Source organism: Salmo salar, chromosome ssa21 (assembly GCF_905237065.1).
Source record: "Salmo salar chromosome ssa21, Ssal_v3.1, whole genome shotgun sequence".
Classification (NCBI taxonomy): Eukaryota; Metazoa; Chordata; class Actinopteri; order Salmoniformes; family Salmonidae; genus Salmo; species Salmo salar.
In genome coordinates, this window is record NC_059462.1 from 33020876 (window position 1) to 33092964 (window position 72089).

Consider the following 72089-nt stretch of genomic DNA (forward strand, 5'->3'; position numbering starts at 1 on the left):
ATGCCTTAAAATATGTTAATGAGCCAGAGACTCTTTCCCTGACAAAAACATTTACCCACAATGCACCATAATTAATACGGTAAAACACATTTACGGTATTTTACTGTGCATCCTACAGTAATCTACTGCATTTAGTTTACACAGTTTCATACTGTTGATTAAAACTTCTCTAGGGTAGGGGGCAGTATTTTGACGTCCGGATGAAAAGTGTGCCCGTAGTAAACTGCCTGCTACCCAGACCCAGAATGTAGGATGTGCATATTATTAGTAGATTTTGATAGAAAACACTCTGACGTTTCTAAAACTGTTTGAATGATGTCTGTGAGTATAACAGAACTCATATGGCAGGCAAAAACCTGAGAAAAATCCAACCAGGAAGTGGGAAATCTGAGGCTGTAGTTTTTTCAAGTGATTGCCTATCTAACACACAGTGACTTAGGGTTCATTTTGCACTTCCTAAGGCTTCCACTAGATGTCAACAGTCTTTAGAAAGTTGTTTGAGGCTTCTATGGTTAACAGAGAGCGAACAAAGGAAGTTGGAAGTTGTTGACTCAGGAAAGGACATGAGTTCATTGGCACGTGTTCACATGAGAGGTAGCTGTGTTCCATTACATTTTTCAAGACATTGGAATCGTCCGGTTGGAATATTATTGAAGTTTTATGTTAAAAAGGCCCTAAAGATTGATGCTATACATCGTTTGACATGTTTCTACAAACGTAAATAGAACTTTTTTTTACTTTTCATCGTGAAATTTTCGGCGCACTTCCGATATTTGGAGTAGCTTACTGAACGCGCAAACAACAAGGAGGTATTTGGACATAAATTATGGACTTTATCGAACAAAACAACATTTATTGTGGACTTGGGATTCCTGGGAGTGCATTCTGATGAAGATCATCAAAGGTAAGTGAATATTTCTAATGCTTTTTATGATTTTAGATGACTCCAAAATGGCGTGTATCTGTATTGCCTGCTGTTGTTTTCTGAGCGCCGTACTCAGATTATTGCAAAGTGTGCTTTCCCCATGAAGCTTTTTTGAAATCTGTCAAAGCGGTTGCATTAAGGAGATGTTTATCTATAATTCTTTGAATAACAGTTTAATATTTTATCAACGTTTATGATGAGTATTTCTATAAATTGATGTGCTGATTCACAATAAGTTTTTGAAGAAAAAACATATCTGAACATTACGGACCAATGTAAAATGGGGTTTTTGGATATAAATATGAACTTTATCGAGCAAAACATACATGTATTGTGTAACATGAAGTCCTATGAGTGCCATCTGATGAAGATCATCAAAGGTTAGTGCTTAATTTTAGCTGTAGTTCTGTTTTTTTGTGACGTCTCTCCTTGCTTGGAAAATGGCTGTGTGGCTTTTCTTGTTTAGGTGGTGTCCTAACATAATCTAATGTTTTGCTTTCGCCGTAAAGCCTTTTTGAAATCGGACAATGTGGTTGGAGAAACGAGAGTCTTATCTATAAAATGGTGTATAATACTTGTATGTGTGAGACATTTTAATTATGAGATTTTTGTTGTTTTGAATTTCCCGCCCTGCTATTTCACTGGCTGTTGAATAGTGTGTCCCGCAGGTGGGACGGTCACGTCCCACATACCCAAGAGAGGTTTACACAGTAAGTTACTGATAAAATTACACAAACGTCTAACAGTGTACCCTGCACCTTAGATATTGCTGCTCTATGTACATACAGTACTGTGCAGTCGTATTCATCGACCTGGCCATGGCTTTCGACTCTGTCAATCACCGCATTCTTATCGGCAGACTCAACAGCCTTGTTTTCTCAAATGACTGCCTCGCCTGGTTCTCCAACTACTTCTCAGATAGAGTTCAGTGTGTCAAATTGGAGGGCCTGTTGTCCGGACCTCTGGCAGTCTCTATGGGGGTGCCACAGGGTTCAATTCTCAGGCCGACTCTTGTCTTTGTATACATCAATGATGTCGGTCTCTAATCCACCTCTACGCAAACACCATTCTGTATACTTCTGGCCCTTCTTTGGACACTGTGTTAACTGACCTCCAGACGAGCTTCAATGCCATACAACTCCTTCCGTGGCCTCCAACTGCTCTTAAATGCAAGTAAAAGTAAATGCTTGCTCTTCAACCTATCGCTGCCCGCACCTGCTCGCCCGCTTAGCATCACTACTCTGGACGGTTCTGACTTAGAATATGTGGACAACTACAAATACCTAGGTGTCTGGTTAGACTGTAAACTCTCCTTCCAGACTCATATTAAGCATCTCCAAATCAAAATTAAATCTAGAATCGGCTTCCCATTTCGCAACAAAGTAATCTTCACTCATGCTGCCAAACATACCCTCGTAAAACTGACTATTCTACCGATCCTTGACTTCGGCGATGTCATTTACAAAATGGCCTCCAACACTCTACTCAGCAAATTGGATACAGTCTATCACAGTGCCATCCGTTTTGTCACCAAAGCCCCATATACTACCCACCACTGCGACCTGTATGCTCTCGTTGGCTGGCCCACGGTTCATATTCGTCGCCAAACCCACTGGTCATCTATAAGTCCTTGCTAGGTAAAGCTCCGCCTTATCTCAGCTCACTGGTCACCAGTGCAGCACCTACCCGTAGCACACGCTCCAGCAGGTATATTTCACTGGTCACCCCCAAGCCAATTCCTACTTTGGACGCCATTCCTTCCAGTTCTCTGCTGCCAATGACTGGAACAAATTGCAAAAATCACTGAAGCCGGAGACTCATCTCCCTCACTAACTTTAAGCATCAGCTATCAGAGCAGCTTATAGATCATTGCACCTGTACATAGCACATCTGTAAATAGCCCATCCAACTACCTCATCCCCCATATTGTTATTTATTTATTTATTTATTATATTTTTTTGCTCCTTTGCACCACAGTATCTCTACTTGTACATTCATCTTCTGCATCTATCACTCCAGTGTTTATTTGCGAAATTGTAATTATTTCGCCACTACGGGCTATTTATTGCCTTACCTCCCTAATCTTAATTCATTTGCACACACTGTATATCGACTTTTCTATTGTGTTATTGACTGTGCGTTTGTTTATTCCATGTGTAACTCTGTGTTGTTGTTTGTGTCACACTGCTTTGCTTTATCTTGGCCAGGTCGCAGTTGTAAATGAGAACTTGTTCTCAACTGGCCTACCTGGTTAAATAAAGGTTAAATAAAAATAAAAAATAAATACAGTCATTGAACTCTGGTCACTTTAATAATGTTTACATACTGTTTTACCTACTTTATATGTATATACTATATTCTAGTCATGGCTCATCCTATATAACTACTGCTGTACACACCTTTTCTATTCATATACTGTCCATACTGTCTATACACACCATTCACATACATAGATAGAAACATAAGCATTTCGCTGCAGACAGGCAGAGGGAGACAGACAGGTAGACAGGCAGGCAGGCAGGCAGGCAGGCAGGCAGGCAGGCAGACAGACAGAAAGACAGACAGACAGACAGACAGACAGACAGACAGACAGACAGACAGACAGACAGACAGACAGACAGACAGACAGACAGACAGACAGACAGACAGACAGACAGACAGACAGACAGACAGACAGACAGGAAGAGATTGTATTGTTTATAATATGTTTCCTATTAAAAGGAATAGGTACAGTATGTACATGGCTGTTATATGTGGGCTAATTTCAGTCAATAAACCTAATACATGGCCATTTGAAATGTAATTGTGGATGATGGTTTAAATAAAAAATATAATTATGTAAAATGACTAAACTCCACGTTTTAACAAAAGGCTCAATGACCATCCAGTCTAATCCCACATTGTGACTAAATTAATCACAATATAATGTAACATAGTCCAAGATAATAACATTTTTAATTGTTCATGCTGTTTTAGCTATCATACTGATATCATACTGCCACGCAGAACCAGAATGTCAATGGAACTTTTAATTGGATCTCACAAAGGGAATCCCGTACGTGTGTGTCCTGCTCCGCGGTGGCAGAGCGGGGTGACATGTGTCTGTAGTGTGATAATGAACTGACCAGTGGAGGACTCAGATCTCTCTGGAATGACGGACCAGGCCTTTATAACCACATAATTACAATAATAATAATATAACTCCTGCTCTATTAAAAATCACCAGTTTGCAAATGAGATGGTAATAGAGACAGGCGTGAATACTGAGAGTTATTTAATGAGGTGTTGGAGACTCAAAGACTGCCTGGATTGATAGAGGACCCTCCTTGACTGATCTCACAGGAAGGTCAAACGGGGTTCTTGGTCAAGACAAAGAGGTAATTGGAAATGGTCAGGTCGGAGAGATAGAAAGTGAGGGAAAGAAGTGAATACATTTCATATTGCAATGCATCTAGTATGTTACATTTAACTTCCATCTTGGTCTGCACAGTAATTGTTTCTGTCTGTGCTGTTATTTTTCCTAACATACCAGATCAGCATATTATCCCCTAATTAAAGCACATCACGTAATCACTGTCTGCTCTGCTTCCTCTTTCCTCCCCTGTTTAGACGGTAGGCCTCTGTCAAACAATAGAAATACTGAATATAATGTAGATTAGATTTAAGTCGTCTTGAAGGACTACTGTAGAACAGTGGGAGATGGGGAAAAGAGGCGTCTTTCTGAAGTGAGTAAAAAGACAGAAAAGGATCATGCGAATGCAAGCAGACAGAGAAACATTTTCTGCTGTGCCAGCACCGTCAGGAATTAGAAAGTCTTTAACACATCTCTGTCTGTCTGAATATAATTACCTAGCTTAATGTACTGCTGTGGGCTCATCCTTGGCATATATGTACATGTGTATGTTTGTGTGCGACTGTATGGGGTGTGTCTGGCTGTCCCCTCTCGAAACTGACCGCAGGACTCGTCCTCTCTGCCCTTCCATACTTAGTGAGTCTAATTCCCCATGCTAATAATATTCACCAGCCTCCGGTGGGGTGGTAGAAGGGACAGGGGAGATGAGACTGGGGAAGAGAGGAAAATGGAGGCAGCAGGGTTTGCCGTCTGACCCTCAGTGCTGATTTTTCAGGAGACAAGGATAGAGGAGAGACATATGTAGGATGTAATGGAGATAAAAAACCAGGAGGGGACAGGAGAAGGGCATGTGATGCAGGGCTGAGGGAGGATGGGGAGAGACAGAGGAATGACGGGAGGAACCTGATGTTACACATGTTCCATACCTGGCCCAGATTGTCTTCCTCGGGCTAGACATACCTGTGGATAAGAGCTTGTCATTGGCTGGAATAATGAGTGTCTTCATTAGTATCCCTTGACTCACCAGTGAGATGTCATCAGAGAGCAGGTTTAAACAATAGTACCACATCCCACTTTGAGCTATGTTACATTATCACTGGAGTCAGTGTGTGTGTGTGTGTGTGTGTGTGTGTGTGTGTGTGTGTGTGTGTGTGTGTGTGTGTGTGTGTGTGTGTGTGTGTGTGTGTGTGTGTGTGTGTGTGTGTGTGTGTGTGCGTGCACACGTGTGGGTGTGTGCGCACGCATGTGGGTGTGTGTGTGTGTGTGTGTCCTGCTCCAGGCTGCTAGTGATGAGCTAACCCACCAGGGGAGATAATCTTTCATTACCCACGTTTCCCTGCTGCCCTGTGCCTGAGAGCAACACGCCTCTCTCTCATTCTTCCCACGGGCTAAAGGAGCGGAGTCATTCACTCGATATATTACCCCTCCTGACCCTGTACCTCTCTTCCCACCCACCCCTCCCTCCACCCTCCCCTCTATGTGTCTCGTTCTAGTTGAGAGCATCCATCCATCAGCTAGAGGATGTTGCTGTTTAAATCCCCTGCTACCACTCTAAGTCCTGGGCCTGTCTCCGCCTATATCTGTCTGTTATCATAGCACCATAACTCTGCCTTGTTACATGTCACATATCACACACATTATACCAGCCATGAACTCAGGATTGGTGGATGATCATGGTAATTAAATCATAATTTACTCCTGCTTGAATACATGCTGAATATGAACAACACTATAGAGCAAGGTTACCCAACTGGCAGCCTGTGGGCCAAATTTGTCCCGCGGGTGGTTTTATTTTGGCTCCGGAGTTTTCTGAGTAAAGAAAATGCAATATGTATATATATTTTTAATCGTTGTTTTTTAATTTTCATTGTTGGACATAAAATACTTTAAAACCACCAGGAAATCAACTCCAAGTGATTTTAATTTTGGAAATCTGTTCCCAAGTATAATAGCGAGACATACTGTATGTGATTGTATTAGAGGTTGACCGATTAATCGGAATGGCCGATTAATTAGGGCCGATTTCAAGTTTTCATAACAATCGGTAATCTGTATTTTTGGCCACCGATTTGCCGATTTTTTAAATTTATTTTATTTTATTATTTTTTTTAAATATATTTTTTAACTAGGCAGGTCAGTTAAGAACACATTCTTATTTTCAATGACGGCCTAGGAACGGTGGGTTAACTGCCTTGTTCAGGGGCAGAACGACAGATTTTGATATTGTCAGCTTGGGGATTCAATCTTGCAACTTTACGGTTAACTTGTCCAACGCTCTAACCACCTGCTTTACATTGCACTCCACGAGGAGCCTGCCTGTTACGCGAATGTAGTAAGAAGCCAAGGTAAGTTGCTAGCTAGCATTAAACTTATCTTATAAAAAACAATGAATCAATCATCATAATCAATAGTTAACTACACATGGTTGATGATATTACTAGTTTATCTAGCCTACCCTATCCTGCGTTGCATATAATCGATGCAGTGCGCATTCGCGAAAAAGGACTGTCGTTGCTCCAACGTGTACCTAACCATAAACATCAATGCCTTTCTTAAAATCAATGCACAGAAGTATATATTTTTAAACCTGCATATTTAGTTAATATTGCCTGCTATCATGAATTTCTTTTAACTAGGGAAAATGTGTCACCTCTGCAACAGAGTCAGGGTATATGCAGCAGTTTGGGCCGCCTGGCTTGTTGCGAACTGTGTGAATACTATTTCTTCCTAACAAAGACAGCCAACTTCGCCAAACGGGGGATGATTTAACAAAAGCGCATTTACGAAAAAAGCACAATCGTTGCACGACTGTACCTAACCATAAACATCAATGCCTTTCTTAAAATCAATACACAGAAGTATATATTTTTAAACCTGCATATTTAGCTAAAAGAAATCCAGGTTAGCAGGCAATATTAAGCAGGTGAAATTGTGTCAGTTCTCTTGCGTTCATTGCACGCAGCGTCAGGGTATATGCAACAGTTTGGTCCGCCTGGCTTGTTGCGAACTAATTTGCCTGAATTTTACGTAATTATGACATAACATTGAAGGTTGTGCAATGTAACAGGAATATTTAGACTTAGGGATGCCACCCGTTAGATAAAATACGTAACGGTTCCGCATTTCACTGAAAAAATAAACGTTTTGTTTTCGAGATGATAGTTTCCGGATTCAACCATATTAATGACCTAAGGCTCGTATTTCTGTGTGTTTATTATATTATAATTAAGTCTATGATTTGATATTTGATAGAGCAGTCTGACTGAGCGGTGGTAGGTGCCAGCAGGCTCGTAAGCATTCATTCAAACAGCACTTTCATGCGTTTTGCCAGCAGCCCTTCGCAATTCTTCAAGCATTGCGCTGTTTATGACCTCAAGCCTATCAACTCCCAAGATTAGGCTGGTGTAACCCATGTGAAATGGCTAGCTAGTTAGCCGGGTGCGCGTTAATAGCGTTTCAAACGTCACTCGCTCTGAGACTTGGAGTAGTTGTTCCCCTTGCTCTACATGGGTAACACTGCTTCGAGGGTGGCTGTTGTCGATGTGTTCCTGGTTCGAGCCCAGGTAGGAGCGAGGAGAGGGACGGAAGCTATACTGTTACACTGGCAATACTAAAGTGCTTATAAGAACATCCAATAGTCAAAGGTATATGAAATACAAATCGTATAGAGAGAAATAGTCCTATAATTCCTATAATAACTACAACCTAAAAGATTTTACAGGGGAATATTATATGTTCTCATGTTCTGAGCAAGGAACTTAAATGTTAGCTTTTTTACATGGCACATAGTGCACTTTTACTTTCTTCTCCAACACTTTATTTTTGCATTATTTAAACCAAATTGAACATGTTTCATTATTTATTTGAGGCTATATTGATAGTATTTATGTATTATATTAAGTTAAAATAAGTGTTCATTCAGTATTGTTGTAATTGTCATTATTACAAATAAATAAAAAGAGAAAAGAAATCGTCCGATTAATTAGTATCGGCTTTTTTGGTCCACCAATAATCGGTATCGGCGTTGAAAAATCATAATCGGTCGACCTCTAGATTGTATACAAATAATAATAATAAATAATAACTGGTTGGATTTATACCGCGCTTTTCTACCAAATTCGGTCATCAAAGCGCTTTACATAGTAGGGGGAAACTCACCTCATCCACCATCAATGTGTAGCACCAACCTCAGTGATGCACGCCGACCATTTTTGTACCAGAACGCTCACCACACATCAGCTATCAGGTGGAGAGGTGAGGAGTCATATATGGAAATTAGGAATGAGGGGGATGATTAGGTGGCCATGATGGAATGTGGCCATTTTGGGAATTGAGCCATGACCGGGGTGAACACCCCTACTCTGACAATAAGTGCCATGGGATTTTGAATGACCACAGAGAGTCAGGACACCTGTTTTAACGTCCCATCTGAAAGACGGCACCCTACGCAGGGCAATGTCCCCAAATGTAATCAAGGTTTGAAATTAATATGTTTTAGTCAAATATTATATCTGTTTAGGCTTCTTGCGGTCAATTTGCAGTCTACAAATATGTGTTTTATAATGTTCCGGCCCCCCGACCATCCACTCAAGAAAACATTGTCCCGCGGCTGAATCTTGTTGATGATCCCTGCTATAGAGCAATAAAAATCACATGCATCATATTGTAAATGAATCGGAAACACTTTGACAGATTATCGTATAATAATTGACAAAGAAAGATAAAATCCAATATCTTCTTACTAAAATCATCATTCAACCCTTCAGCATTGCTTATGGGGAAACACATTTTATTATGTATTGCAGATGGATTGCACTACAGTGAGTCTATGTGTAGAATGAGACCTCAAAGCAAAATGTTAGATTTTTCTGTTATAATTCTCAGGGATTCCCAGTGATTGTACTGGGATCTAATTTCACACATGACATCTCTCTCTGCTGTCTGTCTTCTGTCTGTCTGTGTAGTTAGTTAGCAACATGTTAACATTAAACGTCTGTTCGCCTCAGGCAAGACCACCAACAGAGATAGAGAAAATAGAGATAATTTATTTTTTTTAAACCTCAGAGGGAATTCTCATTTAATGTCCTCAACATGTCCCTCCCTCCCTTCCCTCCAATATGAGATGTAGATATGTAATATACTTTGAAAACAACCTCCACAGCAAATACAGCAGTCTGTGGCTAGTGTCATTATGAAGGGGGCTGTAGAGGGCCTGTGTGCTGTGTGCTGGCTGGATGGATGGATCACCTCAGGGCATGTGGTAGTAGTAGTGATGAGAGCGTTTAGTGCTGTTCCCTGTAGTCTACTATTGATTAGACCTAACATCTCCCTAATAACCTTAACAAGAACAACGCCCCAGGACGCTGCACTCCTCCGCTGGGATGGAGAGGGGTATGAGCTGAGAGCTACTAATCCTCCTCTCCTCTGTCTTCTCAAAGTCACCCCACTATCCTCTGTCTCCTCTCATCTGTTATCTTCTCCTCTCCTCCTTCTATACTTGGTCCCATCCTCTCATTTTGAGCCATAACTCCCCCTCTCTTCCTCTCCTATTCTCCTCTTCTCTACTGCCTCCTTTTCCATTTGACCAAATGGAGGGAACTCAGAATTTTCATTGAATTGAGTTGGTTATGGTTCAAGTGAGCAGACTGCAATGTTTCTCACAGCAGCATTAATATGAAGAGAAACCATCCTATGAATTTATTCTTTAATATAGCAGGTCCCTGACCTCAGTGGTAACATTATCCAGTGAGATGAGGATGAAATGAGAACAAAATAATTGATGGCGGTGTAAAGCCGTAGGGAGTTATTTTATGTCTATCTAGCCTATGTGGTTGTTTTTATGGACGTGGTACTTTACATTTTCATAGCTTCTTAAAAAAAACACACACACACGAGCACACACAGAGGGACACACACACACAGACATAACAATCCCAAGCATTTGCTATATTTTCATGTGCATAGAAAATACCTCCAACCAATTTTTAATGGGGGCATAATCCAATACGCAAAAATAAAAATCCTAAATGCTAATGTATATGGCCTGTGCTTGACCTACTATTGCTTTGTTATTGAATGGTCTGGTGGCTTGAGGTTAAAACACCCCCATCCTGTCATTTTCACAGGTGTCACCAACAGTTACCCTGGATGCCACTTGTCTTGCTCAACTGAAAACGTCATCTGTCTCATCTCAACTTTTTTAGTCACTCCAATAAAATGATTTTGAGGTACATTGATCTAATATTTTGTCATTTAGAAAAAAGTTATGCATATATAATTTTATGAAGTCAGATCTATAAACGTGTTTATATATACCAGCAGGGGAGCCTAAAGATAAATAATCCACTTGGTTAGAGAGAAAATTTGTAATCCGTTTTTAATAAAGTAGAACAATTTAAAGTGAGTATGTTTTGATTTCTATTTTTATTAAAGAACAAAATAAATATTATTTCCCTTCAAAGTGTGTTTGTGTAAGGATTGCCAGTATGCACATATCTAAATCTTACCAAACTTTTCCGTAGAGGGCGTTTTTCCCAAAGTTACCGTCCTCGTTTTCTACTCACTCTGCAATTTCTGAGCAGAGTTGATAAAATAATCACTGATCACTTTTTTTTAAATCTAGCCCAGTTCACTGTGCGGGTTGATATGAACCGTCAAAGAGCTCGGTCTGCGTCGGAACAGTACCGCCCTCTAGGGGAGACAGGAGGAACTGGGAGTCCCGTGGTGACGTCAGAGAGTCGGCGGTGAGTCTGGGATGTCATGTGAAGGGCTGGAACAGATCGACCAGGAAATCTCAGCTTGTTGCTACAGCTACAGTTTGGCTGCCCACGGCCTGGAAGCACATACATTGTATTTAGGCCTAGTATTTGGTTTTAGTTTTAATTTGTGCACCATGGCTTCTCTATTCAAGAAGAAGACAGTCGACGGTAAGTTTGTTTTCCGCTGCTAGTAGGCTTGTAACAAAGTTGTTTGAATTGGTGAGAGCCAGTCCGCCACTAACGAACATAGACTTGCCTACTGAACTGTTTTTCCAGTTCACCTGACACCAGTTTAAAAAGTGAAGATGCATGTTTGTTACAAAATCAACAATGACATTGGTCAACGTGGAATCCCCTTAAATTAGATTGTGTCACAGTCTGAATGTAGACAATATAACGTTACTATTCCACTTGTCTGTGTAACGTTCAGTGAAAGTTCCTTGTTAAGTTGCTAAAAAACAAAAAACTGGTCACAATTTGACCATCGTGTGAACAGTGTAGTTGTCTTAGGCTAAATTAGTACATTGTTACATTGATTGGATGATGCAGCCTAGTATGTTTTAATGGTAACTTTGTAATTTACCTGCTGACTGCAACAGATTAATTCCATGATTAACAGCTTCTAGCAGTGTAAGACCTGTAAGAAAGCTTTGTTCACACGAGAGAAACATGTCATCCAGAGATACCCCGTGTAGAATGATCGTGTTACTTCACTCTGTTCAGTTAAAGACAGGTGGATATAAGTAAGGTTTATCACACTGTCTGCGCGATTCAAAGTTATTTTTGATGTATCGTTTTGACAATATCGCAATATTATTTTTGCGCTCGTTGGCTGTACCTGCACCAACACTGCAATATGTTTCCTTCATGGCTTGTTCTCAATCTTAATCATTTAGGCACCAAAGTATCGTGATAATATCATATGGTGCGGTCCCTGGCAATTCTCAACCCTAGTAATGATCATGTCAAGATTTCCATTAGGCTATGTTTGACTGTAAAACACTTCTCAGTTTTCCTCTCATAGTAGTCAAACATGACTCAAGGGGAAACCAAAAGTCAACAGTGAAGTGTGTGTGTGTGTGTGAGTTCAAACTGCCTGTAAAGATAACACAGTACTGCCATGCAGATTTTTGCTGCTGCTGATACATTGAAAATGTAGCAATATGCTAAAAGAAGAACCTCAAAGATTGATTTTCAGGTGTCTCTTGAAAATAAAGTTTATCTCAATGTGCCTAACCTCGATAAAGAAAAGTTAAGAAGAGGAAGAAATGTCTCCATCATATTGTGTATTTCCTTGAGCCGTTGAAATGTTGGGCTTTATCAGTCAAAATGTCTTGGTCTTACAGGGTCAGAATGCAACAGAACTATTCAGACTATTCAGAATACATAATCAATACATTACATCTGAATCACTAATAACTTTATTAAACACAAACATAATGTACGTTTTTATATAATCAATTTCAAGTTTCTACCTAATTCAGTATTAATAAGTTATTTCATGACCATGGTCTCATTGATGGAGAATCAATATTCACTTACTGTGGTTGTACTGTACGTTTACTCAAAGCCAGATGGTTGATAGGATATCTCAGCGTCTCTGCCCCTTCTCTCATTCTTTCTCTCTCCTCTCTGGGCGTGGGGTGCCAAGGTTGCCCGGTGTCCAGAAGCGGTGGTATCCCATGGTAGGGCGTGCGGGTGCGATGGCGGGCAGAGAATAGCTGGTGGAGTTTTGTAGACAGTACCCCACCCTCTTGTAGACGTTGTCGATACGTCACCCTGCACGTAGATACTACGCTTCACTCTCGCAAGTGGTCCAGCTCTCTCTGGAGATGTTGGGGTGATGAGGGCACCATAGGTACCTATAGCAAGGATTCTCACTATTTCAGTTCATTTAAAAACATGTTTTTAACATTATGGTAACTCTTAAAGAGTTTGAGAGCCTGTTATTCTGCAACAGTATTTGTTGGGGGGGAGAAATATCGATTTTTTTTCACTTTCCTCATGCATTTTCTTCTAAAAGTTTGACGTGCTTTACGACACAACATTCACTGCTGTATGCTTCCGTTTTGGACTTCCACTGCAGGAATTACCTGAACATGAAACAAATCATTTCCTGTTATTGTTTTTAATTGTTTTATTTATACCTTTTTTTATAGTTTTGTGGAAAAACCTTATTTTGAGGAAAGAAAGAGTTTTCTGTTGAATATTTAGCGTTTTGATCCAGCAATGAAAGGTTGTGTTAGAGGTTGTTGGTAGTGCCTTCTGGTACCTATTCCACTGTAGAGAGAATCTCTGGGAATCCTCTCGCTCTAGTGATGGAGTCCAGTGCAATGGTTTAGTGCATCAGCTGGTGGAGTGCCCTGGCTCACTATATGTGTCTGCGGTAACCTTAGAGCTAATAGCAGGGAGCTGGGATGGCCGGGACACGTTCACAGCAGGGTGTGTGTAAGAGAGAGAATGCGTGAGGCGGTTTGGGTGAAATGGCTAGAACAGTGTACCCTTGCCTACAGACATGCCTGGTATCTCTCTGGGACTGCTCTCCAATCTCATACCCCACAGCCTTATATTAGGAACTGCTGCTGTGTGACCATCTCGCCGTGAATGCCTTCACTTATTCAGTTCACCTCACGCTTGTGCCTATATTGTTCCCATTGATGCTACACTTCAAGGGTTTTATCCTGCCTTAAAACATTGATTCAAATGATTTTAGTTTTTGCTCCATTACTGCTGTTGTACATATAAAGTCAGAAGGCTGGTGTATTTTTATTGGAAACCTGTGAAACAAGACGCATCACATAGTTTACCCTGCCAATATTTCTAAAAGTATAAGTAATATGGTATTAAGGAATTATTTTAGTCTGGTCGATCTGAAGTAGGAATTATCTCAATAAGAGTTCAATCCTGAGCTCTCTTTAGTGCTGGTCCCTCTATACATTTAATAAAGAACCCAGTTTTATTGTGTACAGCTGAGTCTGGTATTTGGAGCATAGCGTGTGTCGGACTGTGTTACACACGTCGTGTCAGGGTAATGGGTGTGTGGGACTGTGTTACACACGTCGTGTCAGGGTAATGGGTGTGTGGGACTGTGTTACACACGTCGTGTCAGGGTAGTGGGTGTGTCGGACTGTGTTACACACGTCGTGTCAGGGTAATGGGTGTGTCTGACTGTGTTACACACGTCGTGTCAGGGTAGTGGGTGTGTCGGACTGTGTTACACATGTCGTGTCAGGGTAATGGGTGTGTCGGACTGTGTTACACACGTCGTGTCAGGGTAATGGGTGTGTCGGACTGTGTTACACACGTCGTGTCAGGGTAATGGGTGTGTCGGACTGTGTTACACACGTCGTGTCAGGGTAATGGGTGTGTCGGACTGTGTTACACACGTCGTGTCAGGGTAATGGGTGTGTCGGACTGTGTTACACACGTCGTGTCACGGTAATGGGTGTGTCGGACTGTGTTACACACGTCGTGTCAGGGTAATGGGTGTGTCGGACTGTGTTACACACGTCGTGTCAGGGTAATGGGTGTGTCGGACTGTGTTACACACGTCGTGTCAGGGTAATGGGTGTGTCGGACTGTGTTACACACGTCGTGTCAGGGTAATGGGTATGTCGGACTGTGTTACACACGTCGTGTCAGGGTAATGGGTAGTGTGTGAGGCAGGAATGGTTTAGAGTCCAGGCTCAGCCCTGTGAATGAGGAATGTCCAGAGCTTTGTCCCTGTCTATCTACCCGTGTGAACAGAATAGTACTCTGTTTCTATGGCTTTACAGAAAGCCCAATGCCCAGCATAACTTGTATGTATGTATGTATGTATGTCATAAAGCAAAACAAAAAAAACTGTTTGATTCAATAACTGTATGTTCATAGGGTAAATGTTTTTCTAATTTCTCTCTCTCTCTCTCTCTCTCTCTCTCTCAGACATTATAAAGGAACAGGCTAAGGAGCTTCGTGGTACTCAGAGACAGATCACTAGAGACAGAGCTGCTCTGGAGAAACAAGAGAAACAAATGGTGAGACCCCCTCACCCTGTGAAGTGCTGTAGGAAGGCAGCAGGTTTTAGTTTCTCAGTAGAACCTTTTCTGGTGATTGCGGCTGATTGCATCAAATGTGTGTAAATGACTCAAGGCGAATCCTGCTCCATCCTACCCCCTACAGCCACTCACATCCCTTTCCTGCTCTGTCTGTTAGGCCTACAAGCTGCTTAGCTAACCACTGGGATAGAAAAGACAGGTAGAATGCTACAGGGGAAAGAGGAAGTAGAACGTGTGTGTGTGTGTGTGTGTGTGTGTGTGTGTGTGTGTGTGTGTGTATACACACACACACAATGAGTCACCATAAGGCTGTGTGAACAGAAGAATATAACGTTTCCCCTCCTTTTCCCACTATACCATAAGGATGTATGGAAGAGTGGTCTCTCTGTTTTAAGTAAACATCACACAGGCCATAATTACCTTCCCAGGGACAGGCGTTTTATTACTCATTAATATTTCTCCTAATTAATCTAGTTTTTATCTTTGTTGGTCTGAAAAAAAGCTATTCTCTAAGAAGAGGAAGTGTCCTATATTACAATTTAGCATAAGTGTATTTGTGACACAGCTGTCCCAGTGTCTGTTTGCACTTCCTCTGCTAAGGCTGCTGTAATTGCTGTGCTGGGAGACTCATTAGTATTAGACTCTTGACACAGAGACTACTGGGGCTTTCAGCATGTGTCCCAAAAACACAACACCCTTTTTGGAGAAGAACATTTGTTTTTCTTCAAGATATCTATTTTATTCAGCAAAGTGTATGTACTGGCATGGATCCAGGGATAGCCCATGATTTGAATTTATAGCCACTTTATTCCATAGAACAACTTGGTTCATTATTCAGATGAGAAAGAGCATGTTTTGTCAGCTCTGTCTAGCTGAATTATTGCCCTGGTCCAGTGAACATTAGATCAGTCTGTCTATGTACATTGTTATGTGATGGCATCATTCATCTGTCAGTTTTACCGAACCCTCTCTTCCCTCTCTCTCAAATTCACATTGCTTTATTGGCATGAAATACAATTTGTACATATTCCCAAAGCAGTATAGTGGTACAGCATTTCAGTAAATATAGTGCAATGAGGATAATGGAACACAGTTCATTTCAGTATTAATAATAGTACATACAGTATGTGACCCACCACATGGATTGGATAAAAGTAGAGACTCAGAGCTAGAAAATTGAATATCATAACCTGCAGTTGAGGAACAATGGTGAAGTAATTCTGCTTTGAATGTTGACAAACCTCTAACCCCACTTTTGAGAAAATGGCCCATAAAAGTTTTGGTACACCTACTGGAGAGTTCTTCTTTGTCTACACCCATTCAGCATCGTTCACACCCTCTTAAGCCTTAGCCCCACCCATCTCTTTAAGGATTCACATGTGAGGCCATGTGCTGAACAGAGTGAATACGATAGTAGTGTAGTAAACAAAGATTTCAAGATGAAAAGTGGTGAAAGTAGTAGCAGAAAGTATTAGTCAAAATACACTTTAATCTAGTCCTTGGGTTGTATCCTAATCTGATTTTGGTGCAGGTCATGTTGTTCTTCACATTACCGTCTCTGTCATGCTATATTAAATATAAGCTTCATTTATCACATGCACAAGATGCATCAGGCGTAAACGGTACAGTGAAATGGTTACTTGCATAGTGGAGTCTTGTGTTTAGAAATGTAGCAAGCTAGCTAGCTAAACAATGAACTATAATCCCAACTCAAAATGCCATGCACCATGCATGAATCTGCAGGTAGCTAAAGCTAACCAATTAGGTTCCATGTTAGCTAGCTAGCATTAGGCTATAACTAGCAATGTAAATGGATTTCTGAGATACAAATAATATTACTACACAGATGATACACGTTAGCTAGCTAACAGTACGCTTTAACCTGTTAGGGCTAGGGGGCAGTATTGACACGGCTGGATAAAAAACATACCCGATTTAATCTGGTTACCACTCCTACCCAGTAACTAGAATATGCATATACTTATTACATATGGATAGAAAACACCCTAAATTTTCTAAAACTGTTTGAATGGTGTCTGTGAGTATAACAGAACTCAAATGGCAGGTCAAAACCTGAGAGATTCCTTTACAGGAAGTGGCCTGTCTGACCATTTCTTGAACTTGTTTTCCATCTCTATCATTTACTAAGGATCTCTGCTCTAACGTGACACTTCCCACGTCTTCCATAGGCTCTCAGAGCCCGGGAAAAAACAGAATGTTGAACAGGCTGAAACACATTATCGCCTTTCTCAAGTGGCCGATCAAGGGACACTGGCTTATGCGCGTGACCCCGACCGCCCCCGCCTTTGGGATTTTTTTCCTCTGTTTGCCGAAAAGGAGATTCCCTGTCGGAATATTATCGCTTTTCTACGAGAAAAATGTCGTAAAAATTGATTTTAAACAGCGGTTGACATGCTTCGAAGTACGGTAATGGAATACTTAGAATTTTATTGTCACGAATTGCGCCATGCGCGCGACACTTCTTTACTATTTCGGATAGTGTCTGGAACGCACGAACAAAACGCCGCTATTCGGATATAACGATGGATTATTTTGGACCAAACCAACATTTGTTATTGAAGTAGCAGTCCTGGGTGTGTATTCTGACGAAGACAACAAAAGGTAATCAAACTTTTATAATAGTAAATATGATTATGGTGAGTGCTAAACTTGCCGGGTGTCTAAATAGCGAGCCCGTGATGCCTGGGCTATGTACTTAGAATATTGCAAAATGTGCTTTCACCAAAAAGCTATTTTAAAATCGGACATATCGAGTGCATAGAGGAGGTCTGTATCTATAATTCTTAAAATAATTGTTATGCTTTTTGTGAACGTTTATCGTGAGTAATTTAGTAAAATGTTAGCGAATTCCCCGGAAGTTTGCGGGGGTATGCTAGTTCTGAACGTCACATGCTAATGTAAAAAGCTGGTTTTTGATATAAATATGAACTTGATTGAACAAAACATGCATGTATTGTATAACATAATGTCCTAGGGTTGTCATCTGATGAAGATCATCAAAGGTGAGTGCTGCATTTAGCTGTCTTCTGGGTTTTGGTGACATTATATGCTGGCTTGAAAAATGGGTGTCTGATTATTTCTGGCTTGGTACTCTGCTGACATAATCTAATGTTTTGCTTTCGTTGTAAAGCCTTTTTGAAATCGGACAGTGTGGTTAGATTAACGAGAGTCTTGTCTTTAAATGGCTGTAAAATAGTCATATGTTTGAGAAATTGAAGTAATAGGATTTTTAAGGTTTTGAAAATCGCGCCACAGGATAGCAGTGGCTGTTACGTAGGTGGGACGAATTCGTCCCGCCTAGCCTAGAGAGGTTAACTTGCAATGAAAACAGCTTTCTGACAAAATTAGAAACATATAATATCTGAAAATGTAGTTTGACTCTTACCCGTATATATGGATGAAAGCTTCTCCCTCTGTCATGGATGCCATGGTTTCCCTTAGTTTGAAGATGTAATCTGGACACAGGTGTTTTATACAACATCCTCCTGTGTTCTCTTTTTGACTCTCTGCATTTGGTAATCATCACTCTGCTTCCACCGGGCATTCCACTGATTTCAAAACTCGTTCAACTTCTTCCCGAGATGACACAGTTGAGCGCTGTTTCTTCTGATGACAGTGATGGGGGAAGAATCTACAATGTCTGGTTCAATTAAAACGTTTTTACCTAAATCAGGGATTTCCTCATCGTCTGATTCATTTTCAGAGTCTGAGAGAGTCAGCATTGCACGATCGTCCTCCAGAAAGTACTCCATCACTACTTTTTCCCACTGATTTTTGTCGATACCACTATTAACCTCAGGGCAGCAATGCAACACTTTGTGAAAATACTCCGCGGTAGAAAGGATTATCTAAACATACTGAGCAGCTCATGTTATAGACAGAAGCATTCTACATGGCAGACCAATCCAAACTCATCTCTCGGCATGTCCAGCCCACCCATTATCTCAGCCAATCATGGCTAGCGGGAAATTTCCTGTATTTTTCCATGGCTAAACCAACTAGGCTCGAAATGTAACACATTTATTCATATTTACAGATGGCATACAAGTTTTTTTATTTATTAAGGCACATGAACGTTCACATGTTCCAGAAGTCATTTCTGCAAAAAAAAACGTATTTTGATTTTTTTTAAAACAAAAAAAAAAATCGTTTAAATGACACTCCAATGAAGTCGTGACGTGTGACATATGCCAAGTTTCTTGAAACGGGTCACATATGATCATGTCTACAGGTACAACACTACTGCTGTTGTATTGTGGAATCTTTGGTTGATACATTTAATTCAATAAAAATAAGATTATAAAAAAGAATGGCTAATAAACAACAAAATATACATGGATGATGGTTACACTATGTGTTACTTGTAAGTTATATACAATGTAAATACTTCAAGGAGTTAAGGGTCATGGGATGTCCCTCAGGCTTTGGCAATCAGAATTCTGTATGTAGATTTTGTATAGGGTTTCTTGCACAATGCTTATAATCGTAATTACAGGTTGGACCCCAAACCTTGCTTCCATATAGTGCAATTGGTAAAATTACACTATTGAATATTTTGTACCAGATTTGAATAGAAATATTTTTTTTCTTTTTAAATGTTTTTTTGGGGGGTGGGAGTAAAATGCTTTGCAGGATTTTTCTTTAGTGCATTCACTCCGAGACCAAATCCACCAGAGGCGTTGATTTATTTATTTTTTGTCCCAGGTAGTTGTACCATTGGGCATGTTCAACCATGGTATTTCCTAATTAGCTGCTCTGATTCATGTCCTTTTGTTCATTTTTTTTCTTCTTCCTGTATACATTGCTCTGTTGGTGACAGTAGGACAAGGTAATCTGCGTAGAGGGCCTGAAGATTGGTCAAACACTGCTAGTTTGATGTACTTTGAACAGGGTTGGACTTAAACTGTACCCTGGTCTCATCCCTCACCCTTGTGCAAAAAAATCATTTTATTGTTCAGTTTAATACTACATGTGTTGTTCAAGTAAATATATTTGATGATCTCATATACTTTGCCCCCAATGCCGCTTTGGAGGGTTTTGTAATATACTCCATCATGTCATATGGAATAAAAAGCATTCTCTCTCAAACCAGATATGTAATTGAACACAGTCTCTGTCACTCTCTCCCTCTTGACAGGGCAGTATAATATCAGTAATAAGCTCACATCAGCACCACTCATCATCCCTTCCTAGATCACTGTTACATATTTAAATGTAATTTTGTTTTATGGCAGATAGCAGCCTCATTATTAAGATGTTCTGTCTATTCTGATCATGAATATGTTTAGCAGGCAGAGACTGACTGCACCTGTTTGTGTGTCTGAGGGGGTAATGTAATGGAAATCTGCCTACTCAGCTGTTTAGCAGAGCGCTCTACCTGAGGAGCAGAATAATGCTGAATAATCATCTCTTTCACTCAGCTCTTCTCCACTCTACATAGCACTGATCAGCCTAATGATAGTTTAACCCTCACTACATTCTGTCAGAGGGAAGGGGTGGAGGGATGGGAGTATTATTCCTATAAAAAACGGCAATAATGATAATTAATAAATAATTGTTTTGAGGACTGGCTCTTCAGAATAAACAGACACACAGGGCTGCAGCTGTATTGTTTCCCAGGGGCCATGGCTTTACAGCCTTGCAGTGTGTGTTCCCTCAGGGCAAGAGGCTGTTTTACCAAAGCTAAGAGGGGCTGCTAACTCTCAGGTGTTTAGACCATCGACAAATCACAGTATTTACACTGTGTATACTCTTAACAGGGCTCCCTGGGGATACTGATGTGTACAGTCGTGGCCAAAACTTGAGAATGACACAAATATTAATTTTCACAAAGTCTGCTGCCTCAGTTTGTATGATGGCAATTTGCATATACTCCAGAATGTTATGAAGAGTGATCAGATAAATTGCAAAGTCCCTCTTTGCCATGCAAATGATCTGAATCCCCCCCAAAACATTTCCACTGCATTTCAGCCCTGCCACAAAAGGACCAGCTGACATCATGTCAGTGATTCTCTCGTTAACACAGGTGTGAGTGTTGACGAGGACAAGGCTAGAGATCACTCTGTCATGCTGATTGAGTTCGAATAACAGACTGGAAGCTTCAAAATGAGGGTGGTGCTTGGAATCATTGTTCTTCCTCTGTCATCCATGGTTACCTGCAAGGAAACACATGCCGTCATCATTGCGTTGCACAAAAAGGGCTTCACAGGCAAGGATATTGCTGCTAGTAAGATTGCCCCTAAATCAACCATTTATTGGATCATCAAGAACTTCAAGGAGAGCGGATCAGTTGTTTTGAAGAAGCCTTTAGGGTGCCCAAGAAAGTCCAGCAAGTGCCAGGACCATCTCCTAAAGTTGATTCAGCTGTGGGATCGGGGCACCACCTGTACAGAGCTTGCTCAGGAATGGCAGCAGGCAGGTGTGAGTGCATCTGCATGCACAGTGAGGTGAAGACTTTTGGAGGATGGCCTGGTGTCAAGAAGGGCAGCAAAGAAGCCATTTCTCTCCAGGAAAAACATCAGGGACAGACTGATATTCTGCAAAAGGTACAGGGATTGAGCTACTGGGGTAAAGTCATTTTCTCTGAATCCCCTTTCCGATTGTTTGGGGCATCCAGAAAAAAGCTTGTCCGGAGAAGACAAGGTGAGCACTACCATCAGTCCTGTGTCATGCCAACAGTAAAGCATCCTGAGACCATTCATGTGTGGGGTTGCTTCTCAGCCAAGGGAGTGGGCTCACTCACAATTTTGCCTAAGAACACAGCCATGAATAAAGAATGGTACCAACACATCCTCCGAGAGCAACATCTCCCAACCATCCAGGAACAGTTTGGTGATGAACAATGCCTTTTCAAGCATGATGGAGCACCTTGCCATAAGGCAAAAGTGATAACTAAGTGGCTCGGTGAACAAAACACCGATATTTTGGGTCCATGGCCAGGAAACTCCCCAGACCTTAATCCCATTGAGAACTTGTGGTCAATCCTCAAGAGGCGGGTGGACAAACAAAAACCCACAATCTCCAAGCATTGATTATGCAAGAATGGGCTGCCATCAGTCAGGATGTGGCCCAGAAGTTAATTGACAGCATGCCAGGGGCGGATTGCAGAGGTCTTGAAAAAGAAGGGTCAACACTGCAAATATTGACTCTGCATCAACTTCATGTAATTGTCAATAAAAGCCTTTGACACTCATTAAATGCTTGTAATTATACTTTAGTATTCCATAGTAACATCTGACAAAAAATATCTAAAGACACTGAAGCAGCAAACTTTGTGGAAATTCATATGTGTCATTCTCAAAACTTTTGGCCACGACTGTACAGTACCAAAAGTTAGGACACACCTACTCATTCAAGGGTTTTTCTTTTCTTTTTATTTATTTAACTATGCAAGTCAGTTAAGAACAAATTCTTATTTACAATGATGGCCTACTCCGGCCAAACCCTCCCCTAACCCGGACGATGCTGGGCCAATTGTGCGCCGCCCTATGGGACTCCCGATTACGGTCGGTTGTGATACAGCCTGGGATCGAACCAGGGTTTATAGTGACTCATCTAAAACTGAGCTGCAGTGCCTTATCCAGCTGAGCCACTCAGGATCGCATGTAGTAACCAAAAAAGTGTTTGAAGAATTTAAAATTATTTAGATTTGTTTAAAGTAGCCACCCTTTGCCTTGATGACAGCTTTGCACGCTATTGGCATTCTCTCAACCAGGTTCACATGGAATGCTTTTCTAACAAGTCTTGAAGGCGTTCCCACATATGCTGAGCACCTGGCTGCTTTTCCTTCACTCTGCGGTCCAACTCATCCCAAACCATCTCAATTGGATTGAGGTCGGGTGATTGTGGGAGCCAGGTCAACTGATGCAGCACTCCATCACTCTCCTAGGTCAAATAGCCCTTACATAGCCCGGAGGTAAGTTGGGTCATTGTCCTGTTGAAAAACAAATGATAGTCCCACTAAGCGCAAACCAGATGGGATGGCGTACCCCAGCAGAATGCTGTGGTAGCCATGCTGGTTAAGTGTGCCTTGAATTCTAAATAAATCCCTGCCAGTGTCACCAGCAAAGCACCATCACACCACCTCCTCCATGCTTCCCGGTGGGAACCACACATGCAGAAATAATCCGTTCACCTACTCTGCGTCTCACAAAGACACGGCGGTTGGACCCAAAAATCTAAAGTTTGGACTCATCAGACCAAGGGACAGATATCCAGCGGTCTAATGTTCATTGCTCGTGTTTCTTGGCACAAGCAAGTCTCTTCTTCTTATTGGTGTCCTTTTAGTAGTGGTTTCTTTGTAACAATTCTACCATGAAGGCATGATTCACAGTCTCCTCAGAACAGTTGATGTTGAGGTGTCTGTTATTTGAACTGTGAAGCGTGTATTTGGGCTGCAATTTCTGAGTCTGTAACTCTAATGAACTTATTCTCTGCAGCAGAGGTAACTCTGGGTCTTCCTTTCCTGTGGTGGTCCTCATGAGAGCCAGTTTCATCATAGCGCTTGATGGTTTTTGCAACTGCACTTGAAGAAACTTTCAAAGTTCTTGACATTTGCTGCATAGACTGACCTTCATGTCTTTTAAAGTAATGATGGACTGTCATTTGTCTTTGCTTATTTGAGCTGTTCTTGCCGTAATATGGATAGGGCTATCTTCTGTATACCACTCCTACCTTGTCACAACACAACTGATTGGCTCAAACGCATTAAAAAGAAAATAAATTCCACAAATTAACTTTTAACAAGGCACACTTGTTAAAACCTCTTACATCTAGACGTTCCGCTAGCGGAACACCTGCTCCAATATCCAATGATAGGCGTGGCGCGAATTACAAATTCCTCAAAAATACAAAAACTTCAATTTTTCAAACATATGACTATTTCACAGCATTTTAAAGACAAGACTCTCCTTTATCTAACCACACTGTCCGATTTCAAAAAGGCTTTACAGCGAAAGCAAAACATTAGATTATGTCAGCAGAGTACCAAGCCAGAAATAATCAGACACCCATTTTTCAAGCTAGCATATAATGTCACAAAAACCCAGAAGACAGCTAAATGCAGCACTAACCTTTTGATGATCTTCATCAGATGACACACCTAGGACATTATGTTATACAATACATGCATGTTTTGTTCAATCAAGTTCATATTTATATCAAGAAACAGCTTTTTACATTAGCATGTGACTTTCAGAACTAGCATACCCCCCGCAAACTTCCGGAGGAATTTGCTAACAATTTACTAAATTACTCACGATAAACGTTCACAAAAAGCATAACAATTATTTTAAGAATTATAGATACAGAACTCCTCTATGCACTCGATATGTCCGATTTTAAAATAGCTTTTTGGTGAAAGCACATTTTGCAATATTCTAAGTACATAGCCCAGCCATCACGGGCTAGCTATTTAGACACCCGGCAAGTTTAGCACTCACCAATATCAGATTTACTATTATAAAAGTTTGATTACCTTTTGTTGTCTTAGTCAGAATGCACTCCCAGGACTGCCACTTCAATAACAAATGTTGGTTTGGTCCAAAATAATCCATCGTTATATCCGAATAGCGGCATTTTGTTTGTGCGTCCCAGACACTATCCGAAATGGTAAATAAGGGTCGTGCGCATGGCGCAATTCGTGACAAAAAAATTCTAAATATTCCATTACCGTACTTCGAAGCATGTCAACCGCTGTTTAAAATAGATTTTTATGCCATTTTTCTCGTAGAAAAGCGATAATATTCTGACCGGGAATCTCCTTTTCGGCAAACAGAGGAAAAAATCACAAAGACGGGGGCGGCCAGGTCACGCACCTAAGCCCACAGTCCCTTGATCGGCCACTTGAGAAAGGCGATAATGTGTTTCAGCCTGGGGCTCGGATGACGACATTCTGTTTTTTCCCGGGCTCTGAGCGCCCATGGACGACGTAGGAAGTGTCACGTTAGAGCAGAGATCCTTTGTACAAGATAGAGATGGCAAAGAAGTTCCAGAAATGGTCAGACAGGCCACTTCCTGTAAAGGAATCTCTCAGGTTTTGACCTGCCATTTGAGTTCTGTTATACTCACAGACACCATTCAAACAGTTTTAGAAACTTTAGGGTGTTTCCTATCCATATATAATAAGTATATGCATATTCTAGTTACTGGGTAGGATTAGTAACCAGATTAAATCGGGTACGTTTTTTTATCCAGCCGTGAAAATACTGCCCCCTAGCCATAAGAGGTTAATTGAATTGCATTCCAGGTGACTACCTCATGAATCTGGTTGAGATAATGCAAGAGTGTGCAAATCTGTCAAGGCAAAGAGTGGCTACTTTGAAGAATCTAAAATATATTTTAATTTGTTTAACACTTTTTTTTTTGGTTACTACATGATTCCTTATGTTATTTCATAGTTATGATGTCTTCACTATTATTCTACAATGTAGAAAAAAGTCAAAATAAAGAAACTCAGGAATGAGTAGGTGTGTCCAAACTTTTGACAGGTACTGTATGTGTTTATATATTTTTGTAACGTATGTGTGAGTGTAGTGAAGTTGCCCGTTTACAGCCGGATGCAAAGCCAGTCAGAAGCTCCCCCTTGCTGATCCTCCTCCTTTTCCTTCCCTCACCCTGTAGGAGATGGAGATAAAGAAGATGGCTAAGTCTGGGAACCGCGAGGCGTGTAAGATCTTGGCCAAGCAGCTGGTCCAGCTGAGGAAGCAGAAGAACAGGACCTACGCCGTCAGTTCAAAGGTCACCTCCATGTCCACACAGACCAAGGTCATGAATTCTCAGATGAAGATGGCTGGAGCCATGTCCACTACGGCTAAGGTACAGAGCACCACACACATGCGTGCATTCACACACACATTCTGACAGGCACGCAGACCATCACATTTTGGATGTTGGGCCTCTAAAAGTCATCATTTTGTTTTTAAATATATTATTGTATTGTAGCTCCACACACACATGCATCTATGTGTGTCTGTGTAAATGAGGCCCAAAAGCAGACCGACTAACCCAGTTAACATTAAAACAGCTTCTCCAAAACAGTTCAGAGGATTCCTCTCTTCCTCTCTGAGTGTGTGATAATTAGTGTGTCTATATATCTTGTCATCCCCTCAGGATGGTAATGTTTGTCTGATTGGATAGAGATTCTCATTTCACCCTCGTCCATCCTATACCTTTTCACAGCTCAGAGACACAGATCAGATGACATCCTTACACATCTTAGTTTATTATCAATTAGGCTTCTGGTAATGTATAAAGTAGCATATCTAATTAGCCCCGTTATAGGACTATACGCCTATAATGTTTAGAGCTTTGAATGTGAACTAGTTAGTCAAAGTATTTATTCATGTAGTTATTCGTGTATTAATCTGTTTCTAATCAGTGCGTTGTCTCTGTGGAAGTTAATTAGTCATGATCAGGATGTCTGATTGGCTGGTAGGGAACAGAGAGAGGTCTCACAGAATTAGACCTCTCTGTAACAGAAAAAGGAATGTGTTTCGGGAGCGCTGCTCGCTTGTGTTACCATTTGTGTGTTACCAAGGCTTCAGTGTGGAAGGAAAACAGTAAAGTCTCACCAAACAGCCCACTTCTAGCTTCATATAGACTATGGGGCTGCAGAGAGACCCACTAACAACAGGGACAAGCTCTAAAAAAGTTTTCGAGCAATAAAAAAATGACATCTAATTCGATGTGGCGTGTGCAGCTCATTTGGCTGTTTGAGGCTCCGGTGTGAAACTAGGCCATGGCTGATAACACACAGGAAGAAGAGGCAGAATCCCTCTGCGTATTGATGATGCGCGTACCTGCTCTGGGAGTTGTGTATTGTGTCTGTGTAATATAACATTTTTTGTGGTGTAAGTCTTGTCTGTGTGTTTGTCCAGACGATGCAGGCGGTGAACAAGAAGATGGATCCACAGAAGACTCTCCAGACCATGCAGGACTTTCAGAAAGAGAACATGAAGATGGGCATGACTGAGGACATGAGTAAGACCTGCTGTCATTGGCTCCCTAGCCTAGGATTTAAACATTTTTAAAAGATGCACAATAGTAACGGACAAAAAAAACTGTCCAAACCAAAAACATCATGCACATCAGTGTGTTTGCCTAGTGGTTCAATGACCTGTTAACTCGCAACTTTTAATGGTAAACTGACTAGGACCTCTGTCTCGCTGCCTCACTCTGTCTGCCCCCCCCCCCCTCCTTGCTCCCTCCAGTCAACGATACGTTAGATGAGATATTTGTGGAATCAGGAGACGAGGAAGAATCTCAGGACATTGTGAACCAGGTTCTGGATGAGATCGGCATCGAGATCGCTGGAAAGGTAAGACATACTGCCCAATGCCGTTCCCCAGTCACTTCTCCACATAAGTAGTCCTCTGGAAGGGTAAGAGAGAGTCCTGTACCATCTCAAAGCCCTCTCCCGTCTGGATGCTTTGAGGTGTAGCAGACAAAGACAGTAGCAGGATAGCCCGTAGCCTGCCTGTCTTAATGGGAAGAAGACCAACTCCATTCCTCCAGTACCCAACAGTAGGGCTGGGACGATACCAGTATTGCAATACTCATTAGTATCGTGGTAAGGAAACGAAGCACAAACTGGATTTCACTTCTTATGTTGGAAACATCATGTTGTCATCCTGAGTCACATTTATTTATATTCCAAGATAAAGAACTCAATATTTTACATACAGCAGGTTTTTAAATGACCAACGCATTCTTACTGCTTTGTGTTTTCATTTTTGTCATGGAAAAGATATTGCGATACTGGTATTGTCATAGCCCTACCCAACATGTTTGTTGTAGTCCCGGACAAACTCGCCTGATTCAACTCATTGAGGGCTTGATGATTAGTAGAATCAGGTGTTTGTCCAGAGCTACAACAACAATGTGTACAGTTGGGGATACTGGAGTTGGGAAACACTGCTGTAGTCTGTTCCTGTAGTCTGTTCCTGTAGTCTGTTCCTGTAGTCTGTTCCTGTAGTCTGTTCCTGTAGTCTGTTCTGTAGTCTGTTCCTGTAGTCTGTTCCTGTAGCCTGCCTGTAGCCTGCCTGTAGCCTGCCTGTAGCCTGCCTGTAGCCTGCCTGTAGCCTGCCTGTCTTTATGGAATGACTGCCTGTAGCCTGCCTGTCTTTATGGAAGATTGCTTGTAGACGGGGGAACTGCAGTGGGGTTGCCAAAATTCCAATAAAATAAGCGTGTACAGATTGTGTGGGACAATATACAAATGGTTTTGAGAAAGATTTGAAAAACAGTTTTATTGGGTAAATGTATTTATTGGTTGCTATTAGTTTTGATAAGAGATGAATGCAATGAATTAAAGGTTATTTGTTGATATAAAAATCTAAATTTATAGATTAAGGTTGTCATTAGATTTGGAGTGCTAGTGAGAAATTCTTGGGGGGGGGTGTGAATGGAAATTGTGGTGGAAAAATAGGGTCTCTGCTGAAAGTTTCAATACCACTGCTGTAGTCTGCCTGTAGCCTGCTCGTCTTTATGGAATGACAGCCTGTAGTCTGTGCCTGCAGTCTGCCTTTCTTTATGAGATGACAGTCTGCCTGTCTTTTATGAGATGACTGTCTGCCTGTCTTTATGAGATGACAGTCTGTAGTCTGCCTGTGGTCTGCCTGTCTTTATGAGATGACAGTCTGTAGTCTGCCTGTCTTTATGAGATGAGTCTGTAGTCTGTGCCTGTAGTCTGCCTGTCTTTATGAGATGACGGTCTGTAGTCTGCCTGTCTTTATGAGATGACAGCCTGTAGACCAGGACTCATTCCACTATGGGCAGAGTGTCTGGGTTTATTTTATTTTTTTCCATTCAATTAAGAACTAGACAAACAGGTGAGGGGAGTTCCTTACTAATTAGTTACCTTAATTGATCCATCAGTACAAGGGTGGAGCGAAAACCTGCACACACTCGGCCCCCCCCTGGAATGAGTTTGACACGTGCTGCAGACTGTGCCTGTAGGCGTCCTGTGTGTGGTGATAATTGAGAGGCAGTTACAGTGACTGTCCATCTGGCAGGGAACCCACTCCCCCTGGGGGACAGCATGTGTTACTACACCACCGCTCCATGCAGAAGGGCTACTGTGTGTTGTAAGGCCAGTGTTAACCTGTTGGGATGTGTGTTTTCAGATGGTGAGAGCCCCAGCAGCAGGGAAGAGTCTCCCTACTGCTTCTCCTAAACGGAAAACGCAGATCTCTGATGACGAGATAGAGCGACAACTCCGAGCCCTGGGAGTGGACTAACACACACACACACACCATGGGCTAGGCCTGTGTACTAGCAGGCTGGTGGTCCATGTGTCCGAGACTGGGAGATTGTGGGTGGTTATGAATATTTAATGACTAAATGAAGGAATAATAGAATATAATGACCCACACTACATTCTGCTGCAGCAGGCAGCCTGCTGAAGGGGTTGGCTTCTGATGAAGTCAAAGAAACAGAGTGAGGTAATGAGTGTTCTCTGTGCTCTCACATCTTTAGGTACCGTACTATAGACAGTGGTGGTGTCGAACGACTGACGATGTGTCTGTCTCATTCCACTGACATTAACCCCTACGAGTAGGGTAAGGGCTTGACTTTTTCACTAATAAACATTTTGCATGAGAATCTATCTAATTAGCAGGATCAAACTGGATGTCCGTTACGTAAATAGATTCAGTTTCAAACAATGTGTGAAAGAATAATGAATGCTAATTCAAACTAATAATCATTAACTTGATATATCAAAGAATGGTTAATTTTGAGTTGCTTGTTTTGTACTACTGAGTTGTACTGTAATCTGAAGATGTTGTCTTAGTTGATCTCTGTGTGTCCTGTCTTTCTGATGTGGGATGGAACCAGTCTGTCCTCATCTCTCTCTTTTTATCTCGGCTGCTGTGCAGTTATCGTATCTGTTAGACCTGTTTTTTAAAAACACACACACACACACACACACACACACACATTCTAGAGTGTACAATGAGTTTGTGAAGAAGACACTGATCGTTGTCTTCCTGACACACTCTGTTTCACTCTACCATGCTGTAAGAGCAGGTTAGGAGACAATGGCATATTGTGCAATATCAACTAAACAACATTTCATGCATTCTAGAATGTTCCCCCTCATGGTTCTCTTCTGGTTTTCTAATGTCGACTAGTATATCACTGTATACTAAAATAATTGTCTTAATGATTGTTACTGGAAAACATTGACTGGCTTACTATCGTTACATCAGTTTCTTTTCAACTTGATTTTTTGGTGCAATTCTCCAGACAGGAAAGGTAAATGAATGAAGGTTGTTGTCACCCTTTTTATCCACCAAGTATGTAAACTACTGTATGTATCCTCTGTATTTGTACAGTTGTACTGTTTAAACTTGATGACTTTTATAATGAATAAAATAGCATGTACAAAATGTTTTTTTTGTCACATACACTGAATAGGTGGAGTGAAATGTGTTGTTTTACTAGCTGCTGCTCAAACAATGACCTATGCCAACCACACCTTCACACCAATGGTGTTTTTATTCAGTCATTGAAGAGGACGGTCCGCATGGAGGCCCAGAGCTGTAACGACACAATTTGAATTGGAGTCAATTCAGGAAGTGATTTTAATTGAAATTCAAAAAGGAAACACTGTTGAAATAAATAGCTTCTACTCCTCAGTTTATTGAGAAGTCATTGAAAATAGATGCAGATTTTTCAAATTTGGAACGGTTACTAATGTTTACTCCCTGAATTGACCCCAGCCCTGACACACTCACACAGAGCTTTGTCCCGCTGGAGAGCGCAGCCATATACCACAGGCTGTGAATTAGCATGTAGAGCTCATTATGTAGGGCCCTCAGTATCAGTAGTGCCACAGTGCATCCCACCTTTTCTCAGACCACAGAGCATGCTCCCTTCTAATGTTATCCTTATTTCATGCCTGTCCTATTGAGGTTACTCTGTCTAGATTCCTACAGTTCTGCTCTCCCAGTATATCCCAATGAAGACATGAGAGAGTGAATGGATCCTGGGGGAAGGGGCTATGGAGATGAATTCAGAGATTCCTCCAACCGAGAGCTATAAGATAGGAGCCACTCTACAGTTATAATGACTGGGTGAGTTTAGCACGGTATGCACATGTTGACTAGTGGGCTGGATGTTTGTATTCACAAAAACACAATAAATCAGGGAATGTGTAAAATGTCACTCATGCAGCGCAGGGTGCTCAGCTCCCTTTTATTGGGCTCTCGGAAACACCAGCTGCTTAATAAATTAATCAACAAATCATTACATTAAATGCATGTCAGTGCACAATCCATGAATTAATTAATTGCATCTCTGATAAATGTTTCATTAAATCATATTTTTCTCTCTCTTTTTTATTTGTATACATCTACCCTGTACTGAATGATTGATTGTAAGACAATGACTGGCACTTCTGGCCTGCTTTTGAGCCCAGCTCTACACTGATGCAGTATAATGTCTCCAGTGTGCTACAGGGACACAGGTGCTTGTATATTCATCACTTAAATCATCTCCTGTCCTCACCACACTGTTGGTTTGTATGTATTTATTCATGGGAAATGCATCAAGAAATCAGTAAGTATGAAAAATGACACGCGCAACTGGGACATTGCGTTTTGATTTCTTACATATCGAAATGTCTGAGAATGTCTCTATATAGTTCTCTCTAGGTTGAAGATGTCTCTGACTTGAAAACACATCTGTCATTAAATTAGATGTACACATTCATAATCATTCAGTTTTATATATTACATTTCAGATAAATAGATCATGATAAAGACACATGGGTATCATTTCTTTTTACAACGACCAGACATGGAATCATAAATTGTTATACGTAGGTTTGGGCACTTCTGGGAGAAATGGTAGTAGGCTGCAGGCACTTGAAGAACAATACGCTTTTGGTCCAATTAAAGAATGAGGTCACACCCGAACTCAAGGTTTTTTGGCATTGGAGGACAGATAGGGGTTAGGGTTATCTATAGGTAGGACTGTTCTTGATCAGGTAGGAGCTGTGGTGAAGGCTGGTCTTGACCCGTTTCTCTCGTTGCCGACGGTTACAGAACCAGACCCGGACCACCTCCTTCTCCAGATGTAGCCCCTCGGCCATACGGACGATCTCCTGAGATGAGGGCTTGATCTTCTGCCCGAAACTACGCTCCAATGCCTCCTTAGCCCCCAGACTACAGGAGGAGAGGGATGCAGTGTTTAAAGAGGGAGCTGGTGTTTGATCAAACAGCTGTAGTTAGTTACCTGATGGAAAAATATGTTGTAGGTATCTGATGCAGAAGAGAAAATTGAGGGCAGTTACCTGATAGTGGTTCTTCGTTTCCTCTTACGCTCATTCATGCCCATTTTCTCATTAAACAGAGCTGTGGAAAGAACAACATTAAGGTCACATCCTTAGTCATTCATTACTTTAAGGTCATGGTTGTCCCTCTCTCCCAGGGTAAGATCATGGTTGTCCACTCACCCCCGGCCTGCTCTGTTTCGTCCAGCCACTTAGCCAGGATGGTCTTTAGCGTGCAGGCGTTCTTGAAGCTCAGCTGCAGGTTCTCAAAGCGACAGATGGTTGTCTGGCTGAACTCTGAGCCATGCACCGCAGCCAGAGCCTCTCCAACGTTAGTTTGGGTGTACCCTTTGAAACAGACACACACACACAGTCAGCCATTACATTGTGGGTGTGCATGTGTAACTGTTTTAAACAGTTCAGGACAGAAAGACACTAGCTATCTAACTCACCCAGTTTGATCCTGCGGAGTTTGAAGTCGTTGGCAAACTTCTCCAGCTCTCGTATCTGAGGTGAGTCCATGTCGGGGGGTTCGTCTGGTGGCCGGCTCCTAAGGCGGAGGTCCTTAGTGCCCCCCAGGGGCGGCTCATCAGACAGCACGGCCGGGGGCAGTGGGGGGAAACTGTGGCTCAGAGAGCACGACCCCCCACCCAGACCATGCTCTGGAAACTTATACAGACAAGGGGCCAATGAACCTAAATAGATGGAGAAACATCAACTGTGATACCAGCTACAGCCACTAGAGGGGAGTGTAGCTGTATTAAGGGTGTGCTGTGCTGTGCTGTGTGTGTGTGTGTGTGTGTGTGTGTGTGTGTGTGTGTACCTTGCAGTGTGTTTGCTCCGTTGACCATGTTGGGGTGCGGGACGCTGCAGGTCTGGAGGATTCTGGTCTGAGATATACTGGCAGACAGCATCTCCTGAGCTAGGGAGGAAACCGTTATCATCAGCAGCATCCCCACCACCACCATCATCATCATCCCCACCACCACCATCATCATCATCCCCACCATCATCATCATCCCCACCACCACCATCATCATCATCCCCACCACCACCATCATCATCATCATCCCCACCACCACCATCATCATCATCCCCACCATCACCATCATCCCCACCACCACCATCATCATCATCCCCACCACCACCATCATCATCATCCCCACCACCATCATCACTGACCTGCCATCATGCCGTAAGTGGTCTGTTGGTTGCTATAGTGACAGGGTGTGACGGGGTAGTGCAGGCCGGGGGGACCGTTGCTGAGAGCGTTGCCAAGGGTGGAGGTGGAGAGGTGCATGTGGGAACGCTTGGAGGACTGGAGGAGAGACAGACCTGACGGGACTGGAGAGAGGGTGAGGGGGAACGAGGGAGAGAGACCTTAGATCAGTTTAGACATGGCTTTTTGCTGTACTTGTGTAATTGTCCATGGGTGCACCTGCTTGTGGAAGAAACTGTATTGAGTGATAGCAATAGAATGGTGGTTGATTTACATTCGTTGTTGTAGAAGCTGTAGTGTTGAATTAGCTATAGTGTGGGTTCCTTTCCAATGACGATGGACAGAACATTGGATCTCAGTTAGCAGGTGTGTTCTTCTGGGGAAGTCATTTCTCGTAGTGAATGTGGACTGTTAATTTAGCTCTCAAACTGGACAGGCTAATAACACTCCTACTGTCCTCCATACTACAGTAATAATTCTCTACAGACAGACACAGCAGGGAGAAACTGTGCAGACAATGTTCAGATGCAGTCCAAAATCTTCATCTTCAGCTGTAAAGTAAGATGTGTGTTTGTGTGCGTGTAATAATAATAATAATAATAATAATCATTTGGGGGGTGCTATTTCATGTGTTTTTTCCATATCCCAACTCTCCCTGAGACCCCCTTCGGAGAGTCAAGTCACGGCCAGTGTCTGCCAACGCGACCCTGGAGCAGTTCGGGTTAAGTGCCTTGCTCAAGGGCACATCGACCAATTTTTCACCTCGTCGGCTCAGGGATTCAAACCAGAAACCTGTCGGTTACTGGCCCAACGCTCTAAACGCTAGGCTACCTGCTCCCAGTGTGTGTGTGTGCGCAATCGTGTGCCAGTGTGGGGGTGTTAGTTAATACATTTCTGTCAGTCTGCAGCCCGGATAGCAGTGGGGGTCACACAAACACCCCACCTACGCTCTCTACACACACACACACAACTCTATCCACATCTGTGGAATCTCTCCAAGGCCAAGAGCTGGAGATGTTCTATCTACAAACATCTAAGAGAGATGTTCAGGGTTCAGCTATAACAGCTCTGCTAATATCCACCCACACACACAGAGCAAAAAGGCAGCCTTCAACACAGTTACACCACAGAGAGCAGGACCCAGCACAACTGTTAGAAGACTGGAAATGATTCACAGGTATAGAAAGAATGTGTTATCAGAGGTCAGGGATCAGAGGTTAGGGGTCGGGGTGAGAGGTTACCTGCGGACACCATGTTGTGTGTGTGTGTGGAGGCGGAGGAGGGCAGGCAGTCGGCAGCGGAGGCATGGTGCATGAGGAGGGGCAGAGAGTCTCCTGCCAGGGTGGTAAAGGAGTCCGCGCTGAACGCCTGGCACGACATCACAATGATCTCACGACCTCCTTCTCACCTGGACAGGATCAGGAAGATTGACCTTCTCTGCACTTAGCTGTTCTCAGGTAGACACTCAGGTGCTGACTTCTTGTGGTTTCTTCCCTGGACAGGTAAAAGCTGCTGTGCTTGGCTGGTCCCCTCTCCTTCTGCTTCCCATGTGTCTGTCACCTGGCCAGTATCTGCTCTGTGTTCCTCCCTGGCCTCCCTGTGAGCCCACCTGAGTGAAACCCGCAAGTCTACTGCAGGTATTTATACCCCACCCTTCTCTGCCCCCCCACCACCGCCACCTCATCCATGTTAATACCCCCCACCCAACCCCCCATAGCTGTGGTTGTATCTGACCCTCTGCCTCCAGCCCTCCAGCCAGTGCCGGGAAAAGCCTGGATTAGTAGCAGAGAGAATTGGGTAACTTAATCTTCTCTCTAGGTGGGTCTCTTTGGGTCCCCCCCTCTCTCTCTCAATCCATTTATTTCTCTCTCTCTGGGTGTCTGTCTCTATTTCCATGCTATTTTTATGATATGGATGGATATTCTGAGCACCAGACTCTATAGGGAACAGATATTCCCATCTGATTCCATTTCAAACTCTATGTTTATGAGAAGAAACTGTGCTAGGGTAACATGTGTAAAGACAGAATAGTCATGAGTGCTGCTGGAAAAACAAGGCACACTACATACATCAATAGTATCAAACATTCACATCTATAGGTTTTAAACTTCATTTATACTTTCTTTATGAGCTTTCTAGCTATGTCCCTCCCTGCAGAACTGAATACTAGACTAAGAAAACTTCTAGCAATACATTTTAATTAATTTAAGCTTTTTTTACGCGATTGACCTGGTTTGTAGTGAAAGAAGCAGAGTGTGTGTTTGTAAGTGTGTTTGTACTCTAACCATCTGTCTGGCAGGATTAGGAGGGGAAGTGGAGAGGATGTGCCTGGTATTGTGTTTATATTATGTTAGTATTGTGTGAATTAGGTTGGTATTGTGTTAGTATTGTATGAATTAGGTTGGTATTGGGTGTGTATTGTGTTAGTATTGTATGAATCAGGTTGGTATTGTGTTAGTATTGTATGAATCAGGTTGGTATTGTGTTAGTATTGTATGAATCAGGTTGGTATTGTGTTTATATTATGTTAGTATTGTATGAATCAGGTTGGTATTGGGTGTGTATTGTGTTAGTATTGTATGAATCAGGTTGGTATTGTGTTAGTATTGTATGAATCAGGTTGGTATTGGGTGTGTATTGTGTTAGTATTGTATGAATTAGGTTGGTATTGTGTTAGTATTGTATGAATTAGGTTGGTATTGTGTTAGTATTGTATGAATCAGGTTGGTATTGTGTTAGTATTGTATGAATTAGGTTGGTATTGTGTTAGTATTGTATGAATTAGCTTGGTATTGGGTGTGTATTGTGTTAGTATTGTATGAATCAGGTTGGTATTGTGTTAGTATTGTATGAATTAGCTTGGTATTGGGTGTGTATTGTGTTAGTATTGTATGAATCAGGTTGGTATTGTGTTAGTATTGTATGAATTAGGTTGGTATTGTGTTAGTATTGTATGAATCAGGTTGGTATTGTGTTAGTATTGTATGAATTAGGTTGGTATTGGGTGTGTATTGTGTTAGTATTGTATGAATTAGGTTGGTATTGTGTTTATATTATGTTAGTATTGTATGAATCAGGTTGGTATTGTGTTAGTATTGTATGAATTAGGTTGGTATTGGGTGTGTATTGTGTTAGTATTGTATGAATCAGGTTGGTATTGTGTTAGTATTGTATGAATCAGGTTGGTATTGTGTTAGTATTGTATGAATTAGGTTGGTATTGTGTTAGTATTGTATGAATTAGGTTGGTATTGGGTGTGTATTGTGTTAGTATTGTATGAATCAGGTTGGTATTGTGTTAGTATTGTATGAATTAGGTTGGTATTGTGTTAGTATTGTATGAATCAGGTTGGTATTGTGTTAGTATTGTATGAATCAGGTTGGTATTGTGTTAGTATTGTATGAATTAGGTTGGTATTGTGTTTGTATTGTGTTAGTATTGTATGAATCAGGTTGGTATTGTGTTAGTATTGTATGAATCAGGTTGGTATTGTGTTTATATTTTAGTATTGTATGAATCAGGTTGGTATTGTGTTAGTATTGTATGAATCAGCTTGGTATTGGGTGTGTATTGTGTTAGTATTGTATGAATCAGGTTGGTATTGTGTTAGTATTGTATGAATTAGGTTGGTATTGGGTGTGTATTGTGTTAGTATTGTATGAATCAGGTTGGTATTGTGTTAGTATTGTATGAATCAGGTTGGTATTGTGTTTATATTATGTTAGTATTGTATGAATCAGGTTGGTATTGTGTTAGTATTGTATGAATCAGGTTGGTATTGTGTTAGTATTGTATGAATTAGGTTGGTATTGGGTGTGTATTGTGTTAGTATTGTATGAATCAGGTTGGTATTGTGTTAGTATTGTATGAATTAGCTTGGTATTGGGTGTGTATTGTGTTAGTATTGTATGAATCAGGTTGGTATTGTGTTAGTATTGTATGAATCAGGTTGGTATTGTGTTAGTATTGTATGAATTAGGTTGGTATTGGGTGTGTATTGTGTTAGTATTGTATGAATTAGGTTGGTATTGTGTGTATATTATGTTAGTATTGTATGAATTAGGTTGGTATTGTGTTAGTATTGTATGAATTAGCTTGGTATTGGGTGTGTATTGTGTTAGTATTGTATGAATTAGGTTGGTATTGTGTTAGTATTGTATGAATTAGCTTGGTATTGGGTGTGTATTGTGTTAGTATTGTATGAATTAGGTTGGTATTGTGTTAGTATTGTATGAATTAGGTTGGTATTGTGTTAGTATTGTATGAATTAGCTTGGTATTGGGTGTGTATTGTGTTAGTATTGTATGAATCAGGTTGGTATTGTGTTAGTATTGTATGAATTAGGTTGGTATTGGGTGTGTATTGTGTTAGTATTGTATGAATTAGGTTGGTATTGTGTTAGTATTGTATGAATTAGGTTGGTATTGTGTTAGTATTGTATGAATTAGGTTGGTATTGTGTTAGTATTGTATGAATCAGGTTGGTATTGTGTTAGTATTGTATGAATTAGGTTGGTATTGTGTTAGTATTGTGTGAATTAGGTTGGTATTGTGTTAGTATTGTATGAATTAGCTTGGTATTGGGTGTGTATTGTGTTAGTATTGTATGAATCAGGTTGGTATTGTGTTAGTATTGTATGAATTAGCTTGGTATTGGGTGTGTATTGTGTGGGTTCTATGTGTGTTAACTGTGTTCACATGAAAGACAACAGAAGTCATCATCTCTGATTAGTAGTTCATCTGGAGACGTGTGCCTGCGTGAGTTTCTCTCTGGCCCTGAGTCACTCTGCTGGAGAAAAGACTTCAGTCCCGCTGTTGTTTTTGTGATGAGTATAGTGAGAGTTAAACCAGTGAAGTCACACTGTTGTTTAAGAGACAATAAGCTGTAGTTGTAGGTGGGCAGCAGGTGAGCTGATGTCATCATCTAGCCAGAAGTCAGAGCATCATGTGGGCACGCTCCAACCTGCCTCACAACACCACAAGGAGTAAAAAGCCATGCTGATGTACCCTAATAGATCAAACTGATTTGTAAAGCTTAGAAAACAAGCAGTGAACACACACTAAAATGCCATTTTATCAGAATTGATAAATCATGGTTTATCCCTATGCCTTTGGCAAGGTGCTTAGTTGCGGTTCAAATATGTGTGTCTGTCCTCAGCAAGGTGTTTAGCTGTCTAACCATCTCCAGAGGAGCAGGTCCTTTAACCACAGTGAATAGTCTCGCTAATGTCCCCTACTGTAAAGACTAATGTCTGGACGGAATGAGCTGGATTCTTGGAGCAGAGAGAGAGAGTACTGGTACACAGGAGAGAGGAGAGGCAGGGTAAAGAGAGGGGCTAGGGAGGGTAAAGAGAGGGGTTAGGGAGGGTAAAGAGAGAGGTTAGGGAGGGTAAAGTAGAGGGGTTAGGGAGGGTAAAGAGAGGGGTTAGGGAGGGTAAAAAGTGGGGTTAGGGAGGGTAGAGAGAGGGGTTAGGGAGGGTAGAGAGAAGGGTTAGGGAGGGTAAAGAGAGGGGTTAGGGAGGGTAAAGAGAGGGGTTAGGGAGGGTAAAGAGAGGGGTTAGGAAATGTAAAGAGAGGGGTTAGGGAGGGTAGAGAGAAGGGTTAGGGAGGGTAAAGAGAGGGGTTAGGGAGGGTAGAGAGAGGGGTTAGGGAACGTAAAGAGAAGGGTTAGGGAGGGTAGAGAGAGGGGTTAGGGAGGGTAAAGAGAAGGGTTAGGGAGGGTAAAGAGAAGGGTTAGGGAGGGTAAAGAGAAGGGTTAGGGAGGGTAGAGAGAGGGGTTAGGGAGGGTAAAGAGAGGGGTTAGGGAGGGTAAAGAGAAGGGTTAGGGAGGGTAAAGAGAGGGGTTAGGGAGGGTAGAGAGAGGGGTTAGGGAGGGTAAAGAGAAGGGTTAGGGAGGGTAAAGAGAGGGGTTAGGGAGGTTAAGGAGAGGGGTTAGGGAGGGAAGAGAAAGGGGTTAGGGAGGGGAGAGAGAGAGGGGTTTGAGAGGAGAGAGAGAGAGGGGTTAGGGAGGGTAGAGAGAGGGGTTAGGGAACATAAAGAGAAGGGTTAGGGAGGGTAAAGAGAGGGGTTAGGGAGGTTAAGGAGAGGGGTTAGGGAGGGGAGAGAAAGGGGTTAGGGAGGGGAGAGAGAGAGAGGGGTTAGGGAGGGGAGAGAGAGAGAGAGAGAGAGGGAGAGAGAGAGAGATGGGTTAGGGAGGGTAGAGAGAGAGAGGGGTTTGAGAGGGGAGAGAGAGAGGGGTTAGGGAGGGTAGAGAGAGAGAGGGGTTTGAGAGGGGAGAGAGAGAGAGAGAGAGAGTGGTTAGGGAGCTGTGAAGAGGAGCCTTTCCCATGGTGGAGGAACAAAGACCCTCAACCTAATTAGTGATTGGACCATGAGCCGGCAGGGACCTGTCCCCAGCACCTGCCCTGTTCCGACCCCTCACTGAGACACACACAGACACACACACACACACACACAGCCTGATCTACCAGAGCAGTGGGAACAGGACACATACACGTCTTCTCACAGGTATCACATCATATACACACATGCCCCCGTACAGTACTGAGGCCAGGTGATCTGTGGTAGGTGTGTGTGTGTGTGTGTGTGTGTGTGTGTGTGTGTGTGTGTGTGTGTGTGTGTGTGTGTGTGTGTGTGTGTGTGTGTGTGTGTGTGTGTGGTTAAGGGTTAAGGATGTTGGTAGCTTTCATACAGTTTACAATGAAGTAACATAAAATAATTTCCTGGGGCGTTATAATGTCATCATACAGTACAGTTATATAACAGTGAAAAGCAGATGAAGCGTACGTAGTTTACATAAAAGTTGTACTTTCTTTACGCAAGCAAAACGTAATTATATTGAACTGGGACATTAATGTCACCTGAAACTGAAGTGGTTTTCCCTACGAGGCCAAACAGCAGAGTCATGTTTAACTCCTGTTTCCATTATGCAAACCTGAACTATAGCAGAGTGCCTCGCCAACTGATGAATATAGAGAGCTACCCTATGCTTCCATCGTGCAGCATCTGCCCTGAGCGCTCACTGCCTCTGAGCTCTACTACATAAACACGTAGCACCAGGGTATGAGGCTAATTTCATCAACATATTCAACAAGCTAAAGGTTAGCCTGGATATACAACTCTGCTCCATTCATCTGCTCTCATTTAGTAAATGTCACAGCCAAATGTTTTCCGGCCAAACGAGATTGCCTGTTTTTGTTTGTTTGTTTGTCCCCAACTGCACAGATTACAGGAAGTGCATTGGTGGTGATTCCTTGGTCAGTTTACATGGCATTTTACTGGTGTCATATCTGTTGGATTTGGTAAGACTTGAACAATAAGAGGAAAAAGATTGAATTTAGTGAAATATGGTAGAGTGAAGGTGAGCCACATAAAGAAAGTAACGTTTCTGGATAATTATCAATATGAAAATGTAATCTTAGCCTTTTTTTTGTATGTGCATCCTGCTACAGTTAGCGCATACTGTAGTTAAACAAACAAGAAGATCAATGCTCTATTGGTTACTGAGAACAGGAAATTCTCTATTACCACAGAAACCTTGTGAGCAAGGAGACAAATCAGTCATAGCCCGCTTTTAAAGAAAATTTCCCCTGGAGAAATGTAGAAAGTTATCAGAATATGACCTACCAGTCCATCAGGGCATATCTCTCTGGTCAATCTGGTTTATTTTATCTCTCTCTTTCTTTTTCTCTTTCCTTTGTAGCTACAGTTCCAGACCTCCCAGACACTGCACCTCATCAGTCTGAACACTCTCTCTGCTCCCTCTGAAATACAGCTCTGGTAGTATATATATATATCTGACTGGTGATATATATTTATCGGACTGGTAAATATATTTATCGGACTCAATGCTGAATGTTTAAAGATACATCTATTTTACTATCAATATACACCACGAACACACCCGAGTCCCCCCTCTCTCCCTCCATAGTCATAGCTGTCTGGGTACTATACTTTACTGATAGGCTGTCGACTACATACACAGATACAGCTAACAATGATATCATGATAATGCAAAGAATGCAGTGTAGGGTTATATATTTATACACTTTAAAATAAAAATGCACAGGGAACTATGTAATTGTTTCAGACTGATTGTTTTCAGCAATCTTTATACCGTCAAAAGAACATGAAATAACCTCAATCTATATTTTCACTGAACAATTATGGGGAACTGAAGTTGTGCCTTTCTTTTATAGTCATGGCTACGAGAGAGTGTGCGCAGAGAAGGCTAGAGAGAGAGAGAGAGAGAGAGAGAGAGAGAGAGAGAGAGAGAGAGAGAGAGAGGGGCTAGAGAGAGAGGGGCTAGAGCGAGAGAGAGGCTAGAGAGAGAGGGGCTAGAGCGAGAGAGAAGGCTAGAGAGTGAGAGGTGAGAGAGAGAGAGAGAGAGAGAGCTAGAGAAGGCTAGAGAGAGAGAGGGAGCTAGAGAAGACTGGAGAGAGAGAGAAGGCTAGAGAGAGAGAGGCTAGAGAGAGAGAGAAGGCTAGAGAGAGAGAGAAGGCTAGAGAGAGAGCGTGCAGAAAAGGCTAGAGAGAGAGAGACTAGAGAGAGAGAGAGAAGGATAGAGAGAGAGAAGGATAGAGAGTGAGAGAAGGCGAGAGAGAGCTAGAGAAGGCTAGAGAGAGAGAGAGAGGCGAGAGAGAAGACTGGAGAGAGAGATAGAAGGCTAGAGAGAGAGAGAAGGCTAGGGAGAGAGAGAAGGCTAGAGAGAGAGCTAGAGAAGGCTAGAGAAAGAGAGAAGGCTAGAGAGAGAGAGAGATAGAGAAGGCTAGAAAGAGCAAGAGAAGGCTAGAGAAAGAGAGAAGGCTAGAGAGAGAGAGAGAAGGATAGAGAAATGTCATGACGTTGGCCTGTGGGTAAGGTTTATGACCCCCCCATAAATACCTTTCTCCCTTCCCTCTCTCTCTGACTACTGAAGGACTCTTGAATAGTCTTTGTTAAACATAGAGAGTCTGGGAACATCAAACAAGTGGGGGGAAAGGAACCATATGAGCACTGAGTAATAGAACCAGTTGAAAATATGCGTTGGTACTTAATGAATATGATGTCAGTTCGGTTGTCATCTGAGACATTATGACTGATGACAGGATGACATAAACTGTATCTGGGAAAGTCTACACATTCTAGTTATCAGATTCACATGGAATTGTTGTGCAATTTAAATGTTCGAATATGAAACTATTTGTGAAAGATTCAATGTAATTTTAGCTTCCAAATGAGAGAATTGGGTTTTCATAAAGTTAGAGCTCTGCTCAATCAGTGGCCCGCCCCTGTGAAGAGACATTGGTTATAAACTATGAAACACACCCTTCTCTCCCTCCACTATATAAGCCCTTAACGAAATGTAACCTCCGGTTCCGAGTACGCGAGGCCTGCAGCCTCTGCGTTAAAAGGGCAAATAACTTTCTGTTCCGGGTACATTAGGGCGACAGTCCGATGTCAGAAGGATTCAGATAATAACTACAGAACTAAGCCAACCTCAGCGTGAGCTTTGGTTGCGAATGGTATGAACTTTGATCTCTGATTCACTACAGAAGTGATACCTCCTAGCCATTGAGTTAGCAGCGGCCACTGTAAACGTGGGCTAGGAAAGGACGGACAACGTACCCAGTCTAACACGCAACGACGATACTACAACGTATACCATTTACCACCTGAGACATTCTTCTGAGGACAGCAAGATCTCTGTTGGGCAACACGGCCAGCATCTACGACCAACCTACCGAAGTGCAGCTCAGAGTAAATATTTATTGCATTTCCCTTTTCCAAATGGGCGGTAATTTTAGAATGCATAAGATACTGTATTTACGATAGCATAGCTTCTCCCTTTGTTCCTCAGTCTTCCCGCTCTTTCACACAAACCCAACCCCCTCTCTTTGTGTAACCAGCCGTCATGTCGGCTCCATCCACCAGGGACGTTTTCTGTATGACATAATTTGCATTCTGTGTACATGTAATTCTGTGTGATTATTTAGGTATTTAGTAAATAAATAATTAAACCCAATTTTGTATTGCTGATTCAACTTGTTAGCCAGGGTTCGTGAAGATAACCAAGAATTTACAACTTTCAGATGAGACTGAAATAAGGTGACGCTTAATATTGACTGCTATGGATGTCAAATATTACTAGGTCTTTAAGAGTTTATTCGGAAGATAACAGCTCTATAAACACTCTTTCGTGGTGCCCCGACTTTCTAGTTAATTACATTTACATGATTAGCTCAATCAGGTAATATTAATTACAGAGAAAGGATTTTATAGAATAGTATGTCATATCACTTAATCCGGCATAGCCAAAGACACGACAGAAGGCTAAAGAGAGAGAGCGAAGGCTAGAGAGAGAGAAGGCTAGAGAGAGAGAGAGAGAGAAGGCTAGAGAGAGAGAGAGAGAGAGAGAAGGCTAGAGAGAGAGAGAGAAGGCTAGTGAGAGAGAGAGAAGGTTAGAGAGAGAGAGAGAAGGTTAGTGAGAGAGAGAGAAGGTTAGAGAGAGAGAGAGAGAGAAGGTTAGAGAGAGAGAGAGAGAGAAGGCTAGTGAGAGAGAGAGAAGGTTAGTGAGAGAGAGAGAAGGCTAGAGAGAGAGAGAGAGAAGGCTAGAGAGAGAGAGAGAAGGTTAGTGAGAGAGAGAGAAGGTTAGAGAGAGAGAGAGAGAGAAGGCTAGAGAGAGAGAAGGCTAGAGAGAGAGAGAGAGAGAAGGCTAGAGAGAGAGAGAGAAGGCTAGTGAGAGAGAGAGAAGGTTAGTGAGAGAGAGAGAAGGCTAGTGAGAGAGAGAGAGAAGGCTAGAGAGAGAGAGAGAAGGTTAGAGAGAGAGAGAGAGAGAAGGCTAGTGAGAGAGAGAGAAGGCTAGTGAGAGAGAGAGAGAAGGCTAGAGAGAGAGAGAGAAGGTTAGAGAGAGAGAGAGAGAGAAGGCTAGTGAGAGAGAGAGAGAAGGCTAGTGAGAGAGAGAGAAGGTTAGTGAGAGAGAGAGAAGGCTAGAGAGAGAGAGAGAAGGTTAGTGAGAGAGAGAGAGAAGGCTAGAGAGAGAACAGAGAGAGTCTCTAGAGATGGTTTGTATGTACTTTTTAAGAGCTTTCCAGATATGCAGCTGAAACATACCATGGTGTAGTACAGGGATGGGCAACTCCAATCCTCGGTGGCCTGATAGATTGTAGCTAAGCAACAGGCGCTCTAGGGAAACTGTGTCCACATGGTGGGCTGGCTGAATGAGCTCCATACTACCCACGATACGCTTGGGGTTTCTGTACGGAGTTATTACAGCAATATGATAGATGGATGGTCAGGTCAAATGTTTTCAAAAGGAACTACAACACCATTCAGAGTGCTCGATATAACAATAGGGGATTCAAGAGCAATCTCCCTACCTGACCACCAGGGGGACACATAACAGAGAGAGAGAGAGAGAGAGAGAGAGAGAGAGAGAGAGAGAGAGAGAGAGAGAGAGAGAGAGAGAGAGAGAGAGAGAGACAGAGAGACAGAGAGAGACAGAGAGAGAGAGAGAGAGAGAGAGAGAGAGAGAGAGAGAGAGAGAGAGAGAGAGAGAGAGAGAGAGAGACAGAGAGAGAGAGAGAGAGAGAGAGAGAGAGAGAGAGAGAGAGAGAGAGAGAGAGAGAGAGACAGAGAGAGAGAGAGAGAGAGAGAGAGAGAGAGAGAGAGAGAGAGAGAGAGAGAGAGACAGAGAGACAGAGAGAGAGAGAGAGAGAGAGAGAGAGAGACAGAGAGAGAGAGAGAGAGAGAGAGAGAGAGAGAGAGACAGAGAGAGAGAGAGAGAGAGAGAGAGACTGTCCTTGCTGCATGTATAGAATGACCATCATGACTAAACAGCCTGATTAGGGAGCTGTCGTTGATCAGTGCCATGCAGGGTCTGCAGGGTTTTTAATATGATGAAGCAGATGAAAGATAACATGGACCAATGTAAGCAGTAGTATTCTGTAGCACTAATGACAGGACTGGGGATGGGAGAACTGGCTATTTATACTGGTCAGGCTGAGGATGATTATAAGGGACAGTGCTGTGGTGGGCTCTTTCTAGTGGTCCAGGACTGATACTGTAGAGTCGGGCTGGGCTCATTCATACAGAGAACAGGAGATCCAGATCAAACAGACCACTGATCTTTGTCACTGATAAAAGACCCACGTCGCTAAGCTACGCGTGTGGGGGGGGCGGGGCTCTTGACCAGAGACGTGAAACTGCCTCCAAACCTTCACTTCCATCTATCTCCATCTATTCATGAGTCATGATTCACTCTCTAAAGGGTAGTTTAGTGTTTGTGAGACGTGGTATGGCTTTTATCAGCCCGTGTCTAACATTATGGATAAACTGTCCTCTGTGTTTGCGAAATAAGCCACTGTATGAACATGTTAAAATCACCCTGGATACGTCTAACAGCAAGAGTCTGTAAACACACATCCCACTGGGCACAAACTGGTTGAATCAATTTTGTTTTCACGTCATTTCAACAACAACAAAAATGTCATGTGATGACGTTGAATCAGAGGGGAGAACTTGTTTGGATTTGCAAAAAGTCACCAACGTAAAGGAATCTTTTTTCATCTAACTTTGACTCTAAATCCAATGAGATGGTTACATTTTTGTTGATTTCCCTTTGAATTCACATTAGTTGACAATTTTCTCAAATGTGGAACAGATTCCCAGTTAATGAGGCTATAGCCACTGCTAATCCAGTTCATGAACATACATTCGCCCTAAGTAACTATGTATTCCACGGGTTCAGGAAGCTTTTTGAGCTTTGTTTTCTATGGACCAATGTAAGCAGCAGATCACACTTCATACAGCTAACAGTCTGCTACAACCCATGTCTAGTCTGCAACAACCAGCTTCGAACCAATTAGCACAGGTCTTTAGTGTGAACACACACACACGCATGCACACGCACATACACACACAGAAATCCAGGATTGTTTGGTTCCCCACTGAGATCGTAACATAATGAATGTGGAGAGTTTCAAAGTTTTAATTAGCTGTGAAACTGTGTCTCCCTGTATGACGTTGGAGAAATACTTTTTACAGCTGATCATCACACATGATTCACATGTACTATTGACCTATTAGTCACGCACGCATGCACGCACTACTTTAATAATTCTACCTACATGTACTGTACATACTACCTCAACTAACCGGTGCCCCCGCACATTGACTCTGTAGCGGCACCCCCCTGTATATATTGTTATTTTTTTTACTGCTGCTCTTTAATTACTTGTTATTTATATATCTTATTCTTATCCTCATTTTTTTGAAATTGCACTGTTAGTTAGGGGTCATAAGTAAGCATTTCACTGTAAGGTGAAATTGTATTCGGCGCATGTGACTAATACAATTTGATTTGATACTTGTGTGTCAGGATGTTTAGGCTCTGTGCTCATCTCTGTGGGTGGTAGAGAACATTACCGTCCATAGAGTGATTTTAGTGTAGTCAGACATGAGGATGTTTAGGCTCTGTGCTCATCTCTGTGGGTGGTAGAGAACATTACCGTCCATAGAGTGATTTTAGTGTAGTCAGACATGAGGATGTTTAGGCTCTGTGCTCATCTCTGTGGGTGGTAGAGAACATTACCCTCCATAGAGTGATGTTAGTGTAGTCAGACATGAGGATGTTTAGGCTCTGTGCTCATCTCTGTGGGTGGTAGAGAACATTACCCTCCATAGAGTGATGTTAGTGTAGTCAGACATGAGGATGTTTAGGCTCTGTGCTCATCTCTGTGGGTGGTAGAGAACATTACCGTCCATAGAGTGATGTTAGTGTAGTCAGACATGAGGATGTTTAGGCTCTGTGCTCATCTCTGTGGGTGGTAGAGAACATTACCGTCCATAGAGTGATTTTAGTGTAGTCAGACATGAGGATGTTTAGGCTCTGTGCTCATCTCTGTGGGTGGTAGAGAACATTACCCTCCATAGAGTGATGTTAGTGTAGTCAGACATGAGGATGTTTAGGCTCTGTGCTCATCTCTGTGGGTGGTAGAGAACATTACCATCCATAGAGTGATGTTAGTGTAGTCAGACATGAGGATGTTTAGGCTCTGTGCTCATCTCTGTGGGTGGTAGAGAACATTACCGTCCATAGAGTGATGTTAGTGTAGTCAGACATGAGGATGTTTAGGCTCTGTGCTCATCTCTGTGGGTGGTAGAGAACATTACCGTCCATAGAGTGATGTTAGTGTAGTCAGACATGAGGATGTTTAGGCTCTGTGCTCATCTCTGTGGGTGGTAGAGAACATTACCATCCATAGAGTGATGTTAGTGTAGTCAGACATGAGGATGTTTAGGCTCTGTGCTCATCTCTGTGGGTGGTAGAGAACATTACCGTCCATAGAGTGATGTTAGTGTAGTCAGACATGAGGATGTTTAGGCTCTGTGCTCATCTCTGTGGGTGGTAGAGAACATTACCGTCCATAGAGTGATGTTAGTGTAGTCAGACATGAGGATGTTTAGGCTCTGTGCTCATCTCTGTGGGTGGTAGAGAACATTACCGTCCATAGAGTGATGTTAGTGTAGTCAGACATGAGGATGTTTAGGCTCTGTGCTCATCTCTGTGGGTGGTAGAGAACATTACCGTCCATAGAGTGATGTTAGTGTAGTCAGACATGAGGATGTTTAGGCTCTGTGCTCATCTCTGTGGGTGGTAGAGAACATTACCATCCATAGAGTGATGTTAGTGTAGTCAGACATGAGGATGTTTAGGCTCTGTGCTCATCTCTGTGGGTGGTAGAGAACATTACCGTCCATAGAGTGATGTTAGTGTAGTCAGACATGAGGGTGAGTGAGGGTGAGGTTCCATTCCCCTCTATCATGGACCAGGACCAGCTGGTGTAGACAGTTGCCCTGTGAGTAGGAAGGAAGCAGGAAGTGCTGTGCCGTGGTTCTAAATCCCCTCTTTACCCCCCTCAGAGTCTGATAAACCCACTAGCAGTTATTTCACTCCGGTAGCAGAATATCTGAGTCATTATCCTGTTGTTACCAGCCTCCACATCTGCTGCTGCTGGTCTGGTCTGCTCTGTCCAGGGAAGGGGGGGGAGGAGAGGAGAGGAGAGTGCTTTCTTTGTTAAACCAAGGTTTCTTTGGAATTTACAGTAACATACTGGGTGTCAGTAAGTTACTGTAGAAACAACAGGATATTTTTTTACAGTGTACCGTAACAATTATTATATATTATAACATATTTTTGAGGCTATATTTGTTGCTCCTGTGAGTGAGAATGCTGTACCAATTTAACTCCTATGTGGTTATAGTGCCCCATCTATGTAAAAGGTATAGGGTACAGATTGGAGTGGAAGCAAGTTTTAAACCTTTAATGGTTGAGTATTTTTGCCATGACCTTTTGTTCTGTTTTGCCCTGTAGTTATTGACAGTTTGGAATCACTTGTTAAGGCCTCTAGAAGTGTAAGTGATATAAAACACTAAATATGAATAATATGCTGTAGTATGCTGTAAGTTAGTTTTTTTCTCCAATGTTTCTATAAGGAACATTAATGTGTTGAAAATTAAAAACGGTTTGCACAGTCAACTTGCACACAGCACTGACACACACAGATACCCCACCAGACATACAACCATGGGTCTTTCACAGTCCCCATATCCAGAACGAATTCAAGGAATCATATAGTATTATATACATCCAAGATTGCATGGAACTCCTTTCCATTTCATATTGCTCAAGTGATCAGCAAACCTGGCTTTAATAAACAGATAAAGCAACACCTCCCAGCACAACACCTCCCCCGTATTTGACCTAAATGTACTGATAAATGCTACTGAATGAAAATACAATATATGAACATAAATGTAGGTCTAGAATAGTAGGTCTGTGTTTTTTTTCTCAGTATTGAGTCAGTACAGAACCTTTTAGTTATATTTTTCTTGTTTTACATTGATCTAGTTCTGTCTTTGAGCTGTTCCTGTCTATTAATGTTCTGTATTATGTAATGTTTCATGTTTTATGTGGACCCCAGGAAGAGTAGCTGCTGCTATCACAACAGCTAATGGGGATCCTAATAAAATATCAAATACCAATGAATTCCATTCATCCATCCATTAATGAATTCATTGTGAGTACGGTAGCATTTACTTTTTTACAGTATTGTACTGTGTGTCATTACACAGTACTTGCTTTGATACAGTATTTATAGTACAGTAGGTGTACTGTAATATAAAATGCAGAATTTTACCTGCCACTGTGCTGCCTGTAAGTTACTGTCAAATTCACAGCAACCCCTTTACAGTTTGCGCACGCACACACACACACACACACACACACACACACACACACACACACACACACACACACACACACACACACACACACACACACACACACACACACACACACACACACACAGCGTTCACATTTATGTACCCTGACAAAGGCTTAAAAGTCGATACATGTGGCTTTGCTAACAATGAAACACTTAATTCACTTCCAATTGGTCTCCACAGTGTCTGAATATCTCTTTGTCTATTGACTGACTGACAGTCATGTCTAGAAGCCTTCCATCTTTTGTCAAATTAACATCAGATTTGACTTTTCGAAGCAGGTTAGGATAACTTACGCAGCAAGTTAGGAGTATTAATGTAGCAGGTTATGAGAAGTAGGTTATGGTTAGGAAAAGGCTTAGGGTTAGGGTTAGATAAAATGCAACAAACGTTCCAATAGTGTACTGTTAAAACAAAGTTTCTTTGGAATTTTCGGTAACATACTGTATTATTATTTTTACAGTAATTTACAGGTAACTGGATCTCTTCTAGCCTTGACCTTCACTGAATGTGTCAACACGAATGACTGCTCCTGTGTGTCAGATTACCATATCTCCATCATGGTTTAATCAATATTGTCATCTTTCCAGCAACAACTCTTCTCCCCAGCAGAGGGAAAAGGGTGACATGTCAGTTTCAAGGTTTAAGTTACTATATCCAGCAAATAACTCTAAAACATTCTTTGTTACATTTTGCAGGTTCTTTGTGCAGCTTTTTTGTGCAGCCTCTATCATTCACCCCATCATCTGACAGTCTGGTCCATGTTGGTGTGTTGTTGCCTGGCTGGGTCTGAGTCTGGCTATCTGTGGACTCGCTTACTGGTGTAATCGCTTGGCTGGGTTCACTTGTTCTCGTTGCCTGAGACTGGCTATGTGAGAGAACTGGTGTAATGGCTTGGCTGGCTGAGTTGACTGGAGTTGGCCTTCTCTCTGACTAATTTCCCTTTTGACCGAAATGTGTCGGTTCCTGTGTGTGTGTGTGTGTGTGTGTGTGTGTGTGTGTGTGTGTGTGTGTGTGTGTGTGTGTGTGTGTGTGTGTGTGTGTGTGTGTGTGTGTGTGTGTGTGTGTGTGTGTGTGTGTGTGTGTGTGTGTGTGTGTGTGTGTGTGTGTGTGTGTGTGTTTTGGAGCTCAGACTGAGCCAAGATATTATCCTATTTAGCTACTGAAGTGTGGGCTGCAGAGGTAGTGTCTATTTATATCATAATATTGTCTCTCTCCGTGTCATGATGAATTTGGAAAGGAAACAATCACTCTAACTTGTCTATCAATAAATGAATCTGGCCCCATGGCTCAGTTTGGCAACCCTTTAATCCAATATTTACAAAACTATCTCCAGCTCTGGCTCAGAATGGTCTTTTATCGATTTATTTCTACATAATCATTACATGTTAGAGTAGACAGGAAAAAATATTTTAAGTCATGAAATTGCATGGATGGCTTACAACATATGCTTGTGTAGGGGACCAGTTTGGTGTCAGACTAGTGGGCAAGTTTATAATGGTTCAGAGGCTACTGATGCCACAATAATCATAGCAACCCACAACAAATACTACAAAGAGATACATCTGGGTCTAAGGAGATGCACTATGTAGTGTTTTACAATACTTACAAGTTTAGGACCTGTACACAATGCAATATAGTTAGCGTAGCATTTATTCTTATAACTCACAGGGTTTCTTATAACTCACAGGGTTTCTTATAACTCACAGGGTTTCTTATAACTCACAGGGTTTCATATAACTCACAGGGTTTCTTATAACTCACAGGGTTTCATATAACTCACAGGGTTTCTTATAACTCACAGGGTTTCTTATAACTCACAGGGTTTCTTATAACTCACAGGGTTTCATATAACTCACAGGGTTTCTTATAACTCACAGGGTTTCTTATAACTCACAGGGTTTCTTATAACTCACAGGGTTTCATATAACTCACAGGGTTTCTTATAACTCACAGGGTTTCATATAACTCACAGGGTTTCATATAACTCACAGGGTTTCATATAACTCACAGGGTTTCATATAACTCACAGGGTTTCTTATAACTCACAGGGTTTCTTATAACTCACAGGGTTTCATATAACTCACAGGGTTTCTTATAACTCACAGGGTTTCATATAACTCACAGGGTTCCTTATAACTCACAGGGTTTCATATAACTCACAGGGTTTCATATAACTCACAGGGTTTCTTATAACTCACAGGGTTTCTTATAACTCACAGGGTTTCTTATAACTCACAGGGTTTCTTATAACTCACAGGGTTTCATATAACTCACAGGGTTTCATATAGCTCACAGGGTTTCATATAACTCACAGGGTTTCATATAACTCACAGGGTTTCATATAACTCACAGGGTTTCATATAACTCACAGGGTTTCTTATAACTCACAGGGTTTCATATAACTCACAGGGTTTCATATAACTCACAGGGTTTCATATAACTCACAGGGTTTCATATAACTCACAGGGTTTCTTATAACTCACAGGGTTATAAGAAAACATGCCTCCCGTGGCCCCTGAGACAGACCGCGGAGGGTTTGCCTGTTGACAGTGTGTCTCCATTCATGAATATTTCAAAACCCTATTCCTATTAAAGAGATGTGCCTTATTCATAATGATATATAGTAGTAGTTAAGTTGAGGTTTCTTTATGGCATTTAAAAACAGGGAGAATTTTCTGTTCTTTACTCAAAAGGAGAGGAATATTTTTTATGCCTTCAGGGTTACTTTTGACGAAAGAGAATACACTTGTGTCGTAGGAGGATTTATCTGAAGAGCGTGACAGGAACAAAATGGGCAATTGTGTAGGTTATTTGAGAATGTTCTGCCATATAAAACTGTTTGTTAAATAACTACTAGTTTATTAATTGTTCCTTTTGGAATGCCATGATGTTGTTTTTTCCACCCCACCACCACACTTCATCCACCCCTCATCACATCAACTTGTCCCCAGCTGTCTGTCTAGCAATTTAACCTGCGGTTACTCATCACATAACATCTTTATTATTCATGGGAAATGAGGAGGCTTTGTTTGATCTGATTAGTTACATATGTAGATATGGTTCATGTAAGCCCCATGCTGCTCTAACAGTCAGAGTCACTGACAGGAATGAAAGGGATGGAATATAATGGCAGTGGCAGTTCAGTTCCTTTTTTCAGTATCCCTTTCCTGATGAAACAGGGGCATGTGAAAGGTTATTTTTTGTGTGTGTGTGTGTGTGTGTGTGTGTGTGTGTGTGTGTGTGTGTGTGTGTGTGTGTGTGTGTGTGTGTGTGTGTGTGTGTGTGTGTGTGTGTGTGTGTGTGTGTGTGTGTGTGTGTGTGTGTGTGCGTGTGTGTGTGTCCGTGCGTGCGTGCGTGTGTTTGTCAGATGAAAGGATTGCGACTGCAGAGAAGAAATGTTTCCACCCAGGTGGCGCTCATCATCACTATGCAGATCGTCATCATTACTTAGGTAGTTGGCAGGATGCACACACGTATACATACTGTACACACGCACATACAGAAACACACACACACACGAGGTGGCAGGACAGAAAGGGCAGAATCTAAACAGCACCTATCATTTACACATATGGTACATATGCAGCTAGTGATGCTCAGCAGGTCCTCATCATCCTTTCACTCATTTAGAAGAGACCAGAGACACAGCTGGAAAGTTGTCCCTTCCGCAGCATATCCTACCAAACAACTCAGAATAGCTCTCCTCTGATATCTAGATCTTGTTTTCTGGTATCAAGAGCGTGTTATTTGTATTATTGAGAGCTGTAATGTGTAGTTTTGGACTGCTAGTGGCCGTGCCCCAAATTACTGATAGTCCTTCAGTCCCGTCAGTAGACCTATCTGGCCAGAAATGCCATCTTTCTGACTTATAACATCTCAGACTTATAAAAAATATATTGAAGGTAAAATCCACTCTTTAGGTATTGTTTTAATTCATCAACTGTTGATAAGGCCCAAAATGTTTTGCATGTCAGCAGTCAAGATTTTGGACTTTCAACAAGCAAAGTGTCACAAGCCACATCATCATGATGAAGCAAAATGCAGTGGACTAATGAAAAAAATACCAAAAGATACACTACATGGTCAAAAGTATGTGGATTCGGTTATTTCAGCCACACCCATTGCTCACAGGTGTATAAAATCACAGACACAGCAATGCAACTCCATAGACAAACATTGGCTGTAGAATGGACTAATAAAAAGATCAGGGATTTTCAATGTGGCACCGTCATAGGATGCCACCTTTCCAACAAGTCAGTTCGTTAAATTTCTGCCCTACTAGAGCTGCCTGGTCAACTGCAAGTGCTGTTATTGGGAAGTGAAAATGTCTAGGAGCAGCAACGGCTCAGCCACAAAGTGGTAGACCACACAAGCTCACAGAATGGGATTGCCAAGTGCTGAAGCACGTAACGCGTAAAAAGCGTCTGTCCTTGGTTGAAACACTATCTACCGAGTTCCAAACTTCCTCTGGAAGCAACATCAGCACAAGAACTGTTCATCAGGAGCTTCATGACATTGGTTTCCATGGCCGAGCATCTGCTCCCAAGCCTAAGATCACCATGCGCAATGTCAAGAGTCGGCTGGAGTGGTGTAAAGTTCGCTGCCATTGGACTGAAGCGGTGGAAATGCGTTCTCTGGAGTGATGAATCTTGCTTCATTATCTGGCAGTCCGACGGACGAATCTGTGTTTGGTTAGTGCCAACTGTAAAGTTTGGTGGAGGAGGAATAATGCTCTGGGGCTGTTTTTCATGGTTCGAACTAGGCCCCTGAGTTCTAGTGAAGGGAAATCTTAACGCTACAGCATACAAATATATTTTTTTACCTTTATTTAACTAGGCAAGTCAGATAAGATTTTTTTTAAACTTTGCCTCCCTCTTTTTCCTTTTAACTTTCTGGCATCAGTTTGGGGAAGACCCTTTCAGCATGACAATGCCCCCATGCACAAAGCGAGGTCCATACAGAAATGGTTTGTCGATCGGTATGACAAAGCGCTGGCATCAACCACATTGAACACCTTTGGGATGAATTGGAACGCCGACTGCGAGCCAGGCCAAATCGCCCAACATCAGTGCCCAAATTCACTAATGCACTTGTGGCTGAATGGAAGCAAGTCCCCGCAGCAATGTTACAACATCTAGTGGAAACCCTTCCCAGAAGACTGGAGGCTGTTATGGCAGCAAAGGGGGGACTAACTCCATGTTAATGCCCATGATTTTGGAATAAGATGTTCGACGAGCAGGTGTCCATATCCTTTTGGTCATGTAACGTAGTTGTTGAGCGGATTTTCCCTTAAACAGGAGCTCAGAACACCCACACATTCTGAATAACTGACTGAAGAAGCTCACTGGCAAGTCTGAGTTTTATTACAATTCAAGGAAACTTGTGCAGGGTTTGTTGAAAGGGAATTGAGTTAACTGCATAATTCATCATTGTTGTCTGTCAAAGAGTTCTGAGTCTTTGTAGAAGGAGCCCAGATTGTTTTGGTAGACTTCCTAGACTTTTGCAGTCTCTATGCCCTACTTCGCTTTTCTACGCCCACTCCTTACCCACTGGGCATAGACATCAACTCAAATCGTAGTCCACGTTGGTTCAATGCCATTTCATTGAAATAACATGGAAACATTTACATTTACATCATTTAGCAGACGCTCTTATCCAGAGCGACTTACAGTAGTGAATGCATACATTTCATACAATTTCATACATTTTATTTATTTATTTATTTATTTTTTTTTTTCTGTGCTGGCCCCCCGTGGGAATCGAACCCACAACCCTGGTGTTGCAAACACCATGCTCTACCAACTGAGCTACAGGGAAGGCTGATTCAACCATTGTGTGCCCACTCCTTATTCTATTAGGAGTTATGAATAGAAAATCAAAGATGTAACTGCATTGGACCATGGAAATTACATTTTAACAGGGGAATTACTATGTATCCAAACCCAGCAAGGGAGTATAAGCTTCAGGTTAATATTTCAGAAAATATTGCCTTTCAATCACCTGTCTTTTCTTCAGCCACCTCCATGATCTCTGATTTTATATAGTGCGACTGTCTGTACTGTGTGGAAGGACTGGCGTTGTGTAGGAGTGACATGGTGACACCATGCACCAGTCATAGAACAATGGCCCTTCCCCTGCATGGTCCACAGTGTGATGGTCAGTGTGACAGAGCATATGAGAACAAAGATGAATCTGTGGCATTCTTTAATTTGACCTAAACACAGCCCATCTAAATCCACATACTACCCATCCAAACAGTGTAAAACCCACTATGCCCGTCCAAACAGTGTAAAACCTACTATGCCCATCCAAACAGTGTAAAACCCACTATGCCTATCCAAACAGTGTAAAACCCACTATGCCCATCCAAACAAGTGTAAAACCCACTATGCCCGTTCAAACACTGTAAAACCCACTATGCCCGTTCAAACAGTGTAAAACCCACTATGCCCATCCAAACAGTGTAAAACCCACTATGCCTGTCCAAACAGTGTAAAACCCACTATGCCCGTTCAAACAGTGTAAAACCCACTATGCCCGTCCAAACAGTATAAAACCCACTATGCCCGTGCAAACAGTGTAAAACCCACTATGCCCGTGCAAACAGTGTAAAACCCACTATGCCCGTTCAAACAGTGTAAAACCCACTATGCCCGTTCAAACAGTGTAAAACCCACTATGCCCGTGCAAACAGTGTAAAACCCACTATGCCCGTTCAAACAGTGTAAAACCCACTATGCCCGTTCAAACAGTGTAAAACCCACTATGCCCGTTCAAACAGTGTAAAACCCACTATGCCCGTTCAAACAGTGTAAAACCCACTATGCCCGTTCAAACAGTGTAAAACCCACTATGCCCGTTCAAACAGTGTAAAACCCACTATGCCCGTTCAAACAGTGTAAAACCAACAGTGCCCATCCAGAGCCAAGGCAGGACAAAAGGTGGATTCAGCTGGCCCTCTAATCAGGGACCAAGACAGACTAAACGTCTCCCCCCTCCTCATCCAGTCCCCATGTCCTTCTATAGCACTTGTTTGGTGTGTGTGTGTATTTTGGAACATATCTGATTGCAGATGTGATTGGTCATTCTCTATGAATGGGATGTTTCCATTCGTTTTGTTGACTTTGACATGTCATCTTATTTGTTGCCTTTATCTTAGCTTTGCATTTTGATGCCAATTATAATAAATGCATAGATTCTGCCAGGTGGGCTTGGAGGTTATTCACAGGTTAACTACAACAGTCTATCAAGGCGAGACCCAGATGCAGACATAGGAGGCCGATGGTTGGAGTCTTACAATGTTTAATAATCCAAAGGGGTAGGCCAGAGAATGGTCGTGGACAGACAAAAAGGTCAAAACCAGATCAGAGTCCAGGAGGTACAGAGTGGCAGACAGGCTCGTGGTCAAGGCAGGCAGAATGGTCAGGCAGGCGGGTACAGAGTCCAGAAACAGGCAAGGGTCAAAACCAGGAGGACTAGAAAAAGGAGAATAGCAAAAAGGAGTATGGGAAAAACACACTGGTTGACTTGACTAACATACAAGATGAACTGGCACAGAGAGACAGGAAACATAGGGATAAATACACTGGTTGACTTGACTAACATACAAGACGAACTGGCACAGAAAGACAGGAAACACAGGGATAAATACACTGGTTGACTTGAACATACAAGACGAACTGACACAGAGAGACAGGAAACACAGGGATAAATACACTGGGGAAAATAAGCCACGCCAGGAGGAGGTGGAGACAATCACAAGGACAGGTGAAACAGATCAGGGCGTGACACAGTCTTCATGTTCCCTTCAGCTTAATCTCCCCTTATGCTTCATTTAATACACATACAGTGGGTATCATAAGTATTTACCCCCCTTGGATTTATTCACATTATATTGTGTTACAAAGTGGAATTAAAATGGATCAAATGTTATTTTTTGGTCAGTGATCTACACAAAATACTCTGTCAAAGTGGACATTTTTTAAGAAAAATAAAACACAAATATACCTTGATTACCCCTGAGTCAGTACATGTTAGAAAGAACATTGGCAGCGATTACAGCTGTGAGTCTTCTTGGGTAATTCTAAGAGCTTTGCACACCTGGATTGTGCAATTTTTGCTCATTATTCTTTTCAAAATTCTTCAAGCAATGTCAAGGTGTTGGGGATCATGGCTAGGACAGAAATATTCAATTCTTGCCATAGACTTTCAAGCAGATTTAAGTCATAACTGTAACTTGGCAACTCAGGAACATTCACTGTTTATTGGTAGGCAGTGTCAGTGTATATTTGGCATTTTGTTGTAGATTATTGTCCTGCTGAAAGATAAATTCCTCTCCCAGTGTCAGGTGTAAAGCAGACTGAAGCAGGTTTTCCCCAAGTATTTTGCCTGTGCTTAGCTCTATCCCGTTTCTTTTTATCCTGAAAAACTCCACAGTCTTTGCCGATGTCAAGCATACCAATACCATGGTGCAGCCACCACCATGCTTGAAAATAAGGAGGCAGTTACACAGTGATGTGTTGTGTTGGATTTGCCCCAAACATAAGGCTTTGCATTTAGGCCAAAAAGAGTATTCCTTTGCTATGTTTTTTTTCAGTATTACTTTAGTGCCTTGTTGCATACAGGATGCATGTTTTGGTATTCTGTATATTTGTATTCTTCTTTTCACTCTGACATTTAAGTCATTATTGTGGAGTCAGTACAATGTTGTTGAGCCATCCTCAGTTCTCTCATCACAGCCATTGAACTAAAATGTAAATTTAAAATAATCAATGGCCTCATGGTGACATCCCTGAGTAGTTTCCATCCTTTCCTGCAGCTCAGTTCAGAAGGATGACTATCTTTGATGTGCCTGGGTGGTTTAATACATAATCCACAGCATAATTATTAACTTGACCATGCTTAAAGAGATATTCAGTATCTGATTTGTTATTGTTAACCATCTACCAATCACTGCCCTACTTTATGAGGCTTCCGAAAATCTCCCTGTGCTTGAAATTCAATACTTGACTGAGGGACCTAACAGATGTTGTATGTTTGGGGGAAGAGGAAGGGGTAGTCAAAAATATGTTTTTATTTCACACAGAGTGAGTCCATGCAAGGCCATAGCTACATGAGGACACTGAGGTCCGGAACTACTTTAGAATAAAAACTATTTACTGTTGAGAGTTAGAATAGTAGAATACACAAGGTGCCATTTTCAAACTTGGTTGTGCATCAGCAGTTTTCGTCTTGTTATATGTCACTTACTGGCAGTCACTCAGCCCATGTCAGTAAAAAAAAGTATTATTATGATTGGTAAATCAGTCTAGTTAGTCTAGCCACTTGTAGTAATCATGGCCAAATTACAGACCGGACATGTGCCCAGGGTCCCCCATTGATTTTGTTAGTCAGTCTCACTCAGATATTAACATGACCTAAGTCATAGCAATATGTGCAGAATTGCAGGAAATTTGCTTTTAAAACTGCAAAAATGTCTCTCTGAAAGCCTTTTGGAGTGTGTCTGTGGACTTTTCCATGTGAATATTAAAGTCCCCAAAAATGTGGATATTATCTACAAGGTCCGATAGGAATTCAGGGAACTCAGTGAGGAACGCTGTGTACGGCCCAGGAGGCCTGTAAACAGCAGCTTATAGTTTCACTCGATGCTAGGGGGTTAAGAAATAATGTAAAGCGCAAAGCATTATTTTTATTTGCCCAACAGCTTAAAACAGATGTATGTTTTTTTCAAGTCTCATTCAGTTGCTACCGATGTCAACTTCTGGAGATCTCAGTGGGGTAATGATGTATGGCTTTCTCATGGTTCTGAACGCTCTGCTGGAGTTATAGAATCATTTCAATGGAAGTATTTTGCACTCTGACTGTGACCCTTTTGGTCACTTTCTTTGTCTTGTTATCAACTGTAACAGCATCATCATTATTATTACCAACATTTATGGTTACAATTCCAAACTTGAAAATGATCACTTACTTAAATCTTTAGAAAGCGTAAAAGCGTATTCTCCATTGCCTAACCAAGTTTCTGAATGCTTTACTTATAGTAGGTGGGGATTTTAATATTTCTCAGAATAATTTAATTGATAGATGGCCTCCAGGACAGTCCACTTCTATGAATACAAGTTTGAGGCAGTTTATGGAAAGGTTTGACATTATAGATATTTGGAGAGTAAAGTTTCCTAATGACAAGTCTTTCACATGGAGTAATAAGGCATGATCCAGACAATCGCGCATAGATGTCTGGCTGGTGTCTAAATGTTTTGATAAACAGGGTATTTCTGTTAACTTCCTGGCCACTCCCCTTACTGATCATAGAGCTATTTATATTGACATTAAACTGTTTATCTCTGATAATGGCCTTGGCAGAGCATCCTACTGGAAGCTTAATAGCTCTATATTAAAACATGAATCGGTCATGATGGAGATAAACTATTTAATTACACACTTTTGGAACAAAGCTATAAATGACAATTCATACAGTAATAACGGGGAGCTTTTAAAATATGAGGTTGGAAAATATGGGAGTATTCTTGCCAAGACAAGGAGAGCTGAAGAAGAAAGTGTAATTACAAAGATCACCTCTCTTGTTCAAAAGCCTGTTTAAAGTCTCTCAGAGGAGGACAAGTCTGTTCTATTTGAGCTACAAAACAAGTTGGATGGAATGTATAAACTGAAAGCAGAGAGAGCCTTTGTCAGATCTAGGAAGAAGTGGCTAGAGGAGGGTGAACAAAATCCATCTTATCTTTTCAGGTTAGAAAAATACCACTAAAAATAATACAATTAAATATTAATGGTCTCATCACAGATGATCCCACATTAATCTCTAACTTTATTTGCAACTTCTATAGGAATTTACAGTTGAAGTAGGAAGTTTACATACACTTAGGTTGAAGTCATTAAAACTCATTTTTCAACCACTCCAGAGAAATTTCTTGTTAACAAACTACCGTTTTGGCAAGTCAGTTAGGACTTGTGAATGACACAAGTAATCTTTCCAAGAATTGTTTACAGACAGATTATTTCACTTATAATTCACCGTATCACAATTCCAGTGGGTCAGAAGTTTACATACACTAAGTTGACTGTGCCTTTAAACGGCTTGGAAAATTCCAGAAAATGATGTCATGGCTTTAGAAGCAGCAAAGGACCTTGTGAAGATGCTGTAGGAAACAGGTACAAAAGTATCTATATCCACAATAAAATGAGTCTAATATCGACATAACCTGAAAGACCGCTCAGCAAGGAAGAAGCCACTGCTCCAAAACTGCCATAAAAAAGCCACACTACGGTTTGCAACTGCACATGGGGACAAAGATCATACTTTTTGGAGAAATGTCCTCTGGTCTGATGAAACAAAAATAGAACTGTTTGGCCATAATGACCATCGTTATGTTTGGAGGAAAAAGGGGGATGCTTGCAATCCGAAGAACACCATCCCAACTGTGAAGCACGGGGGTGGCAGCATCATGTTGTGGGGGTGCTTTGCTGCAGGAGGAACTGGTGCATTGGAAAATTATGTGGATATATTGAAGCAACATCTCAAGACATCAGTCAGGAAGTTAAAGCTTGGTCACAAATGGGTCTTCCAAATGGACAATGACCTCAAGCATACTTCCAAAGTTGTGGAAAATGGCTTAAGGACAACAAAGTCAAGGTTTTGGAGTGGCCATCACAAAGCCATGACATCAATCCTATAGAACATTTGTGGGCAGAACTGAAAAAGCATGTGCGAGCAAGGAGGCCTACAAACCTGACTCAGTTATACCAGCTCTGTCAGGAGGAATGGGCCAAAATTCACCCAACTTATTGTGGGAAGCTTGTGGAAGGCTACCCTAAACGTTTGACCCAAGTTAAATAATTTAAAGGCAATGCTACCAAATACTAATTGAGTGCATGTAAACTTCTGACCCACTGGGAATGTGATGAAAGAAATGAAAGCTGAAATAAATCATTCTCTCTACTATTATTCTGACATTTCACATTCTTAAAATAAAGTGGTGATCCTAACTGACCTAAGACAGGGAATTTTTACTTGGATTAATGTAAATGTATTTGGCTAAGGTCTATGTAAACTTTCGACTTCAACTGTATATAGTTCTAAGTATTGTGAGGTTTCCTCAACTCTATTTTTTGACTCTCTGGGGGATGTGAAATCAATTGGGGAGGCTGAGAGAGAACAGTGTGATGACCCTATTATAGTTGAAGAGATCATTTATTGTATTGAACACCTTCAAAATAATACGTCTCCTGGGACTGATGGGATATCTGCTGAATTTTAGAACAGTTCAATTAAATTAAAGCATGGCACTTCTCCTAGATTTGATTTGAAAATAGGAATTAGGCAGGTTGCCCAATTGCACCTCACCTCTTCCTGCTTCAACCCAACTTCTTATAAGTTCTGTTAAATCCAGTGATATAAAAGGGATCTCTATTGCTGACAGAGATATTATCATAAGTCAGCTTGCAGATGACACAACCCTCTTTTTGAAAGATGCTGACCAGATCCCTAGAGGAATCGATGTGATAAATATATTTTCCAAAGCATCTTTGCCTAAACCTTAATAAGTGTGAATTGTTTGCTGTTAAAGACCATGTGATACCCTCTATATGCAATATTCCAGTCAAGGAAAAAGTAACATACCTTGGGATTACCATATCTAAGGATCAACAGGAAAGATGCTCATTAAATTTTATACCTATTATTGAAAAAAACAAAAAGAAGTTGAACCATTGGTTGCAGAGGGATTTATCCTTGAAAGGTCGAGTATTGCTTTCTAAAGCTGAAGGTATCGCCAGACTTACTTATGCAGCCCAGTCCCTATATCTTGACAACAAAATAGGTAAAGTGGTTGACCAGGTGCTTTTCAACTTCATCTGGAAAAATTGTACACATTATATTAGGAAATCTGTCGTTATGAACTCATATGAATATGGTCGTCTCAATTTTTTAGATTTTCCTACTTTGAATAATATTTTTAAGATAAATTGGCTAAACGTTTCTTAAAGAATCCAACTTCAATTTGGAATTTCATCCCTCATATTTTCTCACGTTTTGGTGGCCTCAATTTTATGTTACTTTGTAACTATAACATTGATAAGATTCCTGAAAAATGATCTGCTTTTCATAGACAAGTATTCTAAGCGTAGTCGTTAATATATAAACATAATTTTTCCCTGCATAGGTATTTCATTTGGAACAATAAGGACATTTTGTATAGAATCAAATCTTTATTTTTTAAGAACTGGTTCAATAATCATATCCTGCTGGTGAGTCAACTTTTTAATGCAGAAGGATTGTTACTCAATTATGAGGAATTTTTCTCTCGTTACAATATCCCTGCAACACCTAGAGAGTTCGCCATAGTATTTGATGCTATTCCATCTGGAACTCTCATGTTATTTAGAGGTGTAGCCAGACATCACCTTCTTGACCTATCCTCGCTTAATCCAGTTGACTCTCCAATAGGGAAAATGTCTTTCTCCTTGCACCCTCAGAACAACAGATCTATACGTGCTTTATTTCAAAGGGATATTGTATCCATTCCTTATGTCACAATTTACTGGAATACATTGGTCACTAATATCTGTTGGAAAAAAGTCTGGTTATTACTATACAAATACCTGCTTGTTAACAAGGTCAAAGAGGTCTGGTTATTACTATACAAATACCTGCTTGTTAACAAGGTCAAAGAGGTCTGGTTATTACTATACAAATACCTGCTTGTTAACAAGGTCAAAGAGGTCTCTTTCAGAATGATCCATAAGTATTACCTGAAGAAACTCAAAAAAGACATTAACATTGACTGTACATTTTGTGTTGAGCATCCAGAAACAGTTTCGCATTTATTTTGGCATTGTCTACATGTAAAACAATTATGGAAAGATATTCACAGTTTTATAATTGTTAATATTCTTGATGACTTTTATTTGTTATGGGAGAATGTGCTGCTGGGTTTCTTAACAATAATAAAGATAAAGACATTTTTTTTTACCGCATAAATCTAATTGTGCTAATGGGAAAATTTCATATTCATAAAGGTAAATTCACTAATAAAAATCCACACTTCCGTGATTTCTAGAAGGAATTTGAGCAGTACATTAAGACCATTCAACATTCTTCTAATAAGAAAGCTGTTAAAACAATCAATATGAGTGTTTCTTTTAAGGTCTTTGTATAATCTGTCATTTGTTGTACCCCCTAACATATGTTATCATTGTCTATTTGTATACTTCTTGTATGTATACAGATTATTCTACATTATATTAAAAAAAGTGAGGGATCTAACATTAAGTAGCCCTATTTTGAGATGTGAGATATCACAATCTCTTTCAATAATGACAGGAATGTAGGTCTTTATTGCGGTGAGATTATTAAGGCGAACATCCCCATGTTTAGTTTTGCCCAACCTAGATCGAGGCACAGACACGGTCTCATTGGCGATAGCTGAGCTGACTACACTGACTGTGCTAGTGGCAGACTCCACTAAGCTGGCAGGCTGGCTAACACCTGCCTGCACCCTATTTCATTGTGGAGCTTGAGGAGTTAGAGCCCTGTCTATGTTCATAGATAAAATGAGAGCACCCCTCCAGCTAGGATGGAGTCCGTCACTCCTCAGCAGGCCAGGTTTGGTCCTGTTTGTGAGTGAGTCCCAGAAAGAGGGCCAATTATCTACAAATTCTATCTTTTGGGAGGGGCAGAAAACAGTTTTCAGCCAGCGATTCAGTTGTGAGACTGCTGTAGAGTGCATCACTCCCCCTAACTGGAAGGGGGCCAGAGACAATTACTCGCGATGCCGACACATCTTTCTAGCTGATTTACACGCTGAAGCTATGTTGTGCTTGGTGACCTCTGACTGTTTCATCCGAACATCGTTGGTTCTGACGTGGATAACAATTTCCCTATACTCTCTACACTCGCCAGTTTTAGCTTTAGCCAGCACCATCTTCAGATTAGCCTTAACGTCGGTAGCCCTGCCCCGTGGTAAACAGTGTATGATCGCTGGATGATTGTTTTTAAATCTAATACTGCGGGTAATGGAGTCGCCAATGACTCCCATTTTCAATTTGTCAGAGCTAATGGTGGGAGGCTTTGGCGGCTCAGACCCCATAACGGGTGGAGGAGAGACCTGAGAAGGCTCGGCCTCTGACTCCGACTCATTGCTTAATGGGGAGAACCGGTTGAATTTTCCAAGGTGAGGGGTGAGGGGAAGGGGAAAAAATGTAAAATAACACGGTTATTAAAATTTTTGAAAGTAAATTTAGAAAGAAAAAAACGTAAAGTTGGCAGGTCGCAAAGTACCGTTAGCAACAACCCACACAGCAGCACGTAAACAAGTCCATAGCTAGTTGGCAAGCTTATAACGCATGCTTTTATTGTGGTTCAGTCACTGTATGTTTTTATAGCCTAATTGTTTCTGAGTTAGTGAGCTAGTCTGGATGCAGACCGTTACTTTAACGTTATATTGAAATGAAAGTAGTGTCTCAATTGTTCATCCAATTTTAAAGTGGAACTGACCGCATTTTAACTACTTTGCAGATATGAAACAGACAATCATATCAGTAAAAAATAATAAATTCCCAGTTTATGCTACAAAACCAACTTCATAAGAGGTTTTAAAAAGAGGTTATATTTGACTCAACATTCCATGACGAGGCGTTGGCAGAATAGATGGATGCAGTTCAATATATGATTAATATAATTCACCAATACATTTCTTGGTAGTCCAAAAAATATTATCAGTGTAACGGTTGTCATAAGGATCAGACCAAAACGCAGCGGGAACGTGTATACTCATCTTCTTTTTAATGTGAAGAAGGAAAAACAAACAAATCACGTATACAAAACAAACTAACAACACTAACAGTCCTATCAGGTGCTCAGACACTAAACAGGAGACAACTACCCACAAATCCCATTACAAAAACACCCCTCTTAAAAAAGACCTTCAATTAGAAGCAACGAGGAGCAGCTGCTTCCAACTGAAGGTCAACCCCATTAATTAACATAGACATAGAAAGACTAGAACTAACATAGAAATAAACTAACAAGAACATAGACCAAAAACCCCGGAACACATAAAACAAACACCCCTCTTACATAAGTACATATCCCAACAAACCCCGAACCACATAAAACAAACACCCCCTGCCACATCCTGACCAAACTACAATAACAAATAAAAAGTATCATATTCTTCCTGGGGTTTGTATATGAACAGATTTTTTATAAGATTTCATGTTGCTAAAATGCTGTCAGTTCCACTTTAAACTATCCATTTTGACTTTCTACTTAAATTGTGTTAATGTGGCCTAACACCGTACACAAACCGGCCGCGCGCCATCATGCGCAAATTGATTTTGGCCCCTCACACCAAACGCGATCACGACAGTCAAGTTGAAATATCAAAACAAACTCTGAACCAATTATATTAATTTGGGGACAGGTCGAAAAACATTAAACATTTATGGCAATTTAGCTAGCTAGCTTGCAGTTACTAGCTAAGTTGTCCTATTTAGCTAGCTTGCTGTTGCTAGCTAATTTGTCCTGGGATATAAACGTTGAGTTGTTATTTTACCTGAAATGCACAAGGTCCTCTACTCCGACAATTAATCCACACATAAAACGGTCGACTGAATTGTTTCTAGCCATCTCTCCTCCTTCCAGGCTTTTTCTTCTTTGGTCTTTATATGGTGATTAGCATCTAACTTTTATAGTTACCACGACGACCGACCGAACTCAGTTCATATTTCAATCACCCACGTGGGTATAACCAATGAGGAGATGGCACGTGGGTATCTGCTTCTATAAACCAATGAGGAGATGGGAGAGGCAGGACTTGTTCAGGGTCACAAATAGAACTGACTTCTATTTTAGCACTTGGCAACGCAGATGCTCGTTGGCGCACTCGAGCAGTGTGGGTGTAATAATTGAATAACATCTATGTTTGCATTTTTATTGCAACGTGAGTGGTGTGGTCAGCATGTAAGGCACTGCATCCCAGTGCTAGAGGCGTCACTACAGACCCTGGTTCGATTCCAGGCTGTATCACAACCGGCAGTGATTGGGAGTCCCATAGGTGCACAATTGGTCCAGCGTTGTCTGGGTTAGGGTTTGGCCGGGGTAGGCCGTCATTGTAAATAAGAATTTGTTCTTAACTGATTTGCCTAGTTAAATAAAGGTTAAAAATAAAAATGTATGTTATGTCTTTGTCCCCCATTGAAAGAATACTAGAGGGTGCATGGTCCTGAGAGTGCTTCTCCCACCACCAATATACCGAATGCAGGTAGCTACATATTGAAATGAAAGTTGTTTCTCAAATGTTCATCCAGGTTTATCCATTTTGTCTGTCCCCTAAAAGCAATGTCTTTGTCCCCCAGGTACTAAAAACGACATGATCCTGAGAGGGTTTTTCCCACCACCAGTGTAATGAGTTGGAAAGTAGACTGCCCACCCAAGCATTGATGAGGCCCGAAAGTCATAATGTAGCGTAAGTATACATGTGGAATATTGAATACTATTTCATATGTAATACTGTAAACCAGAGGTGGGAAGTAAATAAATACAAATACTCTCGTTACTATAATTGAGTAGCTTTTCCAAGTACCTTTTTTCAAAGTCAATCATTTTACATCTACTGGGGTAAAATGTAATTGAAAAACAGTACTTCTACTTGAGTAGGCTATTTCAGTACTCTTCCCACCGCTGCTGTAAACTGCACACAAAGTGGCTGGACTCAACTCAATGCAGATTATCGTCCTGCACACAGCAATAGACTGTATATGAGTATAGTTTGCGCTGAGTATTAGGAAAGGCCACAATTTGTGTGTGTGTGCTTGTGAGCGCGGGCTTGAGTGTGATGAGTGTCTTGATTATTGTTCAACATTTTATAGTCATATTCTCTAATCCCCAGGCTGGAAGCAATATGGCTGAATATCTCTACCAGGTGACCAAAAGAACAAGAGACCCGAAACCTTAGTTCTGACTCTCTGGAGCATTCACCATCATGAATGGGCAGGCTCTGGAGCAAAAGACATTATGTTACCTTGTTGTTTTACACAAATTCCTATTGAAAATTGATACCTGGTAGGGGTTGGGGGTGTAGAGGGTAAAGTGGTTCCTTTTCTTCAGCCCATTTCCTCAGCTTTAATTGATAGGGCTGCTGTGATTTTCAAATGATGGATTGTGTTTGTAATGTTTGTGTTTATTTGTGTATTGCTTATGTGTTTCTTTTGCATTACTTCATTTTGTAGCTGAAATTAATATATGAAAATAAACATTTGGTATTTTATCTACAATTGGTCATAATTGGCCATATGTAATTTTAAGAATTTCATCAACTGTAGTAACATTGTAACATTGATTGATATTGTTAGACATATTTGTAACGTTAGAAAATGAACGGATTCTGTAATAGCGAGAATGGGGGAAAAAATAACCCAAACATAAAGTAAGAAATAACGTTAACTGCTGGGTCAAAAATACATGAATAACAATAACCCAGCAAAAAAAGTTACAAGCAAGCTGGGTCAAAATGGCCTTCCCTGTGGCTCAGTTGGTAGAGCATGGAACATGGAGCATGGTGTTTGCAACGCCAGCATGGTGTGTGCAAAGCCAGGGTTGTGGGTTCCATTCCCACGGGGGGCCAGTACAAAAAAAAAAAATGCATGAAATGAGATGAAATGGATGCATTCACTACTGTAAGTCGCTCTGGTAAAGAGCGTCTGCTAAATGACTAAAATGTAAAATCAGTGGAGGTTCCTCAGAGAAGGAAGGGGAGGACCATCCTCCTCAGTGAATTTCATAAAAATAGTGAAACACTAAAAAAAGTTATTGTGTTTAGATAAAACTACTAGATATATTCACGTCACCAAATAATTGATTAAAATACACTGTTTTGCAATGATGGTCTACAGTAGCCTCAACAGCGTTCTGTAGGGTAGCACCCTGGTGTAGCCAGGGGACAGCTAGTGTCTGTCCTCTGGGTACATTGACTTCAATACAAAACCTAGGAAGCGCGTGGTTCTCACACCCTTCCATAGACTTACAAAGTAATTATGACCACTTCCACAGGACGTCCTCCAACCTATCAGAGCACTTGCAGCATGAACTGACATGTTTTCCACCCAATCAAAGGATCAGAAAATTAAGCTAGTACTGAAAGCATAAGCTATAGCTGGCTAGCACTGCGGTGCATAAAATATGGTGAGTAATTGACTCAAAGAGAGCAAAAGATAATAGTTGAATAGTTTTGAACAAATTAATTTCTTAAAAAATGAAGGAGAACCAAGAGAGAGAGAGATTTAATTTTTGTTTTTTACTTTCACCTAGACTACTTAACTAGCAAATGCAGCCAGCTAGTTTAGACTACTCAAACAGAGAGGGATGCAATGTTAGCTAGCTGGCTATGGCTATCCAACACTGGAACTCTTCCAAGTCAAGGTAAGCTTTTGGTTTTATTCATTTATTGCCACTGGGACCCGCCGGTGTAACTGCTAAACTTCTTGCTACTGACTATACACTGTACTGCGTGATTGTAGTGGATTTACTAACATGTTAGTTCTAGTACCTCTGTTGACTATGATGTTAATATGGTGACAACATAGGCTGTGTGTAGCGGTTATCATATGAAGGTTTGGCGTGTAAAGTTTTTTTTTGCCTGGTCACAGAAAGCTGTTGTGTTGTGCACTGATGTCCACAAGCGAAGGGAAAAGGTGAGAGGAGAGCGCGTAGATGCGAAAAGGAATACAACGATCAAAGGGATCATGCTTTTTTATCTGGCTGTTACAAAAGTGAACTGTTTGCCTGTGATCAGGGGTGTATTCATTCTGCCAATTCTGTTGAAAAACGTTTATTGAACGGAAGCAAACGGAATGAAACAGGGCTAAACATACCTGAATTTGTCCAATAGAAACTCTCGTTTGCAACTGTTGGACTAATGATTACACCCTAGATCAGCTAGATGCAGGCAGGAGTGTGCAAGGCGGTATTGAATTTGTCATAGTCTGTTACCTTCATTACTAAAATGTATCTTCACCTGTTCACCCACATTGTAAACTTTCATTCATAGACTAGGTAGTAGCAACCTCATGATGGGTAAAGGGAAAATTTGAGTATCACGTAGTAGCCTAAACGTATTGATGTTACATTGAGCTGGGTGAATGAAATATGAATGACAGTCATCCAATATGCTGTAATAGAAATAAGGCCATGCTCGTAAAAATATATATATTGACCTCGCTCATCTTAAACGGCACTGACCGCCACTGGTCAAAATAACCACATTTTTTGGTAAATCAAGTAACCTTAATGTGTTTGATCATTCATATAACCCAACAGCGCTGTTTCAAAATAGCCCAGTACTGGAAATGTACTATATATTGACCCAGCATTTTTTAGAGTGTACTGATTTGTATCACGGGTGACCTGCATGCACAAGCACAGCCTGTGGCACCTTTTCGCGCAGATACCTACAGATCCATTCCCTGAGCGCTAGTGCACCAGCACTAGATTAACTGTAGGTGCGCGCTCCCAATTGCGCATTCTTGTTTGGACGGGTCGGATTTCGGATGGAAGTCGGTAACAGAAGAGGGTATTCGCGTGGCTAGTTGGAATTGAGCTCCTCCTCACCTCATTTGCCCCGGTCAAACCCTCAAACCGTGGCCATGGACCAAAACACCGGGAGATGAGCGGAAGGATGTGACTATTCAACAGATCATCAGATTAACCGACAGCTTTATCGCGGTTGAGAACACAGGTGAGGAGATGCTACGTTTTATTCACTGTCTGTTTTTATACTATTGTAGATTAGAAATAATTGCAGGTGTGAACAATTTTGCAACAAACAAATAAGTAGATTTTATTTCTTGGAACCATAATGAATGGTTTGCAGCTGGACCCATTTCCTTCCACAGCATTTGTTTAATTGAAATTACTCCTTTTTTTATAGTGTTTGAATAATAATGATTTCCCTTGTCTTGTCTCGTTGCCCTATATATTGTGTATTTAATGAAGATAGGCTGCTGCATCTTTTCCAATCCATAATGATTTATGTAGATTTCCTGTCAGTCTGTTAATAAGATGGTCACTATAGTTGACTAGCAGGGAGAGGAGAAGCTTCACTGTCCCTTTTATCTCATCCCCGTTTTCCCTCTTCCCCTTTCCCTTCATATTTTGTCCTCTTCTTCTTCATCCCCTGGCCTTTGTCTCTAATTTAATGATTTATTCGACCCATTCTCTAATGAGAGCAAGCGTTCAGAGCAGTAGTAGACAGACTAGTTGCTATTGATTATGCTGGTCAGCTAAATTGCAACTTCAACAGACATCTTTGCCAGCCAGGATCTTACATGTAGGGCCTATACAATGTGATGATGATTCCCTAAGGAGAGTGGGTAGGGCACAAAATCCCCCTTACCCGGATGGACCATTAGAGGGTCGGGTCGGTCTTGGGGCAACTTCTACCAAACAAGGTTATTATAGTAAACGAAAACTGAAACTAGAACGAAGCATGGAAAAACAATTTCGTAAACTGAAATAAAATAACTAACAAACCTGTCAAATATAGTTTCAGTATATAAGTATATATATATATATATATATATTTTATTCCAAAACGAATTAAAATGAAAACTATAATTAATTATATGTTTGAGTTTTTATTTGGGAAAAAAATCTAATGGGGTTTTCAAGTTTTTTTTTTATAGGGTTTTCAAGCTTCTGAATCTGGCAGGTAAATGCTGCCAGGAGATGGTGATGTTTCAAATAGGGCTAGTTTGTGCATCCCTATTATTAGCTATCACTACAGTAGTTAACAGGAAATAAATCTGCTACTTTCTGTCCCTAACACTCAAACTAAAACTGAAACTAAATCATTTAAAAACGAAATAGAAATGGTTTATATAACTCAAACAAAAAACAACAACTAGTAAATCAGGTCTGAAAACGAATTGAAACTAAACTGAATTCCTAACAAAAATGTAAAATCTAATAGAAATAAAAACGAATATAAAAACACAAAACTATAATAGATAGGTTGGGGAGTAGACATACTTTAAGAGTTTAAATAAGGATCGGACCCTTTTTTTCTATTTTCGCCTAAAATGATGTACCCAAATCTAACTGCCTGTAGCTCAGTACCTGAAGCAAGGATATGCATATTATTGATACCATTTGAAAGGAAACACTTTGAAGTTTGTGGAAATGTGAAATTAATGTAGGAGAATATAACACATTAGATCTGGTAAA

At 41.3% G+C, this 72089-nt stretch overlaps 2 protein-coding genes across 3 annotated transcripts; one reads left to right on the forward strand and one right to left on the reverse strand.

Annotated features, from left to right (window-relative positions):
• Positions 1-11007: 11007 nt before the first annotated feature.
• LOC106582223 (charged multivesicular body protein 2b) lies at positions 11008-30484 on the forward strand. The gene is made up of 6 exons (XM_045704688.1): positions 11008-11203; positions 14960-15051; positions 25714-25908; positions 26970-27072; positions 27303-27409; positions 29217-30484. Exons 1-6 carry the CDS (start codon positions 11032-11034, stop codon positions 29328-29330), a joined length of 783 nt encoding a protein of 260 aa, XP_045560644.1. The 5' UTR covers positions 11008-11031; the 3' UTR covers positions 29331-30484.
• Positions 30485-31252: 768 nt separating this feature from the next.
• pou1f1 (POU class 1 homeobox 1) lies at positions 31253-41363 on the reverse strand. 2 transcript variants are annotated; one of them, XM_014165025.2, is made up of 8 exons: positions 41213-41363; positions 34829-34995; positions 33551-33712; positions 33192-33290; positions 32821-33063; positions 32552-32716; positions 32390-32450; positions 31253-32261 (listed from the first exon to the last, which is right to left on the reverse strand). In XM_014165025.2, the coding sequence occupies exons 2-8, from the start codon at positions 34965-34967 to the stop codon at positions 32054-32056; spliced, it is 1077 nt and encodes a 358-aa protein (XP_014020500.2). In that variant the 5' UTR covers positions 34968-34995; positions 41213-41363; the 3' UTR covers positions 31253-32053.
• Positions 41364-72089: the final 30726 nt, after the last annotated feature.

Bases quoted from the DNA above. Each gene is read 5' to 3' on its own strand.
- LOC106582223 (XM_045704688.1), top strand. From the start codon at position 11,032: ATGTCATGTGAAGGGCTGGAACAGATCGACCAGGAAATCTCAGCTTGT. The intron at 25,909-26,969 runs GTACAGAGCACC...GTGTTTGTCCAG, and splicing joins CCATGTCCACTACGGCTAAG to ACGATGCAGGCGGTGAACAA. The intron at 27,410-29,216 runs GTAAGACATACT...GTGTGTTTTCAG, and splicing joins GCATCGAGATCGCTGGAAAG to ATGGTGAGAGCCCCAGCAGC.
- pou1f1 (XM_014165025.2), bottom strand. From the start codon at position 34,967: ATGTCGTGCCAGGCGTTCAGCGCGGACTCCTTTACCACCCTGGCAGGA. The intron at 32,717-32,820 runs GTGAGTTAGATA...TCTGTTTCAAAG, and splicing joins ACTCCGCAGGATCAAACTGG to GGTACACCCAAACTAACGTT. The intron at 32,451-32,551 runs GTGAGTGGACAA...TTCTTTCCACAG, and splicing joins CGAAACAGAGCAGGCCGGGG to CTCTGTTTAATGAGAAAATG.